At 53.3% G+C, this 60,948-nt stretch overlaps 2 protein-coding genes across 2 annotated transcripts in view; one reads left to right on the top strand and one right to left on the bottom strand.

The window, feature by feature from the left end:
• Nucleotides 1–1,727: 1,727 nt before the first annotated feature.
• Nucleotides 1,728–30,699, bottom strand: PPP1R16A (protein phosphatase 1 regulatory subunit 16A). The gene is given in 11 exon segments (XM_083359703.1): nucleotides 1,728–2,495; nucleotides 2,497–2,742; nucleotides 3,865–4,018; nucleotides 4,503–4,632; nucleotides 5,268–5,343; nucleotides 5,557–5,682; nucleotides 6,485–6,609; nucleotides 8,990–9,093; nucleotides 11,418–11,563; nucleotides 14,038–14,108; nucleotides 29,087–30,699. Coding segments are annotated over 11 exon segments (1,752 nt in total). The 5' UTR covers nucleotides 29,337–30,699; the 3' UTR covers nucleotides 1,728–2,171.
• Nucleotides 30,700–58,958: 28,259 nt separating this feature from the next.
• The window catches only part of FOXH1 (forkhead box H1), a gene marked incomplete at both ends in the record, with an annotated part of 10,295 nt that continues 8,305 nt past the window's right edge, over nucleotides 58,959–60,948 (top strand). The window contains 2 exons of the mRNA XM_083358208.1: nucleotides 58,959–59,254; nucleotides 59,996–60,308. Coding sequence (XP_083214334.1) covers nucleotides 58,959–59,254; nucleotides 59,996–60,308 — 609 coding nt within the window. The remainder of the gene's footprint in view (nucleotides 59,255–59,995; nucleotides 60,309–60,948) is intronic.

The raw sequence follows: 60,948 nt of genomic DNA, 5'->3' as shown, positions 1-60,948 counted from the left end.
GTCAGGCCCTGTTTGTGTCCAGTTCTGGGAGGGGAAAAAACGATTTGATAAGATTGAGGGAGTCCACAGTCGGGCAACAAAAAACGGTCCGAGGTCTGAAGGATAAAAAAACGGATCAGGAAAGACGGGAGGAACCGGACACGCACAGCCTGCAGGGCAGAAGGGAGAGGGAACCGGGGGGGGGGGGAACCCAATGGAGACCTTTACATCTACTAAGGGTGTAAGTATTTTACGCCGGAGGGGAGCCTTCACTTGCAAAAGGCCGGAGGAAACCTCTGCGAAATCAGGCTTTCCATGTTCCTGAATATTGAAAACAGGAGGGAGGGAGGGGGGATCTAGGCGTCCCAGGATAATGTGGCAGGATCCAATCTGGGCCGGTCTTCCCAGCTTTCCCACTCCTGAGGGAGCCCCCCCCCCGTCCTCAAGGAGTTTCTCCCCGCTAGAGGATGGGGGCACCGGCCGGAGTCCCGAAGCTGGGAAGACTCAACCTGCTGGTTCTCAGGGACCGACCCAGGCTGGATCCTGGGACGCCTAGATCCCCCCTCCCCCCTCTTTTCGGGATTCAGCCCCCACTGAAGCGGGAGGGGACGCTGCCCGCCCTCGACCTTCGGTTGTGAAGCCAGAGAGGGGCAAGAAAGGGGATTTTTGAGCTAAGTCAAAATCCTTCCCCCCACCCCAGTCTAGAGCTGTGGTTTTTTTTTCAAATTTGGCAACTTTTAAGATGAACGGACTTCAACTCCCTGTGCTGGCAGGGGAATTCTGGGAGTTGAATCCCTCCCCCCCCCCCCGCCCCGTCTTAAAGTTGCAAGTTCCCAAAGGACCTTTATTGCTTGGCCAGGGACAGGAAAGCCGGCAGGGTTAAAAATGAGCCGTTAGAAAAATACAGCCGTCCAATTTTTTTTACAAAAGAGCGTTGGGTAAAAAAAGAAAAGAAAAGAAAAGGGGAAATTCGGAGCTTGCAAAGGACTGGCCAGGGCAGCAGATTCCCACAGCCAGCCAGGCACACTCAGCACGAGAGAGAGTACGAAAGGGCGGGTCTCTGCGATTCACCTGCCCTGGAGAGACAAAACACACACACACACACACACACACACACGCACGCACGCACGCACGCACGCACGCACGCAGGCCAAGGAAGTCAGGATCAACCACAGCATCCTCCCTCCTCCGGAAGCCTGGAATGCCACAGGATCTGCCTCTTCAAGCTGCTGCAACTCTACAAAGTAGAGTAAGGTTGGTGGGAAGCAGTCAGAACAGGCATACACGCATCTCTCTTTCTCTCTCTTTCTCATTCTCTCTTTCTCTCTCTTTCTCATTCTCTCTTTCTCATTCTCTTTCTCTCATTCTCTTTCTCATTCCTTCTTTCATTCTCTTTCTCTCTCATTCTCTTACTCATTCTCTCTCTCATTCTTTTTCTTTCATTCTCTTTCTCATCCTTTCTTTCTCTTACTCTCTCATTCTTTTTCTTTCTCTCATTCTCTCTCTCTCTCTCTCTCTCTCTCTCTCTCTCTCTCTCTCTCTCTCTCTCTCTCACACACACACACACACACACACACACACAAAACCCCCTTGCCCTTGGGTACAAAGGGAAAGCAGTGAGCATCTCATCCAAGCTCAACTCACCCTGCTATCAATTCCCAGGCCCTTTGGAGGCTGGGGAAGCTGCCCCAAAGACCTGCCAGTTCCCACCCCCTCCAATCCCCCCCAGCCCTCCCCACCGCCCTCCGGCTTGCCCTGGCCGGCCGCGGAAGGGGCCTGGGGAGGTGCCGGTGGGATAAGCCGCACTGACTCGCAGCTCAGGGCTACCGACTTTGGGTTACACAAGGCGGACAGTCACCAAACGGAGCTAAGAACGGGAAGCCAAGCGGCTCGTTGCTGCCACCCAGGGATCCCCAGGGGTTTTGCGGGCGGAGCTGCCTCGGTGCTGGGGCAGACCTGGGCCGGCCCCCTTTCAGCTCGTCCCGCAGCCGAAGGAAGTGAGCTGGGACACAGTCGGAGGGGACAGTGGGCACAGGCAGACCGGCCCACGGGCCCTCTCTTCCTGGCGGCCACGGCCAAGCCCTCCTGGGCATCACCGCCCGGCTTGGGCCTCAGTGCCCGGCGAAAGAGCGACGCCAGGCCAAGCTGCACCCCCAGCCGTTTGTCCACAGTCCTTGAGCAGGGGGGTTGGACTAGATGACCTCCAAGGTCCCTTCCCGCTCCGTTGAGTGGGGGCATTCGGCCCTCCCTGAGATCTCCACGCCTCCACAGGCAGCGGAAGAACATCGTCCCCAAAGCTTCGGCTCGCCAGGGGCCGGCCTCTTCCCACAAGGAAGAGGGGCGGAGGGCTGGGCCGGCCCGGCCCGTGAGGAGTGGGCCTCTCCGCTCACATCAGCTGGCAAGCAGCGGCCTCTTCTGGGCCGGCCTCTCTCCTCGGCCGGAGCAGCCAGCTTGAGGAGGGGAGGGTCTCCGCCGGCTGCTGTGAGGGAGGCAGCGTTGGGCCCCACCTGGGGGGGCTGGGGGGGCCTGGCCGGGGCCGGGCGGCAGCTCTTCCATCGGGGGGCGCTGCAGCTTGGCCGCTGCCCGCTGGCGCTTGAGGTCCGCTAAGGTGTGGTGGGCCTTCTCCTTGCTGAGGCCGGACGCCGGGTCACCCTGGGCAGCTGGCGGGTAGGAAGAGGCGCGGTCCGGGCCCTTGGGGTGGGGGGGATGAGGGGGGGCTGTGCCGTTGCGCTCCTCGGGCCCCCCTGCTTCCGCTCTGGGGTCCTGTGGGGTGCAGAGAGGAAGGGTCTAAGCCGGGGGTCTTCAAACTTGGCCTTTTGATGACTTGTGGACTTCAACTCCCAGAATTCCTCAGTCAGGCACGCGTGAAGACCCCGGTCTAAGCTGAGCAGAAGCCCCCCCTCCCCCCGCCCAGGAATGCCACAGACACGGGGCTCACCGCAAGCGTCAGGAGCATCGATGGAGGGCAGCTTCCGAGCCTGGGGGCCAGCCCTCCCCACAGAAAGGGGGAACAGATTGCCGGTGCTTAGGAGGAAAAGTGGGGGGGGGGGCGCCGAGGCCAGACAGGAAGGGAGCCCCCCCCCCCGATCTGCCCATCGCTTCCCCAGCAGCAAAGCTTCAAGTGCCTTAACTTGAAATGCCCCCTCGTTTCAGGGAAGCCACATTTTGGGGAGGGCGAGCGTCTTTCGCATTCAGGGCCCATTCCAAATACCTAAGGGGGGGGGGGCACGGCAGGGCCAGAGGGGAATCCGGGTGTGACCTGGTGGAATTTGAAGCCAACGACAACTGCAGGCAGTCCCCAACTTCACAACAGTTCATTCAGTGACTGTTCAAAGTTACAACGGGGCTGCGAAAGAGGGCTATTTATGACTTTTTTTCCACCCTTACGACCGTGGCAGCGTCCCCCAGGATCACGTGGTCAAAATTCAGCCACTGGGCAACCGGCTGGCACTTATGACGGATGCAGCGTCCCAGAGTGATCACGTGATCCCCTTTGGCGACTTTCTGACCAGCAAGGTCAGTGGGGGAAGCCGGTTTCACTTAACGCCCGTGGGGCTAAATGAACAACTGCGGCGATTAACAACTGCGGCAGGGAAAGTCGTGAAACGGGGCAAAACCCGCTTAACGACTGTCTCGCTTAGCAACATAAGTTCGGGGCTCCGCTGTGGTCGCTTAACCCGAGGACTCCTGTACACGAAAGGGCCCTGACGGGTCAGTGAAGGCCCCAAGACGGAGGGGAGGCTTGCCCAGCGATGCAGGCCCAAAGCCCCCTCTTGCAAAAACCAGCGTGCCTCCCTCTGACTTTTGAGGGGGGGGAAGAAAAGCGGGGGGAGCAGGGAAGGCCTGAGTCTGGGGGTGCTGCCCCCCCCGGCCTCTGACTCCCACCTGGACTAGGAGTTGCCCATCGGCCTGTCCATCCTCCTCCTCCTCCGGCTCTCCCTCGCTCTGCCGCCGCCGTTGCCACACGATGGCCTCCTTGGCGTGCTCCTTGCGGTAGAGGTTGGTGCGCTGGGTCACGCTCACCCGCCTGACCACTTTCCTGGGGGGGGGAGAGAGAGAGAAGGCGCGGTTGAGGGTCACTGAGGGAAAGCCAGCGCGGGCCCTGCTCCTCCGCGGGTTTGGAGCCCTCCCTGCTCCTCCTCCTCCACTATGCAAGCTTCTAGCACTGATGGTGTTACCTAGTTCAGCGTTTCCCAACCTTAGGAACTTGAAGATGCGTGGACTTCAACTCCCAGAATTCCCCAGCCAGCTATGCTGGCTGGGGAATTCTGGGAGTTGAAGTCCACGCATCTTCAAGTTCCTAAGGTTGGGAAACGCTGACCTAGTTGGGTAATGAAATGTCTCCAGGAAAAACCGCCAAGCTCAGAGAGGACCAAGCACCCCACAGTCTTCCTCCTCCTCCTCCTCCTCCTCCTCCTCCTCCTCCTCCTCCTCCTCCTCCTCCTCCTCTCCCTGCCTGCCTGCTCTGGCCAAAGGCGGTCTGGCTACCATCCCCCCCCAGCCCCCCAGCCCCTGGAGCCCACCCTCGGCTGCCGGCACTGGACGTCCGGCGCTGCAGCAGGGACTTCTGCTTGTCGTGGGACTTCATGACGGCATCCTGCTTGTGCTTCAGCTCCAGAAGTTTGGCCCGCACGTCTTCGTTCGCACACACATCTGGCGGGGGGGGGGAGAGAAGCAGCCTCAGTGCGGCCCCCAAAGGCCCTTCGCCCCCGAGGGGCTCCCTGCATGAAAATGGCCTTCTCCGGACCTTTCGCCCGTGGTCCAGACCGCCACCAACGGCAGACTACTCAACCCAGGAGGTCGACACGAATTGGGCTAAACGCGTTTGAATGCACTGACTGGATGTTAACAGGCAGGGCTAGGCCAGGGCTAGGCCACCTCGGCTCTTTTAGGACTGGTGGACTTCAACTCCCAGAATTCCTGAGCCAGCCACGCTGAGGGGAAAGGGAGAGGTTTCCAAGCTGAGCCAGGCTGGCTCAGGAATTCTGGGAGTTGAAGTCCACCAGTCATGAAGGGGCCATAGTTTCCCTCATGCTGGCTCAGGAATTCTGGGAGTTGAAGTCCACCAGTCATGAAGGGGCCATAGTTCCCCCATGCCGGCTCAGGAATTCTGGGAGTTTTAGTCCACGAGTCATGAAGGGGCCATAGTTTCCCTCATGCTGGCTCAGGAATTCTGGGAGTTGAAGTCCACCAGTCATGAAGGGGCCTGCTTGGGGGGCCGCTGAGCCTGCTGGAAGCTCCAGGGGGGAGGCCGAGGTCTGCCCCTCCCTCCCTCTCCTCTTGCTCACCCAGCGGGCTCTCCTCCAAGACCGACTTCCCGTTGAGATCTGCTCCGTGGGCCACCAGCAGCTCCACCAAGGGGATCTGTCGGCCGCAGGACAAGGGGTCAGCCGGACAAGGGCGGGGAGGGAGCCCCCCAGGCCGGGCACGAAGGGGAGAGCCAACCTCAGAGAATGGGGGGCCTGGACCGACCCAGTGGAGCCTTCTGACCCACAACTGCTGAAAAGAGCCCCCCCACCCACCCCCCGGGCTGGCTGGGTCCTGGGAGGGCTCCGAGGGGGCGTCGGGGCGACTCACCTGGCCCCAGCAAGCGGCGGCATGGAGGGGCTGCCAGCCGTCGTGGTCCCTGGCGCTCAGGCTGGCCTGATTTTCTATCAAGAGCTCGGCAGCCTCCAAGTAGCCATTGGCTGAAGCGATGTGCAGCTGTGGGGCAGGGAAAGGGGAGGCTGAGCCTCTGGGGAGGGCGGGGGGCGCGGGGGCGGGCGGGCAGGTGGCCGGGCCTCACCTGAGCCACACGGGGGGCCTCACAAGGCCACGCTGGGGCGGGCCGAGTCCCGGGGGCCTGCGCATCGGGCCGCCATCTCAGAAGGAAAGAAAGCACAGATGTTTTGCAGAGAAAGCTTTGGGGACAGAAGGAAGGAAGGGAGGGAGGGAGGGAGGGAGGGAGGGAGGGAGGAGAGGAAGGAAGGAAGGAAGGAAGGAAGGAAGGAAGGAAGGAAGGAAGGAAGGAAGGAAGGAAGGAAGGAAGGAAGGAAGGAAGGAAAGAAGGAAGGGAGGGAGGGAGGGAGGGAGGGAGGGAGGGAGGGAGGGAGGAAGGAAGGAAGGAAGGAAGGAAGGAAGGAAGGAAGGAAGGAAGGAAGGAGGGAAGGAAGGGAGGGAGGGAGGGAGGGAGGGAGGGAGGGAGGAGAGGAAGGGAGGGAGAGAGGGAAGGAGGGAGGGAAGAAAGAGATGGGAAAGGATGGAAAGAGATGCAAAAGGAGAGAGGGAGGGAGGGAGAGAGGGAAGGAGGGAAGGAGGGAGGGAAGAAAGAGCTGGGAAAGGATGGAAAGAGATGCAAAAGGAGAGAGGGAGGGAGGGAGGGAAGGAGGGAGAGAGGGAAGAGATGGGAAAGGAAAGAGATGCAAAAGGAGGGAGGTAGCAAATGAGGGAGGAAGGAAGGAAGGAAGGGAAGCCAGGAGGGCTTCTCCACCCCCAAAGTCCTGCCAGGGTCCCGGGTTCCTCTCACCAGGGTGGCCTTGTGGTCCAGGGGGGCGTTCAGATCAGCCCCTTCTCTCACCAACCGCCGGATGTCCGTCACCAGGGTGCGCTCCACCGCCGAGCGGGCCTCCTCAATGCTGGCCTGTGTGATCTCTAAGGGGAGAGAGGGCAGCTGCCAGTCGGGAAAGCGGGGAGCAGCCACGCCGGCCCCCTCCGGGGCTCCAGCTGCCCCCTTTCTGCCGTCTAGGGCAGGGGTCCCCAAGCTTGGCCACTTCGTGACTTGTGGACTTCAACTCCCAGAACTCCTCAGCCAGCCACGCCGACCGAGGAATTCTGGGAGTTGAAGTCCACAAGTCACGAAGTGCCCAAACAGGGGGACTCCTGGTCCAGGGCAAGGCGGCGACCCAAGGCTGCCCCCCACGGAGGTTGTCCCCACTGATTTTGCTCTTCGGGAGGGTTTTTTTTCCTTGAAAACATTTCACTCGCTCATCCAAGAAGCTTCCTCAGAGCGGGAAGGATTCACCCAGCAGTGGAGAAGCGTTTGGGAGGAGAAGGGAAACGTCTTCGAGGGAAAACCCAGGAAATTCCGCTCGCCTCTTGAACCCAGACCTGCAGGATGGAGAACCCCCTGTGGGCCTACAAAGAGGATACTTAGGGGAAGGGGGGGCTGCTGGGGCCAAGAAAGAGTGGGGGGGGCGAAGGGGTGGGAACGCCAGAGGGGGAGGCTGGGGCAGGAGGAAAGACGCAGGCTGACCTGCTTTGGTTCAGCACAGAGGGGGGAGGGGGGTCCGGCTGCCCAACAAGGAGGGGGGGGCCGAGAACCCCCCCCGCTGGATGCAGAGGTCAAGCCCCCCCACCCCAAAGAGGCCAGGGCCCTCAAGAAGAAAGGGCAGCCGAGTCCCCCCTGAGGGCCTGTCCTGGGGACTCCATCGTGGAACAGCACCAATATGAACCAGTTTAGCCATAGGTGTATTCCTGCTTCTTGCCTCCTGCCTCTCTGTGTGTGTGTGTGTGTGAGAGAGAGAGAGAGAAAGAGAGAAAGACAGAGAGAGAGAGAGAGAGAGAGAGAGAGAGAGAGAGAGAGAGAGAGAGAGAGAGAGAGAGAGAGAGAGAGAGAGAGAGAGAGAGAGAACTATTCCTTCCTCCTTCTGGGGCCTTTGGCTTCGGGGTTGCTCTCCTGGGGGAGGGGAGGGGAGGGGAGGGGGGGTCTTGGCTTCGAAGCACCTGCCGGGAGGCAAGCAGCAGCCTCTCCTGGGGGAGGCAGGAGGCAAGGCTGGGGGTCCCCGGCGGAGCAGCCCAGCCCTGCCCGACTCCAGGGGGTCCGAGGAGATCAAGAGAAGGAACCCGGGAGGGGAGGAAAGCACAGATCCGGGATGGAGGCTGGGGGGGGGGCAGGGAGGGGGGGCAAAGAACGGACCACGTTTTGATGCAGATGCCCTTTGGGCTCAGAAGAGGGGCCCTCCTCTGCTTACGAGGAGGCCAAGAAGCGGCTGCTTCTTCCAAAAAAGAAGGATATTCGCAGCTCAGGGTGGAACTGCGGGGTCCTGGGTGCTGCTCTCTGAGCGGGCTGGCTTCCTTGCAGACGTCTCGTGACCCAACTAAGTCGTATAATCAGTGCTAGGAGAGAGTGGGCTCCGAGGAGGAGGAGGAGGAGGAGGAGGAAGAGGAGGAGGGGGAGGAAGGAGGAGGACTGTGGGGTCCTGGGTGCTCTCAAAGCTGGCTGGTTTCTTTGCAGACGTCTCATGACCCAACTCGGTCGTATAATCAGTGCTAGGAGAGAGTGGGCTCCGAGGAGGAGGAGGATGGAGGAGGAGGAGGAGGAGGAGGAGGAAGAGGAGGAGGGGGAGGAAGGACGACTGTGGGGTCCTGGGTGCTCTCTGAGCGGGCTGGCTTCCTTGCAGACGCTTCTCGTGACCCAACTAAGTCGTATAATCAGTGCTAGGAGGGAGTGGGCTCCGAGGAGGAGGAGGAGGAGAAGGAGGAAGAGGAGGAGGGGGAGGAAGGAGGAGGACTGTGGGGTCCTGGGTGCTCTCTGAGCGGGCTGGCTTCCTTGCAGACGTCTCGTGACCCAAACTAGCTGACACCATCCTCAGTGCTAGGAGGGAGAAAGGTTTGCTCTCATTTTCATATACTAGCCAGTAGACAAACGAGTTAAGTTTATGTACAAAAAGCAGGAGAATCCCCACCCTCTATTAGCCCTGACGAGGTTACCTGGTTTGGGAAATGAAACGTCTGCAAGAAAAGCAGCCAGCTCAGAGTCCCGGGGAGCCCTTGGCTTCTCCTCCTCCGTCATCGTGGTGCCTCTGTCCAGATTCGGGGCTGGGGGGGCTGCTGAAGGGCCGCTGCCTCCACCACACACCCCCACCCCACCCCTGCAGGCTGCCCAGCCCCGGCTCGTGACAGGTCAGCCAAGCCAGAACCTCCTTGGCCGGGAGCAGCTGTGCGGGAGGGAGGCAGGGAGGGTCCCGGCGACCCCTCCTCCCCCTTGAAAGGGGGGCAAGGCAGGCCGAGCCCAGGCAGGAAGCCCCCTCACCTCGCTCAGCCATGGCTGCTTCCAGGTAGTCCAGCGAGGCCTCATCCTCACACAGGTCGTACGGCATGTTTCCATCCGAGTTGACGGCAAGCAGGTTGGCCCCTCTGGAGGAAAAAGGGGAGGGTGGGAGACAGGCGGGTGACGCTGGCCGCTGCCAAGACTGCCTGCTGCCCGCTGGGGGGGGCGAGGGTAACGGACACCCGGAGCTATTTTGATCCCAGAGCTGGCTGGCTGGCAGGGGGTCCGGTTTCCCTCCCTCCCCTGCAGGGCGGCTGAGACGGCGCCTGGTCCCTCCCCCTGCTGGGCGCCAGGGCCGGGCCCGGCCGGCCGAGGAAGAGGAGCCACTGGCAAGGCCGGCTCTGCCATCTGCCGACGGAAGCAGGAGAGGGAGAAGGCTGCAGGGAGGAGGGGTCTCGCCTCACAACCCACCCACCCCCCGCCCAAACCAGGATGCTGCTGCCAGGATAAATCATTTAAAATCATGCAATGACGCATTGTCGCAATACTATCATATTGTGACGTCAGGATTGCAGTAAAGATCGCAGTGCAAAGACCGCAGTAATAATAACAGCGTTGGAAGGGACCTAGGAGGTCATCTAGTCCAACCCCCCTGCTCATGCAGGAGACCCTACGGCCATTTCAGACAAACGGCTGTCTGGTCTCTTCTTAAAAACAGCAATACCTGCAATAATGCGGTGCAGGCAGCGGACCCAAAAAGTTCTGTTGCTAAGTGAGACACTTCGTTAAGTGAGTTTTGCCCCCGTGTTGCAACCTTCCTGGCCACTGTTGTTAGGTGAATCACGGCAACGGCTAAATCGGGAATGCCGCTGTTAAGTGGATCCGGCCTCCCCATTGACTTTGGTTGTTGGAAGGCCGCAAAAGGGGATCGCGTGACACACACCCCAGGACACTGCAACCGTCGTAAGTGTGAGTTAATTGCCGAGCATCTGAGTTCCGATCACACGAGCCTGGGATGCTGCAACGGTCCTGGAAAACGGTCCTAGGTCCCTTTCCTCACTAAAGGAACTCTTGTAACACTCTAAAGCAGAGGCCCCCAACCTTTGGGGCACCGGTTCCATGGGGAGAGGTTTTTCTGTGGACGGGGGGGGGGTGATTTTGCGTGCTGCCCGCATCCGCGGATGGGGCTTTGCTTGTTTGCGTGGACCGGTTGCTGGCATGCCACGACCCAGTACCGGTCCACGGCCCGGGGGTTGCGGACCCCCTGCTCTAAAGCCATCACGCTGCCCTTCCCTCCGGGGTCTCCCCCCACTGCCCAAAGAGGGACCCCTTCCTCGCTGGCAGGAAAAGCCGCGGGAATCTCTGCAGCTCAGACTTCTTTGGCCATGGCCCCGTTGGGGGGAGTGTCCTACGACGCGTCCCCCTGCCCGGGCTTAGATCTGGGGACAGGCTGTGACGCTCCCCGTCCTTTGGGATGACGTGCGCAGAGCGAAGGCCGCAAGTCCTACCGACATGGCTAAAAAGCCCTGGGGGGAAAGAGCCAGGCGCCCTCTTCTCCTTGCCCAAGGGAATGCGGCTGTGTGTGTGTGTGTGTGTGTGTGTGTGTGTGTGTGTGTGTGTGTGTGCTTTTTTAAACTCGAGAGGAAGACATATCAGAGACTCTGTGCCCCCCCCAAGCGAGGAAAGGGCGGTGGGGAGAGCAGGACCACCCCCAGTGCTTAAAGGAAAGGCTTAGGGAGCCCTGGTGGCGCAGTGGCCAGAAGGCGGCGTTGCAGGCTGACTCTGCCCACGGTCAGGAGTTCGATCCTGACTGGCTCAAGGTGGACTCAGATCGTTGGGGGCAAGAGGCTGGCTCTGCCAACCGCTTAGAGGGGGCTGAAGAGGGATATGAGTCTAAGTGCCAAGTGCTAATGACAAGGGATGGTCTCATCCAGGTGGTTGCCTGGCCTAGTGGTCAGGCGGTGAGGGAGTGAGTTCTAGTCCCGCCTTAGCCATGAAAGCCACCTGGGTGACTCTGGGCCAATCGCCAGGAGATGGTGAGTTCTAGTCCTGCCTTAGGCCTGAAAGCCGGCCGGTGACTCTGGGCCATTCCTCCTCTCTCCCCTCATCTCCCCTCACTGGGTTGTTGTTTGGGGAGAAACAGGAAGAGGGAGGAAGGTCAGGCTTGACTGCTGCCTTGAGGTGTTCATAAAGGAGGGATGCAAACATAAATATTTCCTGAAGGTGGGCGGAGGGGAGAAACTGGGCCAAAGGCTCCTGCCTGACTCAGCGGCTAAAGAACAAACCAGCCAACTTTGCATTATTCGCAAAATCCATGGAATTGCCGAAACGACCCCAAGCCACCACCAAGAGGTGCCTGCCCGGCATGATGGCCCTCGGGGGCCAGGCCGGCCTGACTCCAAGAGCCAGCGGAGACCCTCAAAGACCCCCCCAGGCCCCCCCCCCCAGCCTTCAAAGGGACGGCTCCTACCTCTCAATCAGCAGCCCCACCAGGGGCAGGTGCCCGCAGGTGGCGGCGGCGTGCAGCGGGGTCCAGAGCTCGCTGTCGCAGGCGTTCGCGTCGGCCCCGGCTTCCAGCAGCAGCTCCACGATCCGCCCGTAGTTGTCAATGCAGCACTGGGGAGACGGGAGGAAGGCCTGTTTGGGGGTGGCAGACGGGGGCGCCCCAAGAGGCATCGGCCGTGGGCTGGGGCAGGAAGCCTCCGACGGCCGCAAGGCTGCCGAGGGGGGAGCAGCCCCGGCTGCCCCTAAGCCTTTCCCCACTCATCCGCCTTGCTGGCTTCCCACTACAACAGGAGGGTCACACTCACGACGTCTCATGACGCGTCATGACATATTGCGGCTTTTTCCCCACTGCCGGTAACGGGTGTGTGTATGTGTGCGCGGTTTTGCTACGATGCAGTTTTGACACCCCTGTGCTACAGGCGGTCCTTGGCAGTCATTCAGCGACCCTTGGAAAAAGTGAGCTAGGACCGTTTTTCACACTTACGGCCGTTGCAGCATCCCCCCGTGGTCACGTGATTAAAATTCAGACATCCCGGGGTCCAGCAAACCCCTTTTGTGACCTTCTGACCAACAAAGTCAGATTCACTTAACAACCGTGTTCCTAACTTTACAACTGCAATGATTCGCTTAATGACGTGCCTATAGCAACGGTCTTGCTTAGCAACAGAACTGTGGTCGTACGTCGAGGACCTCCTGTAACATCCGGCTCCCTAGACTCAGAGGCCTTGAAAGCGGCAGAGCCTCTGTTTTGCTTTCCTGTTCAGGCCACACCTGAACGGCCAGGACAAATTCACCTCGACCTCCAGCCACACGCAAGAGGCTGGACCTCAAGACCAATTTCGCAGGGACTGACGCAAAGCAAAACCAGGCAGGGGTCCTCAGCGAGGATGCCCTGCGCCTAACGTGCCATGGCCCCGCTCTCCGCCTTCAGCAGGGCCCATCAGCGCAGCACGGCTTGGTGCCTTTTGCGGCCGAAAGGCCAACCAGGATGGAGATTGCGTCACAGGGGCGAAACTCCAACCGGAGGATCCGCCGAAACGGGCCCCAGCCGCCCGGAGCCGCTTTGGGAGGAAATAAATTGAATAAAAGAAGTTTGCCTTTCCTGGGCTGGTCTTTCCAATGAGCAGACGGTGCCCAGCCTCCTTTGCCATCGGTGTAGACAGGCAGTCCTCAACGTATGACCACAATCAGGCCTATAAAATTTATGTCGCTAAGCGGGATGGTTGCTGGGGAAATTTTGCCCCATTTTACAACCTTTCTTGTTAAGTTGTTAAGCGAATCACCGCGGTTGTTAAGTTAGTAACAGAGTTGTTCAGTGAACAACTGACTTTGCTTGTCAGAAGGTTGCAAATAGGGACCACGTGACCACCACACACCCCCACCCGGGACGCCGCAACCGTCATAAATACGAGCCGGTTGCCAAGCCTCTGGATTCTGATCGGGTGACCAAAAGGGGACGCTGCAACAGTCGTAAGTGTGAAAAATGGTCGTAAGTCACTTTTTCCAGTGACTAAGCGAGCTGTTCTACCTATGACCTCCTGCTCAGAGAAGAAAAGGTGGGTCTGGGCCCTCTGGGGACTGAACTTTGCGCTCGGAGCCGCCTTGTGTATTTACTGAACACAGTGGCAGAACCGCCAGGAAGGTTTACAACCCCACAACGGGAAAGAGCAAAGCGGGAGGGGGAAAGCGGCTCCTGGAAAAGGTGGGATTCGGGCCCGTCCCGCGTCCGGCTGAGCCCGGAGGCCCTTCGGCCCCTGCAGAAGAAGCAGCGGCGGCAGCAGCGGCAGCGGCTCAACCCTCTTCCCGAGATGACTTCCGCAACGCCAGGAGGGGACCCACAACGTGGCCTCCCCACGGAAGGGAGGGAGGGGGAGAGAACAGGGGGAGGGCAGGTGAGGGAGGAGGACGAGGAGGGGGTCTCGGTCAAACACAGGTAGCCCTCGAGTAACAACTGAGCCCACAGTTTACGTTGCTAAGTGAGACGTTTGTGGAGTGAGTTTTGCCACCTCTCTTTGCCACGGCTATTAAGTGAATCACTGCGGCCATTAAGGTCGCTAAGTGAGTCTGGCTCCTCCACCGGCTTTGCTTGCCAGAAGGGCACAAAAGGCGATCTTGTGGGTCACTTTTTTCAGTGCCGCTGTAACTTAGAACAGTCGCTAAGTGAGCCGTTGTAAGTCGGGGACTGCCTGTGAGGGGACACGAGTTAGAGGCCAAAAGGGGCCCAGGAGGATCCAGCCTGCAGGACGGACTTTCCGGCTCTGATTTGCAAACTGCAGGCGGTCCTTGACTTACGAGATGCCCGCTGCTGAGCAAGGCGGTCGTGAGGGCCCCCCCCCGGCACCTCATTCCCAAGCACCCCCCCGCTGGCCCTGACCTGACAGCTTAGGAGGCAGCCTCCCCCTCCAGATCTCCAGGTCCGCCATTCCGGCTCCGGCTGTGGGCCGGGGTGCTGGGGCTCCACCAGGCAGGAACCTGTGGGAGGGCTGGGGGGGGCGGCTCTGCTATGGGGAGAGCGAAAAGACCCCGGTCCTCAGGCCCAGGAGGTGGGAGGAGGGAGGACAGCCCGAAAGAAGCACTGGGCTCACCTGGTGCAAGGCGGTCAGTCCGTCCTCGTTGCACAGGTTGGGGCTGATGCCGCTCTGAAGGAGCTGCTGAACTGTAGAAAGAAAAAGAGGTCTCAGGTGAGGGGCTCTCCAGGCCAGGCCCCCTCTGCTGCGGGAAAAGAGCATTCAGCCAAAGCATTTAGACTGGACTTGGACTGGACTAGGGAACAGAACAGAACAGAACATAGAATACAGAACAGAACAGAATATAGAATGGAATGGAATAGAATATAGAATATAGAATATAGAATATAGAATATAGAATATAGAATATAGAATATAGAATATAGAATATAGAATATAGAATATAGAATATAGAATATAGAATATAGAATATAGAACGGAATAGAACAGAACAGAACAGATGGAATGGAGTGGAGTGGAGCGGAACAGAAGAGAACAGAACAGATGGAATGGAATGCAATTAGAAGAGAATAAAGTTCTTTATTGGCCAAGTGTGATCAGACACACAAGGAATTTGTCTCTGGAGCACAAGCTCTCAGTGTACATATAAATAGCAAGTAACAGGTCTTAGGTCACTTTACAATGCCTTGGTAAGGCCACACCTGGAACACTGCATCCAGTTTTGGTCCCCATGATGTAAAAAAGATGTCGAGACTCTAGAAAGGGTACAGAGAAGAGCAACAAAGATGATTGGGGGGCTGGAGGCTAAAACATATAGGGAACGGTTCCTGGAATTGGGTACGTGTAGTTTAATAAAGAGAAGGGTGAGGGGTGACATGATAGCACTGTTCCAATAACTCAGGGGTGGCCCCAAAGAAGAGGGAGTCAAGCTATTCTCCAAAGCGCCTGAAGGCAGGACAAGAAGCAACGGATGGAAACTAACCGAAGAGAGAAGCAACCTAGAACTAAGAAGGAATTTCCTGGTGGTTAGAACAATTAACCAGTGGAACGGAAGTTGCCTCCGGACGTTGTGGGTGCTCCAGCACTGGAGGCTTTCAAGAAGAGACTGGACAGCCCCTTGTCTGAGATGGCCTAGGGCAGTGATGGCGAACCTTTAAGAGACCGAGTGCCCAAACTGCAACCCAAAACCCACTTATGTATTGTTGGGTGCAGGGTAGGCGTGTTCCATTGGGTGGGTGTGGCCAATTGGATAGGCGTGACCCATTGGGTGGGCGTGGCTGCGGTGGTAACGGCAGACTGGGTGGGACTAAAAAGTTCAATCAATCAATTCCAACTTTCCGAGATCTTTTTTTCCCCGTGAGAAGTTGAAATTGATTGATTGAGTGAACCTTTTTTTTTGCACATGGCGGCGGAAGCCTAAAGCACAAAGGTTTCATAGCAGTGTTCCAATCTCTCAGGGGCTGCCCCAAAGAAGAGGGAGTCAAGCTCTTCTCCAAAGCCCCTGAAGGCAGGACAAGAAGCAACGGATGGAAACTCACCAAGGAGAGAAGCAACCTGGAACTAAGGAGAAACTTCCTGACAGTGAGAACAACTAACCAGTGGAACCACCTGCCTCCAGAAGCTGTGAATGCTCCATCACTGGAGGTTTTTAAGAAGAGACTGGACAGCCATTTGCCTGAAATGGTATAAGGTTTCCTGCCTGAGCAGGGGGTTGGACTAGATGACCTCCAAGGTCCCTTCCAACTTTATTATTATTATTATTATTATTATTATTATTATTATTATTATTATTATTATTATTATTATTATTATTATTTATTATTATTATTAAACCCATCTGAAGGCCTAGGACTGGGGCGACGGCATGCATGCCCACAGAGGGGGCTCTGTGTGGCACCTGTGGCACCCGTGCCATAGGTTCGCCACCACGGGTATAGGAGGTACTCCTGATTGAGCAGAGGGTTGGACTAGAAGACCTCCGAGGTCCCTTCCAACTCTGTTATTCTATGTTCTAACCTTCCCTGCAGGGGTGGCACACTGCATCTTCTGTTGGTCATGGGGGCATCTGGAGTGGATTCATCTCCAGTTTCATATCACAATATTTGAGAAACTAGATGCCAAAATAAAACCCGACTGTTATGGTTCAATCTAGACCAGGGCAATTATACTGCTGGAACCTGACAAAATCCTTACTAGTGGTGCACAAGAACAAGTCGGGCCCACACCTGAACTAGGGGGTAGGGATTGAATCAAAATTAGGTGAAGTGTTAATACGGCTTTACAAGGCCTTGGTAAGGCCACACTGGGAATAAAACTGCACCCAGTTTTGGTCACCACGATGTAAAAAAGAGGTTGAGATTCTGGAAAGAGGGCAGAGAAGAGCAACAAAGATGATCAGGGGACGGGAGGCTAAAACATACAAGGAACGGTTGCTGGGATTGGGTCTGTCTAGTAGTTTAATGAAGAGAAGGACCAGGGGGGACACGATAGCAGTCTTCCAGTATCTCAGGGGCTGCCCCAAAGGGGTGTGTGTGTGTGTGTGTGTGTGTGTGTGTGTGTGTGTGTGTGTGTTCAACTTATTTTCCAAATCTCCTGAAGGCAGAACTAGAAGCAATGGATGGAAACTAATCAAGGAGAGAAGCAACCTAGAATTAAGGAGAAACCTCCTAACAGAACAATTAATCAGTGGAACAGCTTTGTGGGTGCTCCATTATTGGAGGCTTTTAAGAAGAGACTGGACACCCATTTGTCTGGAATGGGATAGGATTTCCTGCCTGAGCAGGGGGTTGGACTAGATGACCTGCAGGGTCCCTTCCAAGTCTGTTATTCTGTTAAACCCCAAGAGTGTCCCAAACCAAACTTTCACCTAGATCAGGGGTGGGCAAATATGGCCCCTTCACTACCGGTGGAGTTCAACTTCCAAAATTCCTGAGCGTGGCAGGCTGGGGAATTCTGGGAGTTGAAGTCATCAAGGGGCCGTGCCTGCCCACCCCTGACCTTGACTCAGAGTGAGAGACCTTGACTCGAGCCTGCCTTCCTTACAAGTAGCTGAAACTGCAGGGAAGCTCCAGGGCAGCTGGAGTTAGCTGGTAGTTGTTGGTTGTCAGCGTTGACAGGGAAGGACGCCAGGAACCTTACCTGGATTGAACTGAGAAAATAAACAAACAGGCAAAGACACAATCTTAGACACAACTGTCTGTTGTACCCGCAACAAACTGAGACCTTTTGCCAAGGAAGTAACAGCCCAGGGCAGGAGTAGGCAACCTTGGCTCTTTTATGACCTGAGCCGGCATGGGGGAACTATAGCCCCTTCAGGACTCATGGACTTCAACTCCCAAAATTCCTCAGCCAGCGAGAGGGAACTATGTCCCTTTTATGACTTGTGGACTTCAACTCCCAGAATTCCTCAGCCAGCATGGGGGAACTATGGCCCCTTCATGACTGGTGGACTTCAATTCCCAGAATTCCTGAGCCAGCATGAGGGAAACTATGTCCGTTTTATGACTTGTGGACTTTAACTCCCAGAATTCCTCAGCCAGCATGAGGGAACTATGGCCCATTCATGACTCGTGGACTTCAACTCCCAGAATTCCTCAGCCAGCGTGAGGGAACTATGTCCCTTTTATGACTGGTGGACTTCAACTCCCAGAATTCCTGAGCCAGCATGGGGAACTATGGCCCCTTCATGACTGGTGGACTTCAACTCCCAGAATTCCTGAGCCAGCATGAGGGAAACTATGTCCGTTTTATGACTTGTGGACTTCAACTCCCAGAATTCCTCAGCCAGCATGGGGGAACTATGGCCCCTTCATGACTGGTGGACTTCAACTCCCAAAATTCCTCAGCCAGCGTGAGGGAACTATGTCCCTTTTATGACTGGTGGACTTCAACTCCCAGAATTCCAGAGCCAGCCTGGCTCAGCTTGGAAACCTCTCCCTTTCCCCTCAGCGTGGCTGGCTCAGGAATTCTGGGAGTTGAAGTCCACCAGTCCTAAAAGAGCCGAGGTGGCCTACCCCTGGCCCAGGGCGTGGAGCAGCAGCAGGAGGGAGCTTGGGGTGCACAAAAACCTGCAATTTTGTCCGCTCAGCTGAGGCACTGTTGCGGCCCCAAAAACAGGCTGCAGCTGCACAGCCCAGCCCTGAGATCCTGTACGGAAAACCGAGGAGATTCTGCCCGTGGAAACAGGGATTGGCGATCGGTGACTCCGAGCCAATGTTCCGAAAACAGGCAGTCCGCGACCGACGGCCACAATCCAGCCCAACGTTTCTGTTGCTGAGGGAGACAATTTGTTTGTCCCATTTTACGACCTCTCTCGCCACAGCGGTTAAGAGAAAGACTGCAGCGGTCAAGTTAGTCACACGGTCGTTAAGTGAATTTAGCTTCCTCCGTTGGAAGGTCACGAAAGGGGATCGCGTCACTCACACACACACACACACACACACACACACACACACACACACCCTCGGGACCCTGTACCCATCATTAATAGGAGTCAGTTGCCAAGCGTCCAAATTTTGATCACCTGACCCTGGGGATGCTGCAACGGCCGTACGTGTGGAAAATGGCCCTCAGTCACGTTTTTCAGTGCTGTTGTGACTTCAGTCACTAAACGAACTGTTGTAAGTGGGGGACTGCCTGTAGGTGTTATTCCTCCTTCATTTTCCCTTTTTTTCCCCTTTTCCTTTGCAGCTGAAGACCTGACAGGTTCCTTCCCACCTTATGAGTCTTGTTTTTTTTTTTTTTGCTTTTAATGGAGGAGGAAGAGGAGGACCATGACTACTCTGGAGAACTTCAACTCCCAGAATTCCTCAGCCAGCGTGCCTGGTTGAGGAATTCTGGGAGTTGAAATCCGTCAAGTTTGAAGACCCCTGCCATATCACAAAAACGATGTTGAGAGTTTGGAAAAAGTCCAGAGAAGAGCAACTAAGATGATCCAAGGCCTGGAGGCTAAAACATACGAAGAACGGCTGCAGGACTTGGGTTTGGCCGGTCTAAAGAAAAGAAGAAATATGGGAGACACGATAGCAGGTGTTCCAGTATTTGAGGGGCTGCCACAAGGCACAGGAAGGGGGTCACGTTATTCCCCAAAGCACCAGAGGGAAGGACAAGAAAGAACAGTTGGAAACTGACCAAAGAGAGAATCAACCTGGAATTAAGGAGAAACTTCCTGACAGTGAGGACAATTAACCAGTGGAACAGAAGTTGCCTCCAGAAATCGTGGGCGCTCCATCCCTGGAGGTCTTTAAGAAGAGACTAGACTGGACAGTCCCTTGTCTGAGATGGTATAGGTTCTCCTGCTTAAGCAGGGGGCTGGACTAGAAGACCTCCAAGGTCCCTCCCAGCTCCTATTCTATTCTAATTCGCCAGGGCCAACTCGCTGGAGGACAAGAGTTGCACTAATATCAAAGAAATTAAAGGAAGGACAACATAAAATGCAGATGACAAAGCTTAATATGACTTTTTAAATTTATTTTAAATAATTGAATCGAATTGTTCCGAGACAGGGAGGCAGCCTGGCTGCAGAAGCAGAAAAGCCGGCTCTGGAAGGAGCCAGCCGGCAGCGGCCTCAGCCCACCCCACCCCAATCACCTCTCAGCTCCTGCCAGGACGGGAGGGGGGGGTAACCTGGTGGTCCATCCCAGCCTCACGTTAGCCGGCTAATTAGCCTGGCAAAAGGCACAGGAGGATCGCGGTGGGTAGCCAGGAAGCCACCTCGGCACAGGGGAGGGGCCAGCGCCCCACAGACACACCTGGTGGAGGTGGAGCAAGCTCCGAAGAGCAAGCCTACCTCTCAGGAGAATGAGAGTAGAAGGACAGAGTTGGAAGGGACCCTGGAGGTCTTCTAGTCCAACCCCTGCTCAAGCAGGAGAGCCTGGTATACACCATTTCAGACAAGTGGTCGTCCATTACGGTGACGTCTTGAATAGCAAGCCAAGTTCCTCCTCCAAAGGTGGGACATGATGCTTGGTTTTGCACGACACGCTATACCCAGGCTAGCGAGACGTAGCTGCCATGTTCACCGAACAACGCAACCCTGTGATGGCTTGGTGCTTTATTCATGCCACTTGTCAAGTGATAGATGATAGTTGACAGCAGGGGCTAAGACAGTGTGCTGATCTGCAGACTGCTCCACCCCACGTTAGCCAGACCGGATGCCGGGTGAGACTAGCCAGCACACAAGATGCTCACCTCCATTTCTGAAAGAGGAAACCAACCAACCAATCTACCTTCCTTCCTTCCTTCCTTCCTTCCTTCCTTCCTTCCTTCCTTCCTTCCTTCCTTCCTTCCTTCTTTCCTTACTCTCCTTCCGTCCCTCTCTCCCTCCTTCCCTTCCCTCTCTGCTTTCTTTCATCCCATCTTTCTTTCCTTCCTCCCTCCCTCCCTCCTTTCCTTCCTCTCCCTTCTTCCCTGCTTGCCTTCCTTCCTTCTTTCCTTCCTTCCTTCCTTCCTTCCTTCCTTCCTTCCTTCCTTCCTTCCTTCCTTCCTTCCTTCCCTCCCTCCCTCCCTCCCTCCCTCCCTCCCTCCCTCCTCCTGGGTGTTCTCTGAGCTTGGTTTTTCTTGCAGATGTTTCATCTCCAAACTAGATAAGGTCATCAGGGACCCCACATCTATTCTGGATCCACATGAAACCACAAATCTTCAAATAAGTGGATTTCTCAAAAAGGGGTAAAATTGTGCCACATCGTAAGTGAACGAGATCTGGGCCGGGGGCGGGAGGCGGGGAGGGGGGAATTATTTACTAAGTGACACGACTGGATGGATGTGACGAAGACCGGAATACAGAACCCAGGGCTGGGCTGCTTATGGATACCTAAGAACGAACGGACGAGAAGCCGCACAGAAAAAGGCCTTTGTTTCGAATATTAAAGTGCATTCATGCGCACACATAGCGAAGGGAGGAATGCCAATCTAAAAGGATGACAGATCTGATTGTTTATGACGAAAGACGGAGAGATTTGGAAATGGATACCAGGAAGATCAGAGCTTCTGAATGTGAGTCAGCCGGTTTCTTTGGCAGCGGGAAGAGTGGATCTTGAGAAGGAAAAAAAGAACAGAAAAGAAAAAAGAGAGAGAGTGGAAGTAGGATGGCTTCAGGAAGAGAAAAGTGATGAAATGATCGGGGGTTGAAACAAAGAAAGAAAATGTTGTAAATAATATTTAGGAATGTGGGTGATGCAGTGAAGGGTCGAACAGAAAGCAATGCTTTAAATGCTGGGGTCCAAGACAGAAACAATGAAAATGAATGAAGTAAACCCAGTTGGGATACAAAAAAAAGAGGCAAGGCTGATAATATGGGTGATATAATGAGTGCAATCGTAACAACATCTTATTGTGGTTTGTGGCTGAGAGACTTGCTGGATGGGCACAGGGAGATGACGTCTGCAATCAGAGCAACAAAGAGGATCAGGGGACTGGAGGCTAAATCGTACAAGGAACAGTTGCTGGAATTGGGAATGTCTAGTAATTTAAGGAAGAGAAGGATGAGGGGGGACATGATAGCCCTGTTCCAGTATCTCAGGGGCTGCCCCAAAGAAGAGGGAGTCAAGCTAGTCTCCAAAGCGCCTCAAAGCAGGACGAGAAGCAACGGAGGGAAACTAGTCAAGGAGAGAAGCAACCTGGAACTAAGGAGAAACTTCCTGACAGTGCGAACAATTAACCTGTTCTGTACCAGCCTGCTACCGGCCCTGCAGAAAAGGCAGGGACAGCCCCTTTACAAACTGCAAGAGGCTGGAATTAAGCCTGCCAAATTTATTAACATAAAACAGAGCAAAACAAGACACCAACCATGAAACAGGAGCTATGAAACAGGAACTATTCAAGCGGTTGCCTTCAGCAAACCAGCCCTCCCACGCATTCCCCTTTTATACAGTTCAGGGCGTGGCTTCTCTCTGCCTCCTTCCGAGGTGCCCCATTGCCTTCCTCTGTTTACTCCTGATTGACTGCCTCCTGCGTCGGGCGTCCTTGAACAGGGCCAGCTGTGGGTCATCTTCATCCACGCTGTCAGGCTCACACAGCTGGGTCTGCGTGGTGACCAGATGAGAGGGGCCTGGCTGAGGGCTCTCATCAGCAAGCTCTCCAACCCCCTCAGCAACCTCTCCAATGCCCCCCTCCTCCTCCTCTGAGTCGTCTGACCCAACTGCCGAACCCACAGGCTGACCCTGAATCACAACATAACCAGTGGAACTCCTTGCCTCCAGAAGCTGTGAATGCTCCAACACTGGAAGTCTTTAAGAAGAGACTGGACAGCCATTTGTCTGAAATGGTATAGGGCTTCCTGCCAGAGAAGGGGGTTGGACTAGATGACCTCCAAGGTCCCTTCCAACTTATTCTATTCTATTCTTCTATTCTATTCTATTCTATTCTATTCTATTCTATTCTATTCTATTCTATTCTATTCTATTCTATTCTATTCTATTCTATTCTATTCTATTCCATATTTTCTCCTCTTCTCTTCTCTTTCTATTCTATTCCATTCATTCCATACCATATTTTCTATTCCATTCCATTCCATTCCATTCCATTCCATTCTTATTCTTATTCTTTATTCTTATTCCTTATTCTTATTCCTTATTCTTATTCTTTATTCTTATTCCTTATTCTTATTCCTTATTCTTATTCCTTATTCTAGATGAAGGGAAGAATGGAGAGGGAGCAAGACCAAGGGAGGAAATTGTGCCTAGTCCTGGGCTTGCAGCCATCGGCTGCTTCTGCCCTTCGGTGTGCAGGGCCTCTGGAGCCCTTGAGCAGGACGGCCATCCTCGTTCCCTGCATCCTTTTTCAGGCTTCTCGGGGGGGGGGGGGCCTTTGAATTCCATTTGTAATTGGACCCCTTTTGTCCATCGCGGGTCATCAGCTCAATCAGCGGGACGGAAGAGGTCCCCCAATAGGCAGTCCTCGATGTACAACCACAACGGAGCCCAAAATTTCAGTCACTTAGTGAGTTTTAGTTGTTAAGTGAGTTTTGCCCCATTTCACCAACTTTCTCACCACAGTCGTTAAGCGAATCACTGCAGTGGATAAGTTAGTCACACAGCTGTGAAGTGAATCTGGATTCCTCCTCGACTTTGTAGCCAGATGGTCGCAAAAGGGAAAGTCACTTGAGCTCCGGGACGTTGTGACCGTCATAACTACGAGCCAGTTGCCAATTGTCTGAATTTCGATCGTGTGACCCTGGGGGTGATGCAACGGCCGTAAGTGGGGGGAAACGGTCATCGGTCACTTTTTTCAGTACCGTTGTCACTTTGAACAGTTGCTAAACGAATTGTTGTAAGTCGGGGACCACCTGTACTGAATCTAGCCTACAGCCTTTGCATTTCCTGGTGGCCTCCCGTTCGGATAGGTGCCAAGCCAGGCCCAACTTAAGCTTTTAAAATCAGCCAAGGCCAGCTTGGCAGGGCAAACACTCCTGACACACCCTGTTAAAAGCAAGCTATTATTCCGGCCTGTTTGTCTCCAACCCCTCCTCCTAGGATTAAGTTTAAAGTCCTTCTGATGAAACTCCCCTGGCTTCCCTCACGTGACTAGTCCTCATGAAGGCCAGCCATCTATCATCCAGATAAGCCAAAATGTGATCCAGAAACTAATATTCCTTCCACGCTGAAACGCCACTCCTTCCCCTAAAGGAGAGCTGGGCAACTTTACCACCGGTGGACCCGTGTTAGTCTTCACAACTATTAAAAATAAATAAATTCCTGAGCCAGCCGTGCCTGGTTGAGGAACTCTGGGGGTTGTACAGAGAAATACTGGAGGAGGATTCGTATCCTAATCCAGAAGAATCTTAAAAGTGAATGTAAAGATAAAACCAGAGATTCACCTCTTTAGGTCTAACAGATAAAGAACTTGGGGGGAAAAATTGGAATTTAAGACGTGGTCGAAGCAGGATAACTGTCTTCCAGTGCTTGAGTTGCTGGCACAGAGAAGGGGGTGGTGACTTAGTCTCCAAAGCCCCTGAAGGCAGGACAAGAATCAACAGATCGCCACTTATCAAGGAGAAGCAACCTGGAATTAAGGAGGAACTTCCTGAAGTGAGAACACCTAATCAATGGAATAGCTTGCCTCCAAAAATTGCGGGTATTCCATTACTGGAGGTTTTAAAAAAAAAAGACTCGACAACCATTTGACCAGGATGGAATAAGATCGCCTGGGGGCTGGACAAGAAGACTTTCAAGGTCCCTTCCAACCTTCGGATTCCACGTTCTATGTTTTAGGATGAAGAATATCTCCCACATCTGCTGTTTCTGGAAGCACGGAGGGTGGGAACAATTAATCGGTGGAACAGTTGGATTCCTGGAGTTGTGGGTTGCTCCATCACTGGAGGTGTTTAAGAGGAGATTGCACAGCCGTTTGACCGGGATGGCATGGAGTCTCCTGCCTTGAGCAGAGGGGTTGGACTAGAAGATCTCTGGTGTCCCTTTCAGCCCTAGGATTCTATGATTCTGTGTGTCATTGATTTCAAAATAACAGACTACATGTACTGCTCGACTTACAACAGCTCATTTAGTGACCATTTGAAGTTACAATGGCACCCCCCCAAAAAGTGACTTATGACCATTTTTCACACTTACAACCGTTGCAGCATCTCCGGGTCACTGGATCCAAATTCAGGCACTCAGCCCCTGACTCATAGTTACAACGGTTGGAGTGTCCCGGGGTCAGGCGATCCTTTTTTGTGAACTTCTGACAAGCAGAGTCGATGGGGAGAAGTCAGATTCACTTAACGACTGTTTTGCTAACTTCACAACTGCAAGACAGGTGGTCAAACAGGGCAAAATTCACAATTGTCTCGCTTAGCAACATAAATTCGGGGCTGAATTGTGGCCGTATGTCGAAGGCCATCTGTACTTGACAGTTAACAAACCAAACGAGTCCAGATGGATTAGAGCGGTGGTCCTCCACCGTGACCACTTTAAGACTTGTGGCCTTCAACTCCCAGAATTCCTCAGCCAGCAAAGCTGGCTAAGGAATTCTGGGAGTTGAAGTCCACAAGTCTTAAAGTGGCCACGGTGGAGGACCCCTGGATTAGAGATCAAATCTTGGACACGATGACAATTCTCTGAAAAAGTGAAAGCAAGCTGCGGTCCAGAAACGGCCCACGGTGACGACGTGCCTTTGCGGAACGTGTGACGGCTTTTGTCTCAGCTACTTTTTCACAGGCAGAATAAATGGGATGGGAAACCTCAGAGGGGCCAAAGAAAAATCCCAAATGGGTTGTGCAATCCTAAAAACAGCATGCTGCAGCAGGGCGACCCATGTGTCGATGGGCAGTAACCACCTTGCAGCGTCTTTTTCTATTTTTAATCAATGAAAAGGGCAGACCAAAAAACCCACCCCCAGAGAGCGATCTGACGCTAATGGGCACAACCCACCTATTGTGTCCCAGTGCCACAGTGTGTGTGTATTAAAAATTGCAACTTGGGCTGTAAAAAGGCTACCCATCTCGACTGACATATGCCTGCCCTAATTCTCAGGAGATACATAAGACAAAAGGCTTCTTGTTTGTCCCCACAAAGAAATGATTGCCTTGGGGAAGTCTCTAAAATGTGAGTACACTGTAATTATGTCTCTGCTCCATCCTGCTCTTTCTGCCAGGCTGCTGCTCAAGTGTTTGCTTTAATCTCCCTCAAAGGTTACCGAGGGAGGAGCCCCAGGACAGAAGATGGCCAAGGTCTCCGGATGGAAGAGGGAGGCGAGGGAGGCAGTCGTTCCAGGGTGGTTGGTTTTATGTATATACACATACATATATACATGTACACACACATATACACATACACACATATATATACACTGGGCACTATCTAACAAAATGAAATTCAATGGTGAAAAAAGTAAAGTTCTACACTTAGGCAGGAAAAATCAAATGCATAGGTATAGTATAGGTGGTACCTTGCTCAATAGTAGTAACTGTGAGAGAGATCTCAGAGTCCTAGTGGACAATCACTTCAATATGAGCCAGCCGTGTGCTGCAGCTGCCAAAAAAGCCAACACAGTGCTAGGCTGCATTAACAGAGGGATAGAATCAAGATCAAGTGAAGTACTAATACCACTTTACAAGGCCTTGGTAAGGCCACACCTGGAATACTGCTTTGGTCACCACGATGTAAAAAAGATGTTGAGACTCTACAAAGAGTCCAGAGGAGAGCAACAAAGATGATTGGGGGACTGGAGGCTAAAACATACAGGGAACGGTTGCTGGAATTGGGTATGTGTAGTTTAATGAAGAGAAGGGTGAGGGGTGACAGGATAGCAGTGTTCCAATATCTCAGGGGCTACCCCAAAGAAGAGGGAGTCAAGCTATTCTCCAAAGCACCTGAAAGCAGGACAAACGGATGGAAACTAGTCCAGGAGAGAAGCAACCTAGAACTAAGGAGAAACTTCCTGACAGTGAGAACAATTAACCAGTGGAACCACCTGCCTCCAGAAGTGGTGAATGCTCCAACACTGGAGGTTTCTAAGGAGAGACTGGACAGCCATTTGCCTGAAATGGTATAAGGTTTCCTGCCTGAGCAGGGGGTTGGACTAGATGACCTCCAAGGTCCCTTCCAACTTTATTATTATTATTATTATTATTATTATTATTATTATTATTATTATTATTATTATTATTATTATTACATATGTACATATATATATACGTGTGTATGTGTGTGTGTATGTGTATGTGTATCTGCCCTGATACCTCCAATTCTACCCGAATGACCAAAGATCTACATATAAGCACCCGTGAAAACCTCAGAAAACACACACACACACACACACACACACACACATGTTAAATGCTTGTTAACTATTTAGATTACCTTGCTAGGCCCCAAACATGGGACAAATCTTATTTCCTGTTTCGGCCTAACCGAAGGCCATCCACAGGCAGTAGTCACAACAGTGACAGCTCATATTTGTGTAATTTTTTTTAGATTGTATATATATATACACACACACACACATGTACATATACACATATACACATAGAGATACACACACACACACACACACAAATCCCCTGCCTATATTATTTCTATGAATAACTCAGTGCGGCAAACATACTTACCAGCCTCTTCCTAATTTCCCCACAACAACAACCCTGTGAGGTGAATTGGGGGGGTGGGGGAGAGAGAGAGAGAGAAGGAGGGAGGGAGAGAGGCCTAAGGTCACCCTGATGGCTTTCATGGCTAAGGCAGGATTTGAACTCACGCTCTCCTGCTTTCTAGCCCAGGGCCTTAACCGCTAGTATCATAGGGCTAAAAGGGGCTTTGGGGGTCTTCTAGCCCAGCCCCCGGCGCATGGCAGGAGACCTTATGTCACCCCAGAGAGATGGAGCTCCATTGTGATCGTAACCAATTTTCATTCTGAGCGCACGTGGGCTTTTTCAATCAATCTCCAAAAAGGGTCCTTTGACAAAAACTGCCCCGGGCGCCTGTGAATACGTGAAGGTGGCCTCGGGGTTGAAACCTCGGTACACAAGAGCGGAACGGGACAACTCTCCGCGGCCAACCCGCCACGCTCAAGTCACTGCGGGACAATACAACGGAGTTATTTAAAATCATGAAAAAGGACTTTTTACATTTTTGCCATGCCCATTTCGATCTGTCCTTCCTTGTCGTCCTTCCTTTAATGATTCTGTTCCACCGTTCCTCCGCCATTAGCGGAACTCTTGCCCCGCGGGCAGGGTGGCCGTGCCGAGTTGCCCCAGGGCGAGTTGTCGCAGACCCCCGCCGGGAGGCCGCAGGGAGTCTCTGCTCCCAGGAACACGGCAGGATGGAGAAGACCTGTTTGACTAGAGGAGGAGCGGCTGCAAGGAGCCTGTCAATCAGCAGCCGCATCCTGAGCTACTGACTGCAAGGCAAATCCCCGGGTGCCCCACCTAGCGAGCGAAGCCTTCTCCAAAGACAGGCTCCTCCCAGCTTACGGAACTGTGATCCCCGTTGGGGTCCCTTCTGGAATGCCCCCCTCTCCAATCGGGGGTCACGGGCAACCCTTCCGGAAGGGGTGGGGTCCGGTGATCGGCTCGCTCTCTTTTCCAAAAGGAAGAAGCACCACCGACCCCAGGCCGCTGCAGAGGAAAGGAGAGGACCCCAGCATTCCCGTCGGCCAAAGGGGAGAAGGAAGGCCACCCAGACGGGCCCAAGGAAGCTGCCAGAAAGGCAGGCGGGGAGGTGGGCAGCTACGGCCCCGGGGAGGCTTAGAAACGGGACTCATCTGCACACAACATGCTGGCTGGGGGATTCTGGGAGTTGAAGTCCGCAAAGCTGCCAAGGTTGGACTCCTCCGAACTAGGGCAGTAACAGTTTTCTAATTTTAATTCTTTTAAAAGACTGTTTTTTATTTAAAGACGATGCATAATTGGGACGCTGGCTGGCCACACAACAAAGCCCCTTCTAACAAAGCCACTAGCCCTCATGAAGCTACCTAGTTTGGGTCAGGAAATTTCTGCAAGAAAACCACTCATTTCCAGGCGCACCGAGGACTCCACAGTCCTCCTCCACTTTGCAAACCCCACTCTTTTCAAGCACTGATGATGCTACCTAGCTGGGTCGTGAAACGTCTGCAAGGAAGCAACCCGGCTCAGAGACCACCCGGGACCCCTCATTTCAACCTTGAACTGCAAGGATTCTCCTTTATGGCTATCAAGGCCCCTTCCTCCAGGATCATCTGACATTTCCAAGGACAGCCCCCCTCCCCACCAGGCCCCTCGGGCGCTCTCAGAAAGGGGAAGTGAGGGATGGCTGCAGCCCAGGGCCAGGTGTGGACCGGTGCTGATGCTCACCTGGCACGGGAGGAGGAAGGGGGGGGAAAAACAAAACACCCCACCAGGGACCGTAGGAAGAATAACGTGGCAATTTGTGGAGAAGGCACACAGAACTCACTCAACCTTAGAAATACCAATTAAAAATCTCCCTTTTTATGACCCGTAATCTCTTAATTTGGGGGTAGAGTCAGGGCTGGATGGAGCTGAGCGTTTACTGGCCGGATGCCCTTCCTGAGGCCGCACAGAGTTTGCAGCAGGCGTCGATAAAGGAGAATACTGGTTCCTTCCAAAGGTCTCCACCGGGCGGGCCAAAAGGCGACTTTATCTGGTGCACAGATTTCGGGATACCCTTGGAACAATCTTGTCTCAACACCCTTGCAAAAAACAAAAGGTCTCTTTCCCCCCCCACACACACAAACCTACCTTCCTCCACATCGTTGCGGCTGGCAGCCTCCAGAAGCTGGATGTTTTCGGGGAAGACCACCTTGGTCTCCTTGGCGGCCCTCCGCCTCTTCTTCTCCCCTTTTGCCTTCCTGCCCTGCACGTCCTTCTCAAACTGCGCCCACTTCTTCAGCTGCTGGGTGCGGCGTTTCTGGGCGTGCTTGAGCCGTTCCTGGGTGCCCATCCGGGCGACCGCTGGCATCTCAGCCAGCAGCTCCAGGTGCTCTGCCATGCCTGGCCCACTGCAGGTGCTCACCTGCGATTCGCAGTTCAAAGCATTTGGAAGTGATGGACTGGGGCCGGCCGGGGACGGGGCGGTGGGGCTGGAAAGCTCTCTCTCCCTCTCTCACCAGAGGAGCTGGGCGAGAAGAGGGCGACACCCAGGCTGCTGAATGTGCATCTTCACCAATTTGGAAGAAATCGGGTTTTTAATCCCTCAGGTGAGCCTCTCCACAGGTGGTGCCAGCCTGAACAGCAGGAGCTGCACTTGCCTTGCCTTCCTCGTCCAGGCAGTACCTGTGAACACGGTTTGTGAAGCGGCCCCAAAGCGGCCCCGGGAGGCTGGGGAGGCACTTTGGCTGCCCACCACTAAGGCAAGGTGAGGGGGGCTCCAGCTGACGTGCGGGGGGTGTGCTGCTGCTAGCCCTCGTCCTCCCTGTTCAAAAGACCCCCAAACGCAACTTCCGACTGAGGAAAAGAGCGAAGCGTAAATCCTTCATCCTTTGGCGGCCAGTTTAATCCTCAGCCCGGCCCCGCAAGCAGCAAACTCAGCCCGTGTCTCGGCCTCTTTCGATCAGCCTCCCAAATCGTTCCCAGGGAGCCGAGTCGGCTTGTGATGACTCTGACTGCAATCTCAATCTCTTTGCAACGCTCCTCTGGTGCCTCCTCTGCTCCCTAACGTAGGACTTCAGTGCCCGGGAGGCAGATCCCTCTGAACCTCCGTCACGCTCCTAGGAGTGGTCCACGGCCCCCCCTGTCAGACAAGGAGCCCCCGGCAGGGCCTGGGCGATCTGCCCACGGCTGCCTCGTCTTCCCAGCAGAGCGCACAGTGGCCGCACGTTCAAAGTCTTCTTCCTTCGTGCCAGACCGTCCTGACGGAGTCCTTGGCGGAGCTGCTTCGTTGACCTTCCTCCCGCAAGGCACGGGCTCCTCTCGCCTCTAGCAACTTAATCAATTGGTTTGTAAATAAACAGGAACTTCCTGGGAGCCGGTGAAGGCTTTCAAGTGTTTCACGCCAGCTGCTCAGGAGCAGCGCAGGACAAACCGGGCGACGGCCGGCTGGCTGGCTGGAGACTCCTCCCTTCGCGTAGTGCTACTTGGGTGCTGGGCTGAGCTTTCGGCCACAGTCTCCGGCCGGGCGCTCCCTGGAAAGTCCTGCAGCAGGAGAGGAAGGAGGAAGCCGGTCAGGCAGGGCTTAGAGGCTGCCACCCACACCCAGAACACCTAAGCCCCCTCTTTGCCAGCCCTGCCTTCGGGCAAGATCCCTTGACAGCCAAAGCTGAAGCAAACTACTTGGAGGTAACTCGAAGCAGATCAGATTACCAAAAGGTGGGGGGGGGCTGTTTTCAGCCCTGTGTCACCTCCTGTTCGGAGAGGGACCCCTTCCCTTTACAGCAGCCGCCCCCAATTAGATGTCCTTCACATTTCCCGGCACCTGCATACTTCCTAGCTAATCCACCTGGGAGGGACCGACTGGGGGGGGGGAGTCACTGCCTGGGGACAAACAGCAGGAGTTGAGCAAGAGGCAATTTAAGGGCTTAGGTGGGAAACTGCAAATGATTTAAGTATAGACAGCAGATTGGCCCAGAGAGAATAACAGAACTGGAAGGGACCTTGGAGGTCTTCTAGTCCAGCCCCCTGCTCGAGCAGGAGATCCTACAGCATTCTGCCCAAAGGGCTGTCCGGTCTCCCCTTAAAAGCTTCCAGTGATGGAGCAGCCACAGCTTCTGGAGGGAAGCCGTTCCACTGACTGATTGTTCCCACTTAATTCTTCTCTCCTTCATCAGTGTCCATCCGTGGCTTCTTGTCCTGCCTTCTGCTGCTTTGGAGAATAGCTTGACGCCCCCCCCTCCCACCACCCCTTCTTCTTTGGGGCAGCCCCTCAAATATTGGAAGACTGCTGTCGTGTCACCCCTGGGCCTTACTTTTCATTAAATGAGACGTTTTGTGGAGAACGAATTGTGTAGAACGAAAAAGAAAGAAAAAGAAGTTCTGTCCGGCAGATTTGCAAATTGGCCACCCACCCAGTGCCCAACCCCCAACACTTCCCAGGTTGTTCGTTCTTTATGATAATCATCTTTTTCTCTGGAATGAATGCTACCTCTTTTACGGAAGGAGGTGAGCGGAAGAAATAAAAATAAAAAAGAAATAAAAATCTAATAAAAATATAATAAAACTGCAACCAGCGGTTTTAGCAAAGCTGTCCCTCTGAAGCAGGAATTATTGACACTAAACAACCGGGCTCCCAGCAGTTACAAAGGGCAAGAGGCTTCTGGTAGTTTTTGCTCCCTGGAGGATCCTTAGGAAGAAGAAGCGTCTACAGCTCTTGCCTGGCTGGCCAGCCGAAGCTAAGGCGGAAGTGAATGGCCAGGCTCGCCACCAAGTTACGAGGGGAGAACTGTTCTGTACCAGCCTGCTACCGGCCCTGCAGCAAAAGCAGGGACAACCCCTTTACAAACGGCAAGAGGCTGGAATAAAGCCTGCCAAATTTATTAACATAAAACAGAGCAAGACAAGACACTAACCATGAAACAGGAGCTATGAAACAGGAACTAATCAAGCGGTTGCCTTCAGGAAACCAGCCCTCCCACACATTCCCCTTTTAAACAGTTCAGGGCGTGACTTCTCTCTGCCTCCTTCCGAGGTGCCCCATTGCCTTCCTCTGTTTACTCCTGATTGACTGCCTCCTGCGTCGGGCGTCCTTGAACAGGGCCAGCTGTGGGTCATCTTCATCCACGCTGTCAGGCTCACACAGCTGGGTCTCTGTCGTGACCAAGTGGGAGGGGCCTGGCTGAGGGCTCTGCGGAGCCTCAAAGCCATCATCAGCAAGCTCTTCAACACCCCCCCTCCTCCTCCTCTGAGTCGTCCGACCCAACTGCCGAACCCACAGGCTGACCCTGAATCACAACAAGAACAGCCAAGAGCGCTTTTTAGCCACCCCTCCGAAAGAGGAGAGGGCAAAAGCTGGCTTGAAACTCAACTGAGTTAAAAAAAAATGCAAGACCATCCCTTCCCGGCAAATAGGGGGCGAAGAAATGGAAGCAGTGACAGACCTCTTTTTCTCGACCTCTTGGGCTCAGACTGCAGGGGGGGAAATGCGGCCATGAAATTAAAAGGCAGTTGCTCCTTTGGGAGAAGAGCTATGGAAAACCTAGGCAGCGTGTTAAACAGCAGAGAAGTCCCCTCGCCCGCAAAGATCTGCACCGTTAGATAAAGGTTCCCCCCCACGTGCGTGCTAGTCGTTTCCGACTCTAGGGGCCGGTGCTCATCTCCGTTTCAAAGCCGAAGAGCCAGCGCTTGTCCCAGGACGTCTCCGTGGTCCTGTGGCCGGCATGACTAGACGCCAAAGGCGCACGGAGCGCTGTTCCCTTCCCATCGGAGTGGTCCCTATTTTTCTACTTGCATTTTTACGTGCTTTCGAACTGCTAGGTTGGCAGAAGCTGGGACGAGTAACAGGTGCTCACTCTGCTACGTGGCATTCGGGATTCGACCCGCCAAACTACCGACCTTCTGATCGACAAGCTCAGCGTCCTAACCCACTGAGCCACCGCGTCAGTTAACGTTATGCTTTTCCAACTAGGAATGCAGGGCTGTGAGAAGTGGACCATAAGGATGGCTGAGTGCCGAAAAATTGACGCTTTCAAATCGTGATGCTGAAGGAGGCTCCTGAGAGCGACTCGGGCTGCAAGCAGAGGCAGTGGGCCGTGGGGGTCACAGAGGGTCCGATACGCAACTTAGCAACTGAACAACAAGACTGCCAGTAAAAAAAAAAACTGGAGTCAAGGACGAGCAGTGAGATGACCAAGACGGCAGCCTCTAAAGAGAGCTTTCAACAGAATTAAACAGTTCAATGAATGGCTGGCTGGCTCAGGAATTCTGGGAGTTGAAGTCCACAGGCTGCAAAGTTCCCATAATTGCCCACCCCTGATCTAAACCAAGACATTTCAGGACCAAGTCAGAAGAATCTCAGAATTCCCAAACATTCATGCGGATGGAACTCCATCCGAATTTGGGTTCCTTCAGCAAATTTCCCTCCGGGACTGAAGGGACTTGTCAGAATCCATTTATATCACATTCATAAATGTATGTTTAAAACATTATCCCCTCCCCCCTGGATTCTGCCATCTCCTGAGGAAGGAAGAGCGGATGTGGATTCAGCCTGCCTTAGGTTATTTCAAAGACCAAGGGAAACCTTTTGAACTTGGGGAACAAAAGGGAGGGTTAGGGAAGAAGGCATCTGGCTGTGTCTCCATTTGAATCTGTAAAGGAAGAAGACAATAACCGAAAAGATCCGAAGTTCCCTTTTTCCCATGAAAGGGATGACACGAAGTAGAAGGATAATAATAATAATAATAATTTAATTTCTATACCGCCCTTCTCCCAAAGGACTCAGGGCGGTGTACAGGGATGGGGGCTGACCAAATGGGGTTGAGGGAAGGGGGGTTGAACCGGGTACCCTTTATAAAATCTCAATTTGTAAAACAATACTAAGTCCTGTCTTGTATTTCCACAACCAAGCATGTCCTAGTAAAGATTCCTTTTGGACTAGAACTGACTCCAAGAGTTTTTTTTTTCCTAAGACGTGGATTGGGGTGGGTCCTGACAGGACTCCTCCAGAAAGGTTGCTTTTAGCCCAAGCCACCTTTTGGGTCCCAGGCTGCTCTACATCCACACACACCCACTTCCTGCCAGCAGTGGGACTCTGGCAGAAAGGCACACAGCCAGCTCTTAGAAACGCGAGGCTACCTTCGCCAGAGATAGGGGTCCCAGAAAAGCTGCTTTAAAAAACTGGAGAAAATGCAGAAAGCAATTTCAGCCCCGCTAAAGAGGTTCGGAAAGTACACGGCTTGCCTCTGTATTGCGTGCTCTGAAAAGACAACTTTGCAACAATCACAAATTCTGCTAAGGCACTTCCAAGTCGAATGTTGAGCTCAATTACAGAGCAATGATTTAATTAGGAAAAAAGAAAAATGCAGACCTGATGGGCAGGCCCAACTCTAGGGGTGCTCATAAAGCACTGGACATTACTGGGGGGCAAAAAAATACAGGTAGCCCTTAACATACGACCACAGTTGAGCCCAAATTTACGTCGCTAAGCGAAACATTTGTTAAGGGAGTTTCCCCCCATTTTGCAACTTTTCTTGCCACGGTTGTTAAGTGAACCACAGCAGTTAATAAGGTTGTTAAGTGAATCCGGCTTCCCCATGGATTTTGCTTGTCAGAAGGTCCCAAAAGGGGATCACGTGACACAAACACACGCACACACCTGGGGACACTGCAACCGTCATAAATACGAGTCAGTTGACAAGCGGCCAAATTCTGATCACGTGACCGTGGGGAATGCTGCAATGGCTGCATGTGTGAAAATCACACACAAAAGTCCCTTTTTCCAGTGCTGCTGTAACTCTGAAGGTTCACTAAATGAATAGTTATAATCAAAGGCTACCTGTAACTTAGCTGGGGTGTCCCTGTTAAAGGTGGCCTAGATACATTTAAAATAAGCATAAATAAATATGGCTTCAAGTTCCAGAGACTGGAGACCTTCCCTGCTTTCTCACTCAGCCCTGGATCGCTGAAGAGCTAGGAAGGCAGCACGGCCGATCCTAGCCAGGATAATCTACATATCTGCCATCGCACCAAATGGCCCCCCGGAACCTGGTCAGGCTCACTGGGGCAAAATGGCTCAGGAGCCCGTAAAAGGGCCAATCTCTTCCTACAACCATCACCATCTGGCTGGTGATTACCACGCTGATCGCACCCCAAACAGCTCTTGCCCTAGAGATGGCTTTTAGTCCAACCGTGAATAAAACTAAGATTAAAACAAGCTATAACCATCAAACCCGAGCAAGCTATACCACAGAGCTACCACCCAGCAAGGCTGGAATTCCAGTTTAAAAAAACCGTTCTTCTCCGTGGTTGCAGCATAATCAGCTCACTCGAAAACATTTTGGGAAAGTTCATGATAAAATCTTCCCACGTGAGCAAAGAGGGGAAAAGCAATGAGGAATTTCTAGCCACGTAAGGAAGAAGAGAGGGGTAGGACTCGTACTCTGCATAGCCCCTGGAGCTTTTCGCGACTAATAAAAGCAGACACGTTTTGCATGCAAATAAAATTTGCACAATCTGTGCAAGTTACAAAAGTGAGTTTTGCTGCCAAACTAAAAGAAGAAGAAAGCTGATACTGGTGCATAATTTCCTAAAACACAACGTGCATAACAATGAGTATGTGCAATACCAATTACTTAAAAGGTAAAGGTAAAGGTTCCCCCGCACATGCGTGCTAGTCGTTTCCGACTCTAGGGGCCGGTGCTCATCTCCGTTTCAAAGCCGAAGAGCCAGCGCTTGTCCGAGGACGTCTCCGTGGTCACGTGGCCGGCATGACTAGACGCCAAAGGCGCACAGAATGCCGTTGCCTTCCCACCGTAGCGGTCCCTATTTTTCATTTTTACGTGCTTTCAAACTGCTAGGTTGGCAGAAGCTGGGACGAGTAACAGGCGCTCACTCTGTTATGCGGCACTCAGGATTCGACCTGCCAAACTGCCGACCTTCTGATCGACAAGCTCAGCATCCTAACCCACTGAGCCACCGCGTCCCTTACCAATTACTTAAATTCTAGCGAAAGAAGGGAGCGTGTTTCTGACACTATTTCCCCATTATCGAGAGCTGCCAGAAACAGTGAGGCAGACATGGTTAAATTGAACCCAGAGACCTAATTTCTATATTCTTCTCCGGGTTCACCTATCAGCAAGTCACAAGCAAAGTTGCATTTGGAGGGCCCTCGGTCCTCTCTGAGCTTGTTTCCTTGCAGAGGTTTCATTACCCAACTAGGTGATAACATCAGTGCTAGAAGGGAACAAAGTGTGAGGAGGAGGAGGAGGAGTGGGGGGAGGAGCAGAAAGAAGAGGACTGTGGGGTCCTTATCCTTATGTTTCATTACCCGAGCTGGCACTGATGATGTGACCTAGATGGGTCATGAAACATCTGCAAGAAAAACACCCAGCCCAGAGAGCACCAGGGACCCCACAGTCCTCCTCCTCCTCCTCCCTCCTCTCCACAAACCCTACTCCCTTCCAGCACTGATGATGTTCCCTAGCTGGGTGATGAAACTACAAATGCTCTCCTTTAAAGTTGCGTTCATTATATTCACGAAGCCACTGCAAATATAAACGCCCCAGACCACCACCACCACCCCGGGTTCGTGGTCGCTGCAGGTGAGCAGCAGGATCGCTGGTGCTGCAGTCCGGTCTCCCCTGCAAAAAGTCGAAGCAGCCTGCAAAGAGCAGATGGACTGTTTTGGAAATTAGCACAAACCGGAGCCAAGCCCAGGGGATTCGACCTGCCACAGGAGTTCCAGGGCCCAGAGACCCATGCAGCAGCCCTGGACGTGTCCTACCTCTGTGCTCTTCCCCTGGGCTTCTGAGGGCCCTCGCTCTGCTTCAGGAGCCAGCTGATCGGCGCACAGGAGCCCTTCGGATCAACACACCTGAACCGGCAACAACAAAAAAGCCAGCATTGCCCTCCTCTCCCACCAAACCAGTCGGGCAGCGGCTGCCGCATTCCTGCCGCCCCAAGCCACGCCGGGGCACCCACGCAACCTGCCTGAGGAGAAATATTGCATGCAGGAACTCCCTGACTCTTCCTGGAATCAGGAATGCGAAGAATTTCACAAGGGCCGGAGCAAGCCAGCAAGCGCTTTCCAGTCGGCAGATAGAAACCCAGGTTTTATTGCGCTTGCTGGCCTTCCGGGTCTTCTTCTTTCTTCTAGGCGAGGTGGTCCACACCAGACCTCCTGGGGGCAGCAGGAGACTGCTGGGCACCAGAGAGCTGGCCAGGCTCAGTCTCCGGGGCTCAAGATGATCCAAGGCCTGGAGACCAAAACACACAAAGAACGGCTGCGGGACTTGGGTTTGGCTAGTCTAAAGAAAAGGAGAAATAGGGGGGACATGGTAGCAGCCTTCCAGTATCTGAGGGGCTGCCCCAAAGAAGAAGAGGGGGGTCAGGTTATTCACCAGAGCACCAGAGGGCAGGACGAGAAACAACGGATGGAAACTGACCAGAGAGAGAAGCAACCTGGAATTAAGGAGAAACTTCCTAACAGTGAGGACGATTAACCAGTGGAACAGCTTGCCACCAGAAATCCTGGGCGCTCCATCACTGGAGATTTTTAAGAAGAGGCTAGACATTCACCTGTCTGAGACGGTATAGGTGTTCCTGCTTGAGCAGGGGGCTGGACTAGAAGACCTCCAAGGTCCCTTCCAGATTCTATTCTATTCTATTTGGGTTTAGAATAGAACAGAACAGAAGACAATAGGAGCTGGAAGGGACCTTGGAGGTCTTCTAGTCCAACCCCTGGTCAGGCAGGAAACCCTATAACGTTTCAGACAAATGCCTTCAGATTTGCCCCTAGGACAGAGGTCCCCAGCCTTTTGGGCACCAGGGATGGCTTCCGCAGAGAAAGGTTCTTCCGTGGACCGGAGGGGGCCTGGTTTCGTGTGCTGCCCGCATCCCGCGGATGGGGCTTTGCTTCCTTTGTGCGGACCGGTTGCTGGCATGCCACAGACCGGTACTGGTCCACAGACCGGGGGTTGGAGACTCCTGCTTCAGAAGTTGTGGGTGCTCCAACACTGGAGGTTTTCAAGAAGAAATTAGACAGCCACTGCTCCGGATTCTTGGAAGACTGCTATCATGTGTCCCCTGAGCCTTCTCTTCATTAGGCTAAACGTGCCTAATTCTTTTCATTGTTCTTTCTAAGATTTATGAAGCACCTATCTTTGTCGTCCTTCCTCAGCTTCCTCCTTATATTGTGGTGATTAGAACTGGACACCTCACAGTGTGGGTCACACCTATCGCTTCCATCATCTCAACATTTTATTTCTGGCAAAGTGTATTGGCCTTTTCAGTAGCTGCAGCAAACTCAGATTTCCGGGTTGTGTTTAATCTACACCAGGGGTCTTCAAACTTGCCTGGCTGGGGAATTCTGGGAGTTGAAGTCCACAAGTCTTAAAGTTGCCACGTTTGAAGACCCCTGCACTAGACCTTCCCATCTCCATTACCGCCACTGAGGATTAGCTGTACGGCTGCTGCTAAGCCAGGTGATACCTGCCTTGTACCTGTACATCGTGTTCTCCCTAAGCGCGGTCGCTTACACCTGGCCGGTGTTTCGTTAGCCAGAGTCCAACGTTCAGGTTGATCAAGATCCTTTTGAATCTCCAGCCTGCAATTGGCAGGAATAGCCAACACTCCAGAGGACAGGCTTAAGATACAGGAGGATCTGGACAGACGTGGACACTGGGCACTATATCTAACAAAATGAAATTCAATTGTGAAAAAAGGAAGGTTCCACACTTAGGCAGGAAAAACCAAAAATGTACAGGTATAGTATAGATGGTACCTTGCTCAATAGAACAACTGTGAGAGGGACTTTGGAGTCCTAGCGGACAATCACTTCAATATGAGCCAGCAGTGTGCTGCAGCTGCCAAAAAAGCCAACACAGTGCTAGGCTGCATTAACAGAGGGATAGAATCAAGATCACATGAAGTGTTAATACCGCTTTACAAGGCCTTGGTAAGGCCACACCTGGAATCCGGCATCCAGTTTTGGTCACCACGATGTAAAAAAGATGTTGAGACTCTAGAAAGGGTACAGAGAAGAGCGACAAAGATGATCAGGGGACTGGAGGCTACAACATATAAGGAACGGTTGCTGGAATTGGGTATGTCTAGTTTAATGAAGAGAAGGACCAGGGGGGACATGATAGCAGTGTTCCAGTATTTCAGCGGCTGCCCCAAAGAAGAGGGAGTCAAGCTATTCTCCAAAGCACTTGAAGGCAGGACAAGGAGGAGCGGATGGAAACTCATGAAGGAGAGAAGCAACCTGGAACTAAGGAGAAATTCCGGGAGTTGAGGTCCACAAGTCTTAAAAAAGTTGCCAAGTTTGGAGACGCCTGCATTACAGTTTTACAAGGCCTCATAAAGCTCAATTGGTCAAATAATAAATATTGGTAAGTTCAGAGCCAGCAGCCAAATCTAGGCAGAGTCAGGCCAACACACACACACACACACACACACACACACACACACACACACACACAGAGGGCACTTTCTTTGCTTGCTTCTCTTCTTCAGTTACCTGGTCAAAGGCCCTCCCATCCGCCTGGCAGAGTCAGAACGAGGACGCCTGCCGGGAAAAACGCAGCCTCCAGCTTCCGGGAGTCAGGAGCACTTGCTAAGGGAGGACGTTTGCACTGCAGCCCGGAACTGGATCGCTCCTTGCTTGAATTGGCCAAGCGGAAAGAAGCAGGGAAGGGAAGGGAAAAAATCCAGGTCTCACCTTCGGCTGCAACACTCTGGCTAAGCCTGGAAACCTGGAAATCACCGGCCAGGAAGAGCTGGAATAAGTGGAGGGAGAAGCTACTGTCTAAAAGCGTCATAAATAAAGTGGTACACGACTAAAGCCACGCACGTATTTTTAAGCCCCGGTCTCAGCCACTCTCTCTCTCTCTGTGTGTGTGTGTGTGTGTGTGTGTGTGTGTGTGTGAGTGAGTGAGAGAGAGAGAGAGAGAGAGAGAGAACCGTACCTTGCCTGACCTGCAGTCAGCAAATAAATTCAAGAAAGAAATACAGGTAGTCCTCGGCTGGCAAACACAACTTGAGCCCAAAATTTCCACTGCTAAGCAATACAGATGTTAGGCTGAGTTTTGCGCCCTTTTTTACGACTTCTCTTGCCTCCGTGGTTAAGTGAAGCCCTGCAGTTGTTAAGCGAGCAACATGGTTCTTAAGTGAACCTGGCTTCCCCGCTGGCTTTGCTCGTCAGGAGGTCACAGGAGGTCACCAAATCACGTGACCCTGGGACACCGCGACCGTCATCGATATGAAGCAGCGGCCGAGCAGCCGAGTCTCCATCCCGTGACCGCGGGGAGGCGGCAACGGTTGTAAGTTCTCAGGGCCAGCGGCTAAACGAAGGACTTCCGGAAAAGAGAAATCCTATTGTTCAAAATCTCCGGGACGGAGCCAAGTCCCAGTTTGAGGGAGATGCTCGGCTCCCGGCTGGGGACCATCGCGGCGGTCGAGAGCCAGGCAGCCCCCCAGCGCCCCCCTCCCCGCTTGGGGCACCAGCAGCTGAAGACCGGAAGGCGCCAAGGCAGAGCTGGACGGGGGAGAGGGAGCTCTGCAGGTCAGGGTCGGACTGGGGGGTCCCGGGGACCCTCTGAGCTGGGACCTCTCACTGCCCAACTAGGTAACGTCATCAGTGACCTTCCTTCCTTCCTCCCTCACACTCCCTCCCTCCCCTCTACCTACCTCCTTCCTTTCTTCCTCCTTTCCTTCTCCCTCCCTCCCTTCCTTCTCCAGCCCTCCCTCCCTCCCCCTCCCTTCTTCCTTCCTTCCTCCCTTCCTTCCCCCACCCTCCCTTCCTTTTCTTCCTTCCTTCTCTGCCCTCCCTCCCTCCCTCCCTCCCTCCCTCCCTCCTCTCCCTCTCCCTCCCTCCTCTCTACCTACCTCCTTCCTTCCTTCTCCAGCCCTCCCTCCCTTCTTCCTCCTCCCTCCCTCCCTCCCTCCCTTCTCTTCCTTCCTTCCTTCCTTCTCTGCCCTCCCTCCCTCCCTTGGTGCCCTCGGAGCCTGGCCGTTTTTCCTGCAGATGCTCCATTGCCCAAACCAGCGAACCTCAGGGGGGCAGATCCCCGCAGGGCAGCCACCCAGCCCAGAGAGGCAGCTCCGTCCCTGGCAAAGGCCGCAGGGGCCCTTCCTCCACCCCTGACCGGGCCGGGCGGTCAAAGCTCCAGAGGACAACCGTTTCCAGGTTCCCCCAGGGATACTCCCGGGTCGGCCTGGCCCCTGTGGCACTCTGGCCATCCTCACGGGTCCAGATTCGGGCCGACGGGCACAGGAGGAGGCGCGGGGACTCTTAAGGAGTCCAGGGCGGTCCGGTCACGTCCTGCTTGCCCTGCCTGCATCGGAACCCGCAAGGCAAGGGGGCTCCGCGGCTGATGCCGCAGGACGCGGGCAAGCCGGTGGGTTAAAGCCGGTCGGTCTTCACGTCACCGGGAGCCGGTTCCTGATCCAGGGCCCTGCGTGAACCCCCCCAACAGGTAAAATCAGTGATCGAGCTGAGTGGGTCGTGCGAACACAGCCTGCCACCTGCAATCAACCTCTTCTCAGAACACTGAATGCAAATGGGGCAAGACTCACTTAACAACCGTCTCACTCAGCAACAGAAACTTTGGGCTCAACCGTTGGTCACAAGGATTACAACCACAGCGGAGCCCAGCATTTCTGTTGCTAAGCGAGACGGCTCAGTGAGCTTTGCTCCATGTTACGACCTTCCTCGCCTCCGTTGTTAAGTGAATCGCTGCAGTTGTTAAATTAGTAATATGGTTGTTAAGTGAATCCGTCTCCCCCATTGACTTTGCTTGGCAGGTCACAAAAGGGGATCACGTGATCCGAGATGCCGCAACCGTCATAAATACGAGTCAGTGGCCAGGCGTCCTAATTTTGATCACGTGACCTGGTGTGTGTGTGTGTGTGTGTGTGTGTGTGTGTGTGTGTGTGTGAACGATCATTAAATGTGAAAAACGGTCCTGGGTCACCTTTTTCAGTGCCGCTGTAACCTTGAACGGTCACTAAACGAACTGTCGTAAGTGGAGGACCACCTGTACCTCTTGGTCAATCTCAGTGCGGGAAGCAAAGCCAAATACTGCAGGCCTCCACGCGACAACACAGAGGCCACACCCAAACAGAAGAATATTGTTAAGCTACCGACTCTTCTGGTTTCCACACACGCACACACACACACACACACACACACACACACACACACACACACACACACTGAAGTTTAACAACACCTTGATGAACACAAGGTCTTTCAAGACCCAAACTGGGGGGGGAGGAGGCAGGGGGGCATGAATATACCTCAAGTTCTGTTCCAGGGAGCTTTTTTCTCTGGGCGCTTTCCGCGGGCTTCACTTTGGCCTGAGGCGGCCCAAGCCGGCCACTTAGAAAGGGCCAAGCGAAGGGAGAGTGGACCACCCAGCGATGAACAACTCTTCTCCCCATTTTCGCGAGAAATCAAAGTTGCCACAAGGGAGCATCAGAGGCGAAGGACACCTGGGCAGTTTACTCACAGGTAGCTTGTTTTCTGATCGTTCAACAGCACTTAAAAAAAGGCGATTTACGGCTGCTTTTCACACTTAGTGACCGTTGCAGCCTCCCCGTGGTCACGTGATCGAAATTCAGGCACTCGGCAACTGACTAGAATTTATGACGGTTGCAGCGTCCCGGGTCACGGGATCACCTTTTGTGACCTTCTGACCAGGAAAATCAACGGGGAAGCCGGATTCACTTAACAACCGTGCTACTGACTTAACAGCTGCAGTGATTCGCTTAACGACCGTGGCGAGAAAGGTCTTAAAAGGGGGCTCTCTTTAACAATTGTCTCACTTATCAACAGAAAGTTTGGGCTCAGTCTTGATTGCAAATCCAAGACTGCCTCTATTTATTTTTATTGTTTTTTTTATTAAATTTCTACGCTGGCCATCTCGCCGTTAAAGGAGGAGGGAACATTTAAGAAGAAAAATGCCAAAGAGGGGCACGACTTTCAAAAGCTGTCAGGATTTGTTATTATTAAATATATATATATATTTTTAAAAAAGAACAATTTCCCACAGTCTCTGAAGAAGCCACAAGGGCCAGGGTGTTAGAAGACGCTCCCAACTCTTACAGCCACAGAACAGGCCATGCAGCCGGAAGAATTTTTCCTGAACTGCGGACAAGCTGCCACCTTCAAAAGGAAAACAAGAGCTTGACTTTGATCACCCACAGGAGAGTCTCCACCTGAGAGACACCTTCATTAAAGTAGAAGATTACAGGTAATTCTCAGAGTAGCTTCTGAGGGCTGTGTAAAAAGCTCCTGGGGCCTTTCCCAACCCGTGGAAGAGCAAAGCCGGAACTCGCAAACTTTCTGGGCAAAACCTGGCCAGAGAAAGCTGAAGAGGCAGGCCTACAGGTAGGAGAGCCTTGAGGCAGAACATGCCCACTTCCAGCTTCAACACCTTGAAAAACTCTGGGCGATGATGCCCAAGAGCCGCCTGGCTGCCTCCGCCAGGGACTGGAAGGCAGCCGGTGCCTCAGTTTCTGACTGGGAGACGATGTGGGCAAAGGAAGGGCGATGGGTACAATGCCACCTTGGGTAAAAACCCATTTCGCAGCCTGAATAGCACCAAATCACAAACAGCAAAGGGGACTAGGTAGTCCTTGACTTACGACCCCAACTGAGCTCAAACATTCTCTTGTTAAGCAAGACAGTTGCTAAATTTTGATCCATTTTATGACTTTTCTTGCCACAGTTGTTAAGTGAATCGCTGCAGTTGTTAAGCTAGTAGCACGGTTGTTAAGTGAAGCTGGCTTCCCCATTGACTTTGCTCGTCAGAAGGTCGCAAAAGGGGATCCCGTGATCCCAGGACGCTACGACCGTCATAGGTTTGAGCCAGTTACCCAAGCGCCTGACTATTGATCACCTGACCATGGAGATGCTGTAGTGATTGCCAAGTATGAAAAACGGTCGTGAGTCATTTTTTTCAGTGCCATTGTAACGTCAAACAGTCACTAAAAGACCGGTTGGAAGTCAGGGACTAACTGTATTTAATGGGCCAGGAAAGCAGGCGTGCACCAGACACCACAACGGGGCTCCTACACCACAAACAGCGAGGGCACCAAAGCTATCGCGTCTTCCATCTCATTCAGAGAAAGAGCACCGTGACGGCACAGTGGTCAGAATGCAGCACTGCAGGCTAACTCTGCCCACAGCCAGCAGTTCGATCCTGACCGGCTCAAGGTTGACTCAGCCTTACGTCCTTCCGAGGGCGGTAAAATGAGGACCCACTATGCTTAGAGAGCGCCGTAAACTAAAGCACTGTGAAGCAGTACCTAAGTCAACGTCCTATTGCTATTCTCCAGGCCCGACATACAACACGCTGCCTTGAGACACAACCCGTCGGCATTTTAGCTCTCCACCAAATCAACTTTCCATCACACCTTTTCCCCAGGTACCATTCTGCTGCCCTTTGGTTTTTAAATTTTTGCATTAGTTTAAATGTTGTATTAGTTTATCAAAATATAAAATACAGAAATCAAAGAAAAATGAAAATAATGGCGAGGAGGAAAAGGAAAAGAGGGGAACGTGTAGGGTAAAAGGGAAAGAAAAGAAAAAGCAGGGACTTTTGACTCTCTTCCATGTAGCAGAACAGGGTAATAACGTATAACCTCAGCTTCTTACTTTTGTATAATAATATATGCTAGCCATTTCCATAACAACCTACCTACCTAATCAGCAAAACCAAAGTTTCATTTTTCCCCCCACCTCAAGCACGAAGTCCAGAAGCGGTTTCCAAATAAAAAGAAACCTGTGTCCTTTTTTTTAACCAAAGGAGTCAATTTAGCCCTCTCTGCTCACTCCATCAAATTTGGCGGCTATTCGTCCGTGGTGGGAATCAAAGTATCCCTCCATTTTTTTTTGCACGGGGTATTCTTGCTTCGGTCAGCGTCTATAACATCTGCCACGGCTCTATTGGAGCCTCTTCAAGCTGCTCAACCCCAAAATTCAAACTGCTCCTCCGAAGGACCACAGAGTGAAGGGGGAAGGATCTCTTAAGAACTGATCCAAAGCCAGGAATTTCATCCAGGAAGCAGAGAACCAAACACAGACCGGAGCAGAGGAGCGCCTGACCGAGGGAAATGATAGAAAAGAGAGAGAGAGAGAGAGAGAGAGAGAGAGAGAGAGAGAGAGAGAGAGAGAGAGAGAGAGAGAGAGAGAAAGAAGCGAAGCCCGTCAGCTGCCAACATACAGCCGACAATGGCTGGTGTGTTTACAAAAGGCCGTTTGCTGCACGGACACAAGGCTGCTTCACCCCCTGCTAGAAAGAAAAACGGACAGAGCCATCAAAACAAGCTTGCCAAGAGATCAACCAACGTATAATCAGCCAAAACAGAATTGCTTGAAAAGGGGAAAAAGGGTTTTCCAATGATACTTTGTGGAAAGGAAACTGTATAATTATACCAGTATAATTTAAGAAAGTTCCAAAAACTTAACATCTTTCTAAATATAAAATAAGGGCTTCACCCTTCTTTCAGAATTGCCAAGGTTGGAAAGTCAATTAATCAAAGGATGAAGCCATATGCATTGTTTCAGTACAGATTTGGGATATTTTACTAAAATATTTTGTACCGATTACGCCAGGGTGCTATAAGATCTCTATTAGTAAACCAGAGATTATGGATCAGCTCCCGCAGGAGACGCTTCGTTGCTTCCTACACACTTGTGAGTCTGGCCTCAGTGCAGGGCCCAATCCTCACAGATCCGTTTTGCAAACCCAGCTCCCTCCATCCCTACGTCAGTAACGTTGCCCCGGGGGTCTCTCCAGCCCACCAACAGCCCCTGGAGACCTCCAACCCTGCTAGTGAAGGGTCAGGCCTGGTGGGCGCTTGCGCTGTTTGGGGACCTCCAGCTCCAGCAGCGGGTTGGACTAGAAGACCTCCAAGGTCCCTTCCAACTCTTGTTATTCTGGCAGGTTGACAGATTAGTATCAGATCAAGCCGCTCAGAGTTACCCCGAGGTAAGATGGGTGACCAATTAATTAATTAATATATGTATAGATAGATAGATAGATATAGATATAGATATAGATATATAGATATAGATATAGATGATATAGATATAGATATAGGTCACCCATCTTACATCAAGGTAAGTGGCTTGATCTGATACTAATCTATCCACCTATGAATTAGATGAGTACCGGGCAGAGGAAGGTGTGTGTGTGTGTAGATACACATGCACGCACCTCCCCCCCATCATTTATTTATTTATTTTTTTATTTTAATTCCATTTATATCCCGCCCTTCTCCGAAGACTCAGGGCGGCTTACAAGCTTAGCAGTAGCCTTCATTCTATGTATCGTATTTTTCATTTTTATAGTATTTTATTTATATAGGTTTATCTTTTTAATATTGTAAACCGCTCAGAGATCCTGTGGTAAGGTGGGCGGCCCATACAAACAAACAAACAAACAAATTCTGGATGGGAGACCACCAGGAAACCCAGGTGGAGTGACTCCCTCCAGCGCAGAGCCTCTTCAGGACAGACTGACCCTGCATCCCCCATCAGCAGCAGCATTGGGGTGGGGGGGGGGAGAAGGAGGTCTTCTGCCTAGTCCAGAGTGATGGGATCTCCTGCTGGTCTCCCATCCAACTGCCACACGAAGAAACGCAAGGCCATGAACCAAAACACCGTCCTAACCCATCTCTCTGGGGAGGTGGAGGGGTCTTGGACTACACCCTCCATCATCCAAGCACCCCCTTTCCTTTCAGGCCAGTGCAGGCTGGGGATGATGGGAGTGGGGGGGCCAAGCCGGAATGGCCGGACTGGGGAAGTTCCCGGAGATGCTCCTGAGGGGGACATTTTGGCGCCCGCCATCAGCGCTGCAAAGGCGCCCCCTCCCCAGCCCCCTCCGAGAGTCCTCCCCCCACGGGACCCCACCCCCCAACTCCAGACCCCCCCCACTCATTCCGGACGCCCCCCCGCCTCGCCTCGCCCCCCTCACCGAGGTTCCCCGCCGACCTTCCCCCGAGGCGCGCATCTCCCGCTAGGCCCGGCTTCGCCGCCATGGCAACCAGCCACACTTCCGCCACAGGCAGGAAGTGAGAGCCTTCCCCCCGCCGCCGCCATATTGGGTGAGGTCAAAAGGCTGAAGGAAGCCGGAGACGGGCAAGAGCTGGGCTACTGCAGAACCGCGAGAGGCCGCCAGATGGCGGCAAGCGGACTTGTCTGGGTGACTGCGTTGCCGCGGCAACGCCCGCCTGAAGCCGCTCGCCGGCTGAGTAAAGCTGAGGATGATGGGAGCTGTGGTCCCACGCATCTGGAGGGCATCAGGCTGGTTGGAGACGCAGCAACTTATCTGCTGAGCTGCAAGGAGAAAGCCGTCAAGGATTTCCCGTGGACTCTATCATGGAACTTGATAAAGGGACTTAAAGTGCCCAATTTGTGCTGGGAAAATCTTATTTCTTAATTTTTGATGCAATCTTCCAGAAGGGACCCATGGTTTTTCCTTCCTCCGTCACTTGGACAGCCATTGATCCAGAATGGAATAGGGCAGGGATGTCCAACCTTGGGACCTGTAAGACTTGTGGACTTCAACTCCCAGAATTCCCTGGCCAGCAAAGGCTGGGGAATTCTGGGAGTTGAAGTCCACAAGTCTTAAAGTTCCCAAGCTTCGACACCCCTGGTATAGGGTCTCCTCTCCTGCTTGAGCAGGGATTGGACTAGAGCAGGGGTAGGCAACCTTGGCTCTTTTTTGACTCGTGGACTTCAACTCCCAGAATTCCTGAGCCAGCCATGCTGAAGGGAAAGGGAGAGCTTTCCAAGCTGAGCCATGGCTGGCTCAGGAATTCTGGGAGTTCACGCGTCATAAAAGAGCCAAGGTTGCCTACCCCTGGACTAGAGGACCTACAAGGTCCCTTCCAACTCTGTTATTCTGTATTCAGTGGAATGGCTTGACTTCAGAAGGTGCTCCATCACTGGAGGTTTTCAAGAAGAGACCGGACAGCCATTTGTCTGGAACAGTAGGGTCTCCTGGTTGAGCAGGGGTTGGACTAGAGGACCTACAAGGTCCCTTTCCAACTCTTGTTATTCTGCACAACCAGCTTCCCAGCTAGTGATTTTTAAACCAAAGCATTAACCTTCCACCAGATGTTGCTAACACATACCCATACAGGAACGCTTCAGGATTACTTAACGGCTGATCCCTCTGTGACAACATTCTTAATGAGTCACGTATTTATGCAAAGCTAAAATCCTCACCGGATTGTCCAAAGAAAAGCTGGAAAGCATGGAGTTAAATCTACTGGTGCTTATTAGTATTTATTCTCTGACACTCTATTCAAAATAGCTCCTTTAAGAAGGAAAAGAGAGCTTTAGCACCACAGGCCTAATATTTGCTGCGGATTTATTGGCTTGTTTATTCTATTGATTGATTTAGACACCTAATTCACAATTGCCACTCTGGTGGCAGACACACCATTAAACTCAAAGCAAATAAAAATAAAAATAAAAACAGCAATGAATCAAAGAAAGTCACCACGATGTAAAAAAGATGTCGAGACTCTAGAAAGAGTACAGAGGAGAGCAACAAAGATGATTGGGGGACTGGAGGCTAAAACATATAGGGAACGGTTGCTGGAATTGGGAATGTCTAGTAGTTTAATGAAGGGAAGGATGAGGGGGGGGTCATGAAAGCAGTGTTCCAATATCTCGGGGGCTTGCCACAAAGAAGAGGGAGTCAAGCTATTCTCCAAAGCCCCTGAAGGCAGGACAAGAAGCAACGGATGGAAACTCGTCAAGGAGAGAAGCAACCCGGAATTAAGGAGAAACTTCCTGACAGTTAGAACAATTAACCAGTGGAACAACCTGCCTCCAGAACTTGTCGGTGCTCCATCACTGGAGGTTTTTAAGAAGAGACTGGAGAGCCATTTGTCTGAAATGGTACACGGTCTCCTGGCTTGAGCAGGGGGTTGGACTAGATGACCTCCAAGGTCCCTTCCAACTATTATTATTATTATTATTATTATTATTATTATTATTATTATTATTATTATCATCATCATCATCATCATCATCATCATCATTATTATTATTATAAGTGCCCTAGAACAAAGCATAGGAAAAAGAAGATAATGTCAAAACATTGTTCGATCTCCAGATGTCATTCTTTGGTGGAGCATCTAGGACTTACTGAACACCAGCAGGCTCAGCACTCCAAAAGAGGGGGGGGGTTTCCCTAGAGAACCCCCTTTATAGACAGTTTCCCCATAGAGCAGAAGGTCAGGAAAGTAAGCAGGTCCTAAGGTAGTTAGGTCTTTAATCAGGGATCCTGGGTGCTCTCTGAGCTTGGTTGTTTTCTTACAGACGTTTCATCACGCAATTAGGTAACATCATCAGTGCTAGAACAGGGGTCCGCAACCCCAGGGCTGTGAACCGGTACCGGGCCACAGCATGCCAGCAACCCGTCCGCACAAACAAGCAAAGCCTCATCCGTGGGATGGAGGCAGCACACAAAACCATGCACTCTTTGGTCCGTGGAAAAACCTTTCTCTGCGGAACCAGTCCCTGGTGCCCAAAAGGTTGGGGATCAAACCCCACTCCCTCCTAGCACTGATGATGTTACCTAGTTGGGTGATGAAACATCTGTAAGAAAACCACCCAGCTCAGAGAACACAAAGGAGCCCACATTCTTCCTCCTCTTCCTCCTCCCCTCCTCCTCCTCCTCTCCACACACCTCACTCCCTTCTAGCACTGATGATGTTACCTAGTTGGGTGATGAAACATCTGTAAGAAAACCACCCAGCTCAGAGAACACAAAGGAGCCCACATTCTTCCTCCTCTTCCTCCTCCCCTCCTCCTCCTCCTCCTCCTCCTCTCCACACACCTCACTCCCTTCTAGCACTGATGATGTTACCTAGTTGGGTGATGAAACGTCTGCAAGAAAACCACCCAGCTCAGAGAACTCCTCCTCCCCCCACAACCAAGCTCAGAGAGGACAGAGGACCTTGTAACCCTCCTCCTCCCCCCCCCACAGATTCCCACCCTGCACTACAAAAATGATCCTTTTATTATAGCTCTTTAATCACCACCATCTCGAATTCTACCTGAACCTTACAATGCTACAATAATACAAACATTTCAGGCCGCTAGGCCATCTACTTCACCATTCTGGAGCAACGACGTTTGGATCCAGATCACCTTTCAAAACATTTCCCATGAGATATTTCCCAATAAAAAAGTAATTTTTTCTTCCGCAGCCCTTCAGCAGAAGGTCAGTAATTACCTGAAGGGTGAAAGGGAGCCTCCCAGGATGAAGGTCCACACCGGGTGCTTGGTCCTCGTGAGCTTTCTGTGGACCTTCAGCGGCCGAGGCTGGAGAAGTGCGGCTTGGGTGGGGCTGTGCTCTAGAAGGAAAGAAGGGTGGAAGCTTATCAAGGAGAGAAGCAACGGAGGACAGTGAGAACGATGAACGGTCAATGGAACGGCTGGCTCTCCTTCAGAAGTTGTGGGTGCTCCAATATTGGAGATTTCCAAGAAGAGACCGGACAGCCCTTGGTCTGAAATGGCCTAGGCAGGTCTCCTGCTGGATCAGGGGGTTGGACTAGAAGACCTCCAAGGTCCCTTCCAACTCTGTTATTCTCTATTGACAGTGAGAACAATTGATCGATAGAATGGCTTGCCTCCAGAACTTGTGGGTTCTCCATCACTGGGCATTTTCAGAAATAGACTGGACAACCATTTATAAGGTCTACAGCCTTGAGCAGGGGGTTGGACTAGAAGACCTCCAGGGAGCCTTCCAACTGTTTTATTCTGTAAGGGCCACCAAAGAATCAAAGGCCAGCCCAGGGCTCTTCAAACTTGGCTCTTTTCTGACTTGTGGACTTCAACTCCCAGAATTCCTCAGCCAGCAAAGCTGGCTGAGGAATTCTGGGAGTTGAAGTCCACAAGTCAGAAAAGGGCCAAGTTTGAAGAGCCCTGGGCTAGACAAAAGACACCATCATTGCTCCCCAGCTGGTCACTCCAGGCCAGCTGTGGCATGGCAGAGAGCTACGTCCACCCTACCTTCATCTCCTCACCTCCCTCAGGCTTCCCTCCTTCTCACTGAAGGCGCCACGGACTGCAATTCACCCTCCTGGGTCCATGTTCTTTACAAATACAGAACACGCAAGCCGCCATCCCCACCCCTGTCCGCTTTGGGACAGGCCTTTCGGACAACTCTTGGACTTTGGCAGAGAGAAAGGACGGGCGACTTAAGAGAGGGGAGGCAAAGCAAGCCAGGCGTCATCCAGGACCTTCTGACGTTGAGATCAACCAGGTTGGGTTGTGTGAATGCATCCGCCCCTGAAGGAAAGACGGACGGAAAGGGGCACCCCAGTCTCCCCCACCCCACAGGGACAGGAACATACAGATTGACTGTGGGGAAACTCAGGGGGGGCTCCTGCTCCCCTCGAATTGGCACCCACCAGATGTACGGGAGGACCCTCCCCAGCCAGTTGGAGATTCCGCGCCTGGCAGCAAACCGAGGAGGCACCGGCTTGAGCACGGCTGCCCCAAAGAATGCCGGGCAGTGATAAGGAAGAGGAAGAAGAGAACCCAGCGTGACACGGCGGTGACATCACAGTGCTCAGTGACTGGCTGGGAGGAGGGCAGCGGCCGGGTCCCCCCACCCTGGAGCTCTTTGCGGGCGCTGGGGATTCCTGGCCGTCCCCCATGGCCCACTCGGGGCACCCCCGGGGCCCTCAGTCCCCCAGCCCCTTCAGGAGCAGGCGAGAGCAGCTAGGAGCCCCCCCGGGCGGGCATCTTCCCTACTGCGCCGAGGAAGAGGAGGAGTGGGAGACGGACCCAGACTTCACCCAGGAGGCCAGCCAGCCGTGGAGGGAGCGGGAGATTTCGACCGCGTCCATCATTTCTGGTAGGTGGGCACCCCTGCGCACTGGGTGCCGGTTGCTCTCGGGCGTCCGTAGGCCTTTATTTGGGGGTGTTGAAGGAGGTCACGGCAGCTGCCCCTCCCAGGCTGGGCTCAGAAGCCAAGGCAGAACGTCAGCCCTTCGAGGTAGGATTCCAAAGCCACAAAGCTCTGGGTGGGCCTCTCTCCTCCCTCCGTGCAAACTAAGGAGAGACGCGTCTCAAACTTTAGCCAGGTTACCTCCTGCTCCGGGCTCCTTCGTCTTCTATCTGCGGTGATTCGCTTAACAACAGTGGAAAAAATAGTCATAAAACAAGGCACACCTCAGTGAACAACTGCCTCGCTTAGCAATGGAAATTGTGTTCCTGGTTATGGATGTTAAGTCAAGAATGACGTGAAATGACTATTTTTGGTGCAATGAGTGATTTATTGCTCGACTTGCTGCCCTAAAGGAAAAACTCACAAATGCCCAAACTGTTCAGTTGTTGGCTTCGCACTTTGCCCTAAACCAAGGGTAGGCAACCTCGGCTCTTTTATGACTCATGGACTTCAACTCCCAGAATTCCTCAGCCAGCATGGGGGAACTATGGCCCCTTCACGACTTGTGGACTTCAACTCCCAGAATTCCTGAGTCAGCATGGGGGAACTATGGCCCCTTCATGACTTGTGGACTTCAACTCCCAGAATTCCTGGGCTAGCCCAAGTCCACGATTGCCTACCCTAAACCACAATGTGGCTTTTTCTTTTTTTATTATTCAGTATTTTATTATTTTTTATAATCACAGATCCTTAATATTTTATCGGCAACATATTGTCTGGGTTTCAATATTTAGCTTCCTAATACATATTAAGTTCCTTTCTCTCTACCTGGTTTTTCTAGCCAGTGATAAAATGCACCCCAGGTTCTGAAATATTCAGAATCTTCTTTCTCTTTCATTTTTAGTGTAAATCTATCCATTTCTGCCCAATCTAAAATTTTCTTAATTATCTCTTCCTCCGCTGGTAATTCTTTAGCTTTCTAGTGTTGAGCAAACACAATTCTCACTGCAGTTAATACATGTAACATCAAATATACACATTCCTTCTCATAATTTCCTTCAGTTATACCTAACAAAAATAATTCTGGCTTAAAATCTATATGTTTTTGTCATTTTCTCTAACATAATAATAATAATAATAATAATAATAATAATAATAATAATAATAATAATAATAATAATAATAATAATAATAATAATAAAAATTGGAAGGTACCTTGGAGGTCATCTAGACCAACCCCACTTCAGACAAATGGCTGTCCAGTCTCTTCTTAAAAGCTTCCAGTGCTGGAGCATTCACCGCTTCTGGAGGCAGGTTGTTCCACTGGTTAATTGTCCTCACTGTCAGGAAGTACTCTTGACTAAAATCCTTTGGCTTTAGGGCATGTCCACCAAAGACAATAATGTACGCCTGTTTTTTGTCTGCATTTCCAACAATTGCTGTGTGGTTTGGTTGTCTTCCCTTAGCACGGAATTCTGGGAGTTGAAGTCCACCCATTTTAAAGTTGCTGAGTTTAGAAGCCCCTGCCTTAGTGCGTTGCATGGACTCAGCATTGTGGTTTGCAACCTCAGGGCCAACGGCTTAGGGTTAGGGTTAGTCTGTGATAGGTGCACGTACTGTGATGAGTTCTGGTCTCCATGATGGTTTATTCCAGGGGATCTGCCACTTGACAACTTTAAGACTTGTGGACTTCAGCGCCCAGAATTCCTCAGGCAGCTAGGAGCTGAAGTCCACAAGTCTTAAAGTTGTCAAGGTGGCAGACCTCTGGTTTATTCCATAATCAGGGCAGAGGGATAGAGTTTAGCTGACCTTGGCAGCTCAAGAGATCGAAACAGTTGTATCGGAATGGGGAATCGCTTGGGACCACCAAGGCTGCACCTCTAGGAAAGTCCAACCAACATCCCAGAAGAAGCCTTGTAGATTTGTCCTTGTGAAGTCTGCAGGAGTTGAGTTGAAATCAGAAGCAACCATGTTGTGGGAAGTAAGGTCCCCATAGCATGTAATTTCCAATTACATCTACCCAACTCACCAAAGCAGGGAGGTAGGGAATGCTATGGGCCCGTCCATCTAGTGAGAAGTCCATCTAGTGAGATCCAGAAGAAGGCCTTGCTCCATGGTGGCTCACTCCCTGTGGAACGTCATCCCTGCAGAGATAAGATTGAGGGGTCCCTGGTGCTCTCTGAGCTTGGTGGTTTTCTTGGAGATGTTTCATGACCCATCATCAGTGATGTCTCTCTCCTTCCTTCCTCCTTCCTTCCTTCCTTCCTTCCTTCCTTCCTTCCTTCCTTCCTTCCTTCCCTCCCTCTCCCCTTCTCTCCCTCCCCTTGTGCCCTCTCAGCTTAGTTGTTTTCTTGCAGACCTTTCATTAACCAGCTAGGTAACACCACCAGTGCTAGCAGTGGTAGGTGATAAGATGGCCCCCACCTCGACACTCTTCCAAACAGGCCTGAAGACGTGGTTTGACCAGTGCATTCCAGACCCCAGAGTGATATGGAGCCCATTAAGTGATTAATTGTGTTGCCAGAGCTGGGGGGCCTTTAATGGGTTTTATATTCAGAGTTCTATTTTTTGCCAAGAGTCATCATGAATGAGTTGGGTGGCCATACAAATTTTCTTAATAAATAAAGGAGGCAAATCACAGCAAGAGCTTCCAGGAAGAACATTTCATGGCCCTTAGCCATTGGATGGCCCCTTTGAGACCATCATTCCCAGCTGGAACAGCAGCCCAAAACATCTGGGGAACCCCGAGCTGCAATGGCCACCCCATGCACAGAAGATCAGGCAAATGACATTTGATCTCTGCTTGACTTGCTTTTAGATCTCTCCAGATCCATCCGAGACCTCAGCCTTGGGGACTCAAGCCCACGGGGCACCAAGGACGGTGCTGATCGCCACAGCCGCCACTTGGTTTACCGAGATCCGGGTGGGAAGCAGGAGAAGGTGGCCCAGGGTCACCAACCTCCCCGCTGTCCTCAAGTGTGTTCTTCACCCAGCCTGGGCATCGAGAGGTCTTCCATCTTCAACCGCAACGCTGTGGAAAAGCTGGACACCTTCTTCTCAGAGAAGCTCAAAGCTTGGGCCAGCGATACCGCCCACCTCTCGGACATGGAGGGTGCCCAGGAAGAGCCCCCCAGCTCCAACCCGGCCTGGAGGGCTGCCCAGAATGGACCCACCAGCCACCAGCAAGGAGCTGGCAGGCAGAATCGCAAACAGGCAGCCCACGGAAACACGGCGACGGAGCTGGCCGATAGTTCTCGTGACAATTACGACCCCGGCCACAAGCCCTGGCTAAGATGCCCCAGGCACAGGGCGGTGGGCAAAGGCCAGGCTTCGGACGGTCTATCCCACCAGCAGGAGGGCAGCCGGCTCTCCACGAGCGTCAGCAGCTCGGCCAGGATCCTGCCCCAGTGCCGCATCAGCCACGTCCAGCGCTGCAGAGCTTGCCAGGCTTTTAACCATGACAAGCCGGTGGGCAAGGGGGGCACGTGGGCCCCTCTGCAGGAGGAGGAGGGGGGCAGCACCAGCCTTTCGCCCCCAAAGGAGAGGGCGCAGTCGCCTGGCCAGCCACAGGTCTCCGACCGAATCGCCAAGGTGCAGCGGTGGCTGGAGCAAATGCCGCTGGATCACCCCGCGGGCCCCCTTTGCTGGCAGGAGAAGCACAGAACCCCCAAGCGGGCAGGACCAGGGTCGCGGGGGCAACGTCCTGCCTATGGCTGCCCAGCGCAGAGGCAAGGAGAGACCTGGGGCCGGACCCCGGAGGATGCTGGAGACCACCAGAGCCGGGCGGTCCCCACTGAGGCCAGACGCCCGAGGAAAAGCCGCCATGAAGAAAGTCCCAACCATCCGGTGAGGGGTGGGGGGCGTTGACCGCCTGACGGCGCTGTTTGGCATGGAAGCAACTCCAGAGTGGGAGGGGGCTTTCCCTGCTGGAGGGGGGCAGTCCTCTGGGTAGTGGGGGTTCTTGGCTCCGTGGTACCTGCAGCAAGTTGATCCTTGGCTTCCAACAGTTCATTTAATGACTGTTCAAAGTTACAACGGCACTGATAATAGTGACCTATGACTTACGACCGTTGCGGCATCCCCAGGGTCATGTGATCAGAATTCAGACACTTGGCAACTGACTCATATTTAAGACGGTCCCAGTGTCCCGGGGTCACGTGATCCCCTTTTGTGACCTTCTGACTAGCAAAGTCAATGGGGTAAGCCAGTTTCGCTTAACAACTGTGTGACTCACTTAACGACTGCAGTGACTCACTCAACAACGGTGGCAGGAAAGGTCGTAAAATGGGGGGCAAAGCTCATTGAACAACTGCCTCGCTTACCAGCAGAACTGTTGGGTTCAGTTGTGGCCGTAAGTCGAGGATTCCCTGTAGGAGACTCCCAGGCAGTGTTGGGAAGGATTGACCCCCAGTGGCTGCCAAGAAAGTCGGGGGCGGTGGTGCCCACCTGCAGGGACCGGGAGTCGGGTTCAGCTGCCAAGAGAGATTCTGCCCCTGAATTAACAGGCACCCCGAAATGCCATCCTTAGGGGAGGGAGGGCATCGCGGGGGGGCACACGGCTGCCCCAGCACGTACAACCCCCCCTGCGGCGTCCTGCAACCTCTCCTCCTTTCCTCCCTCCCTGCAGCCGGCCGCACGCATCCTCCGCTGCGACGACACCAGCACTTCCCCGGCCACCTGTTCCTGCCTCTTCTGCGAGCGGCAGCAGCCCCGCGGCCAGCTGGTGTCCGTCAAGGAAGGGCCGGACCTCTCCGCGGAGCAGGTGGCCACCCGGCTGCAGGCAGAGAACCGGGTGCCCCGCATCGTGGAGGCCTTTGAGCGACGGTCCCTGCGGGAAGCCAAGATGGCCGAGCGGGAGAAGGCGCTCCACGAGGCCCTGCAGCAAGACCTGGAGAGGAAGCGCCGGGCACCCACGAGTCAGAGGGACCCCAGGCGGGGGGGCCCAGCCAGTGGCCCCCCAAAAGCACAAGCCTCGCAGGAAAAGCAGCAGGAAGAGCCTCCCCGGCACAGGAAGGAGGGGGAGACGGTGGGAAAGCAACCCAGTTTTCTGGACAGGCTGCGAAGACGGAGCTAGTCTCGGGCAAAGGGAGCCACACCTGAGCACCTGGGAAGGGGTGTGTGTGTGCAGGAGGGTCTCTGTCTCTCAGCCAGCAGGAAGCTGCCCGCGACAGAGCAGCGTGGGCTGGTCCTTTGCCAGGGGCAGAAGGGCAACGGGGTGGTGTCCCCATGCCCACATTTACCAGCCCTCCCAACTTCGGTGGCCGTGTTGGGTTGCGGTCGCAGCACACCTCAGGGGTCGGCAAAGGGGGAGAGCAACACAGGGGCCACATGTGCTGGCCTGCGGTGGGGACAGCCAGGGGCTGGGGGTTCTTGACTAGGGGCAGCAGCTGGCCCCTGGGGGCCCGCGGCTGGAAGTAGGAGCACCCCTCCCCACAGATCTGCTTCTGAGCAGGAGGAGGTCGCAAAGGGGGGGGTCTGAGCTGACAGGAAGGCCACGGGTGAGCTCTGCAAAATGGATCTTCTCAAGGAACAAAGAGTTAGTTTCATGGTAGTCTGGGGAATAAATCTTGGTTATGATCCAACCCGTGGTAACTAATTCCAAGGATGAGCTACGTATTGGGAGTAAAACATGTTTCCTGATGAGGGCTCCTGGCTGCTCTCAGCAAACCCCAATCCTTACAAGCACTGATGATGTTCCCTAGTTGGGTCATGAGACGTCTGCAAGAAAACTACCAGGCTCAGAGAGCACCAAGGATGCCACAGTCCTCCTCCTCCTCCTCCTCCTCCTCCTCCTCCTCCTCCTCCTCCTCCTCCTCCTCCTCCTCCTCCTCCTCCTCCTCCTCTCTGCAAACCCCACTCTCTTCTAGCACTGATGCTGTTCCCTAGTTTGGTCATGAAATATCTTCAGGAAAACCACCATGCTCAGAGAGCCCCAAGGACACCTCGTTTCAATCCTGAGCTACAAATATTCTTTGTTGATGTTTCCTGATTTTGCCGGGTATGCGCCTCACGGTCATAAAAGAGCCGAGGTTGCCTACCCCTGGGTTAGGCAAACCGTTGCTTCGCTGTGGTGCCCTTTTCCAGAAAACCAGTAAAAACTTCCACTTTCCAGCAAAACTGTTGCGTAGGCCAGAGGCCCCCAATCTTTTGGACACCAGGGGCCAGTTACTTGGAGAGAGGTTTTCCCATGGACCGGAGAGTACGCGGTTTTGTGTGCTGCCTGCATCCCGCGGACGGGGCTTTGCTTGTTTATGTGGACTGGTTGCTGCATGCCCCGGCCCGGGGGTTGGGGACCCCTGATATAGGCGGTGCTCAAATTACAGCCATTCTCTTAGCGACCTTCGAAGTTGCAAGGGGACTGAAAAAAGGCACTCGGTCCAATGTTCACATTTAACGACCGTTGCAACATCCCCCGCGGTCACGCGATCCAAATTCAGACGCTTGGCAAATGACTCATATTTGCAACGGTTGCAACGTCCCCGGGGTCACGTGATCCCCTTTTTGTGACCGCTTCACGGGGAGCCCAGATTCACTGCAGTGACTCACTTAACGTCCGTGGCAAGTAAGGTCATAAGTTGCGGGGGAAAAACTCACTTAACTCTCTCAGCAACATATAGTTTGGACTCAGCTGCGGTCATAAGTTGGGGACCCCCTATCTCTACTTTACAAAACAGAGTAGCAGCACCCGGTAGTAGTTGTGTGAAGTCGTAAACAAGGGCTCCAGGTAGTCCTTGACTTACGACCACAAGGAGTCCAAAGTTTCCGTTGTTAAGCGAAACATTTGTTAAGTGAGTTTTGCCCCGTTTTACGACCTTTCTTGCTACGCTTGTTAAGTGAATCACTGCAGTTGCTGATTTCGTAACCTGGTCGTTAAGCGAATCCGGCTTTCCCCTTGGCTTTGCTGGTCAGGTGGTCGCAAGAGGGGCTCACGTGACACACACCCCGGGACGCTGCGACCGTCATAAATATGAGTCAGTTGACAAGCCTGAATTTTGATCACATGACCAAGGGGAGGCTGCGACGGCCGTTAAGTGTGAAAAACGGTCCTAGGTCCCTTTTTCCAGGGCCGTCCGTCGAAACTCTGAACGGTCACTAAACGAATGACAGCTAACCAAGGACTGCCTGCCAATCACACCAGCGGGAGGGTGTGGGGTGAGCGAGCAGCCCTGAGAGGGCGTTTCGAATGCGGGACCCCCAAGCCGAAAGCTTCCAGGCAGCCGTTCCCTTCGCAGCCCTGCCAGGCAACGGGACGGCAGCGGCACATCTGGAAGGGCCGGGCCAGAGGTGGCTTCCCAGAGAAGGAGCAGAGAGAAAGTGGAAGAAAATCGGAGAAATTGGCCCAGGACACCCCCTCCCCCTGCAGAGCCCCCTCCCTCCTCGGCCTGCCAGGACCCCGGTTAGGTGCTGCCTGGCTGGGTGGGAGGGAGACCCCCCCCTCTTCTCCTTGTTGACTCCCCCTGGCACTGGGAGGGGTGGGGGGCATTCCTGCCCAGGGCCTGACGCCTCTGCCAGGTGGACGGTGGCCTTGCTTTGGCCTCTCTTCCTTGCAAAGCCCTCCAAACTTTCCCTTTGGTGGCAGCTGGGGGGTGGGTTTATTTATTTATTTATTTATTTATTTATTTATTTATTGGGACTTATATGCCGCCCTATCTCCCGAAGGACTCAGGGCGGCTAACAACAATGAAACACAATAATACGCAATAATAATCATACACAACAATAAGACCTCCAGGGTCCCTTCCACCTCTCTCCTTCTGCCATCCTCATCATCCTCATTGGAAGGGCCCGAGCTGCCAGCAGAAAGACTTGTGCAGGGCCAGGACCACCTTCAGATGAAAGGAAACTTGCACCAGATCTGCAAGGACAGGCAGCCTGGCTGGGCAGACCCTCCCCCTGGGGGCACTCCGGGCCCTTCTTGTGCCCAAGAGGAGGAGGAGGAGGAGGAGGAGAGGGAGGAGGGGAGGGGGAGGAGGAAAGGGCTGAGCTCCACCCTGTGGCCCTTTCCCCATTCCCAGCCCGCCCCCTCCTCCCTCTGCCCCAGGGGGTCCACTGGCCAGGGAGTCCATCATCCGCATGAGAAAGGCCTGGATGCCCAGCCCCTGACCCTTCCCCCTCCTCCCCCCCCCCAGGTTCTCAGCAGCAGCAGCAGCAGCAGAGATTCGGCCTCAGAGCCCAGCGGCTGGGCCATGGCCACCTGGCCCCCTCCTCCTCCTGGGCCTGGGGAGGGCAGTCTGGACCGGGCTGTGGCCCAGGCTCCTGCACTAGACAAGGAGGGGGAGGAGGCGTCCGAGGGAGGGGATGAGGGGCCAGGCGAGGAGGGTCCCTTGGACAGGAGAGGGAGGAAGAAGAAGAAGAAATACCACCGGCACCCCAAGCCCCCCTACACTTATTTGGCCATGATCGCCTTGGTGATCCAGGCATCCCCAGAACGGAAGCTCACCTTGTCCCAGGTAAGGCGCAAGGAGCAGGAGGGGGCTGGGGCTCAGTGGGAGCGGGGGGGGGGACTCCGTGCCTGGAGGTCCCTCCTGCCCCTCTGCATGGCTTCTGGGTGCCCCCTTGTCAAGGGCGGTCCAGGGAGGGGAGCCTGGGGGAGGCCCAGAGGCAGCGAGGGGGGGGCGACTGGGCAGCTCCCGTGGGAAGGGGCAGCTTATTATGGGCCTGCCCTGCTTCCCCACCCCAAATAACCCAGGACAGGATTCAGGAAGGGAGAAGCCCCCCCCCTCCTTATCAGGATGGGCAGAGGGAGATAATCCAGAGGTAATCCTCACTTAATCCATTATCTAAATTTAATCCTCACTTCTTATCAAAGCCTCCCTCACCAGCCCTCCTGTTCAGATAGAAGACACCAAAAGTCAAAGGGGGGGTTTTTTCTGTATCTACTGGGTGTCTCTGTTCCCAAGAGTTTTATTCCAGCCCCCCCCCCCCAATACTCAGAGGCAGAGACCCTGCTGTGCTCACTAGCCTCAGCCTTGCCCTTCTGAAGCCAGCCTGGTGGGAGACCCTCCCTCCCCGTGCTCCTCTGCCCAGTGGGGCTGCATTTGCCCCAAAGCCCCCTCCCTATGGAACCCGTCTGCTGGTCTTCTTTCTGCA

This window comes from Vipera ursinii (assembly GCF_947247035.1).
Source record: "Vipera ursinii genome assembly, chromosome: 3".
In the NCBI taxonomy this organism is placed as follows: domain Eukaryota; kingdom Metazoa; phylum Chordata; class Lepidosauria; order Squamata; family Viperidae; genus Vipera; species Vipera ursinii.
The sequence above is the reverse complement of the archived record's forward strand: the minus strand, read 5'-3'. Positions and strand labels throughout refer to the sequence as shown.